Source organism: Bos taurus, chromosome 25, assembly GCF_002263795.3.
Source record: "Bos taurus isolate L1 Dominette 01449 registration number 42190680 breed Hereford chromosome 25, ARS-UCD2.0, whole genome shotgun sequence".
Classification (NCBI taxonomy): domain Eukaryota; kingdom Metazoa; phylum Chordata; class Mammalia; order Artiodactyla; family Bovidae; genus Bos; species Bos taurus.
The window spans coordinates 14,933,897-15,005,985 of record NC_037352.1 but is presented as its reverse complement, the minus strand read 5'-3'; the positions used below and the strand labels follow the sequence as shown (position 1 = coordinate 15,005,985).

The window sequence follows — 72,089 nt, the reverse complement described above, 5'->3', positions numbered from 1 at the left end:
TGGGTTTTTTTTTTTTTTTTGTCTACTTTGAGAGTCCCTTGGACTGCAAGAAGATCCAACCAGTCCATCCTAAAGGAGATCAGTCCTGAGCCTTAATTGGAAGGACTGATGTTGAAGCTGAAACTCCAATTCTTTGGCCACCTGATGCGAAGAACTGACTCACTGGAAAAGACCCTGATGCTGGGAAACCTGAAGGCGGGAGGAGAAGGGGACGACAGAGGATGAGATGGTTGGATGACATCACCAACTCAGTGGACATGAGTTTGGGTCAACTCTGGGAGTTGGTGATGGATAGGGAGGCCTGGCATGCTGCAGTCCACGGGGTCACAAAGAAATGGACACGACTGAGCGACTGAACTGAACTTTACAACAGGTAAGAATACTTTTTCAAAACAAACCAACCAATGAACACATAGATTTACTCCCAGTGACAAGAGCTAATACAAACATTGCTGTATGATAGACCTGTGAGTGTGCTCAGTCACTCATTAGTGTCCAACTCTGAGACCCCATGGGCTGTAGCCCACCAGGCTCCTCAGTCCATGGCATTTTCCAGGCAAGAATACTGGAGTGAGTTGCCATTTTCTACTCCAGGGGATTTTCCCAACCCAGGGATTGAACTCATGTCTCCTGTGTCAGCAGGTGGATTCTTTACTACTGAGCCACCTGGGAAGGGCTGCATGATAGACACTGGACCAGTAATCTGATTTAGTCCGCTCAACCACCATACAAAGCAGGTATAATTATTTCCATTTTAAAAGCAGAAAACAGAGGCAATAGCCTATTCAAAGCCACACAAGTCATAATAGTAGATCAGAGAGACTGGATCCTGAAACCAGAGTTCTACTCTGTTCTACCTTTGGTAGTAAGACACAATCAGATATGGAAACCCCTATATAATGCTATTATATATGTGAAATGTATAATGATTCAGTTGCTTTAGAAAACAGTAGCAGTTTCTTACAATGTTAAATGAAATTTACCATACTTAGAAAGGACCCAGCAATATCATTTCTAAGTGTTGACCCAAAAGAAGTGGAAACATATGCCCACAGAAAACTTTCAGATGAATGCTCACAACAGTGTTACCAAAAATAGCCAAAAATCGAAAACCACCCAAATCCCAACAACTGGAGAAGAAATAAACAAAATGAAGTATACCCAAACAATGGAATACAAATCAGAAATGAAAAGGGATGAGGCACTGAAATATGCTACAACATGGATGAACCTCAAAAATATTATGCTGAGTGAAAGATGCTAGACAATGCATATGACTACATATTGTATAATTCCATATGAAATACAGCAAAGCTCAATCCATGAGACAGAACAAAAAGTATGGTTACTTGGGGCTGGGGATAGGAATGGCAGTGACCACAAAACAGCAGAAGGGATATTTTCAGGGTGATGAAAGTATTCTAAAGTTGGGTTGTGATGATGGTTGCACAACTCTATATATTTACAACTTATAATTGTGCTATTAAAATAGGAGAATTTTATAATATGTAAATTATACCTTAAAAGCTTTTTTAAAAATGTAAAAAGCTTTAAAAAAAAAACTAAAATCTGAAAAAAAAATAGACAAAAGAAATGACCATTGATCTGGCAAATGACGACATGATAAGCACGCGTTAAGCACTGACCAAGGTGCCCTCATTTAGTCCCTGCAACAAGGCCTCCCTGCCTGCCTCAACCCTGGTTCTACAATGTCACTTCAAGCACAGGAATTCTCATGTTCCTTGCTCCCAACACAGAGGCTGACAGGCAGGAGCCTCTCAGTAAATACTTGCAGAATCATGCAATATTGCATCATAATCAAAAGATCAGGCTCTGGACAATAGGCAGAGAGTGAGTCAAAGCCTGGCATACTAGTATATGTTCTCTTGCCACTTTCTACTATCACATTACTAGGGTTGCATCAAGGTACAGGGGGATGCAGAATATTTAACTTTCCCCCACTGTTACAACAGAAGAAAGTTAAGTACTCAATTGGATCTCCTTGCATCTTGGTGCAACCCTAGTATTGAGAGAAGGGACAGGTTCTAAGAAACGTTTTTGCTTTCCTGATAAAAGCAACTATTGCAGCTGGTGCCATCTCTGTCTCCTTCTTCCTGACTTGGACACAGATCTGATGTTAGGAGCACAGCAGCTATTTTGTGGCCATGGGGGAAAAGGAATCACAAAATTCTGGCCTCTTATTATTGAACTATTGAAACAACACCAGTGGCTACACACCACTAGACTTTCTGACATGTGAAAAAAGTCTCATTTAAGTCTTGTCTGAATTTTTCTATTGCTTATACCTGAGAGCACAGATTAATTAGTATTATTCGAAGGAGAACTACAGTAGTAGTTTTTCCTTATTAGAATGCCTTAGGTTTCTCTTGCTTTCCTGCTATCTCTTCTAAACCACATCTAAGTCCTTTGTTGTCTGACTAGAGGCCTCAGAGGCACACTGAGTTGTCCCTACTTTAGCTCCAGGGTTTGTTTTTTTTTAATAATTTTATTTTTTAAATTTATTTTTGGCTGTGCTGGGTCTTCGTTGCTGTGTGAACTTTTCTTAAGTGCAGTGAACAGGGCCTACTCTCTAGTTGTGTTGCGCAGGTTTCTCTTTGCAGTGGCTTCTATTGTTGCAGGGCATGGGCTCTAGGGCATGCGGGCTTCAGTAGCTGCAGTTCCAGGGCTTTCGAGCCCAGGCTCAATAGTTGTGGTGCAAGGGCTTAGTTGCTCTGAGGCACATAGGATCTTCCCGGATCAGGGATCGAACCCATGGCTCTTGCATTGGCAGGTAGATTCTTTACCACTGAACCACCAGGGAAGCCCTAGCTCCAGTTTTAAATTTGCATTTGGAATTCCTCTTTCCTGATGCTGGATTCACTGGAAATGTCTCAAAGCAGCAGCCCCAATGTGAAAAAAATGAGTCTAATTTCAGAAAAGACAAGCCCATCTTCTCTCCTCACCAGCAGTCTCATAATACAATGATAATTACTAGTAATGATAATAGACAGTTAATATACATAATTCTCCATAATCAATGCCCCTCACTATGAGCATTCTTCATTTTTCCCATCTCTGATCTTTGTGGAAGAGGGAAATTTCATTGTAGCATCTTCCAGAAACATGCAAATGGCCCTTCAACTGGCCACCCTGATGTCAATTCCCTCACTTTTTTCAGAATAGGAGTCAGAACACTGAGCAATCACCAATGGCACCAGACTACCTTGCCCCTCTCTGCAGCGGGACTGACACTGTCCTAATCTCCAGATTTACACTGAGAGAAGGAGACTCCAGGGAGGCACCAGGGAAGATCAGGATGGAGAAGCTCCTGAAATTTGACAATAATATCCAGTGAGTGATCAGGCGCAGTGGGATCCAGGTGCAGTGGGATGTATTCTTAGAAGACAACTGGGATTAGGGGATGGGACACAGGAGAAGAGATTAGGGGACAATGGAAGAAAGCTTCAACATAATCCCCTAATGATCTCCTCCCCTTATGTGTGAGCCAAGTCGGGAGATTCTCTTCTAACAAACAGAACGTGGCAAGAGTGATGGGCTGCACCTCGGTTATTAGGTCACAAAAGACTGTGGTTCCCATCTTGTTCATATTCTCTCTGGCTCTTCTCACAAGCTTGCTCTGGTGGAGAGGGCCACACTACAGAGAAGAAAGGATGTCCTCTGCCAATAGACAGCAATGAGCTGAGACTCTGCCTGACAGCTGATGAGGAAGCAAATCCCACCAAAAAACACTGAGTGGGCTTGGGAGCAGAGTCTGCTCACTGCAGAGAGGAAAGGATGGCCTCTGCCAATAGACAGCAATGAGCTGAGACACTCTGTCTGACAGCTGATGAGGAAGAAAATCCCACCAAGAAACACTGAGTGGGCTTGGGAGCAGACTCTGCTCCAGCTGAACTCGAGATGTTGAAGTTCCAGCTGACAACTTGACTGCAGACTGTGAGAGACTCTGAAGCATGGGGTCCAGCTAAGCCATTCCTGGATTCCTCACCCACAGAAACTGCGCTGCTTATAACTGCTAGTTTGGGAGTCATTTCTTATGTGGCAATACAGGGAAAGAGTCATTATGATATATTTTTATGAATATTTATTGGAGTAGAGCTGCCTGATAATGTGGTGTTAGTCTCTGCTGTGCAGCAAAGTGAATCAACAGTATGTACATGTACATCTCCTCTTTTGGGGGTTTCCTTCCCATTTAGGTCACCACTGAGCATCGAGTAGAGTGCCCTGTGCTATGCAGTTGTTCCATAGCTATCTGTTTTATACCCTGTTGTTGTTGTTCAGTCACTCTGTCCTATCCGACTCTTTGGGATCCCATGAACTGAGGTACTCCAGGCTTCCCTGTCCTGCAAAATCTCCCGGAGTTTGGCTAAAACTCATGTCCACTGAATCAGTGATGTCATCTAACCATCTCATCCTCTGTCATCCCCTTCTCCTCCTGCCTTCAATCTTTCCCAGCATCAGGGTCTTTTCCAATGAGTCACTTCTTCACATCAGGTGGCCAGAGTGCTGGAGCTCCCATTTCAGCATCAATCTTTCCAATGAGTATTCAGGGTTGATTTCCTTTAGGATTGACTGGTTTAGGATCTTCTTGCTGTCCAAAGAACTCTCAAGAGTCTTCTCCAGCACCACAGTTCAAAAGCATCAGTTCTTCAGTGCTTAGCCTTCTTTATGGTCCAACTCTCACATCCATACATTACCACTGGAAAAACCACAGCTTTGACTAGATGGACCTTTGTCAGGAAACTAATGTCTCTGCTTTCTAATCCACTATCTAGGTTTGTCAGAGCTTTTCTTCCAAGAAGCAAGCATATTTTAATTCATGGCTGCAGTCACTGTCCACAGTGACTTTAGAGCCCAAGGAAACAGTCTGTCACTGTTTCCATTGTTTCCCCATTTATTTGCCATGAAACAATGGGACTAGATGCCATAATCTTAGTTTTATGAATGTTGAGTTTTAAGCCAGCTTCCTTATTCTCCTTTTCACCTTCATCAAGAGGCTCTTTTAGTTCCTCTTCGCTTTCTGCCATAAGGATGGTGTCATCTGCATATTGAGGTTATTGATATTTCTCCCAGCAATCTTGATTCCAGTTTGAGCTTCATCCAGCCTGGCATTTTGCATGATGTACTCTGCATATTAGTTAAATAAGCAGGGTGACAATATACATCCTTGACATACTCCTTTTCTTATTTGGAACCAGTCTGTTGTTCCATGTCTGGTTCTAACTGTTGCTTCTTGACCTGCATACAGGTTTCTCAGGAGGCAGGTAAGGTGGTATTCCCATCTCTTGAAGAATTTTCCAGTTTGTTGTGATCCACACAGTAAAAGGCTTTAGTATAGTCAATGAAGCAGACGTAGATGTTTTTCTGGAACTCCCTTGCCTTATCTATGACCTGACAGGTGTTTTATACCTAGTAGTATGTATATGTCAACCCCAATCTTCCAATTCATCCAACCCCTTCCCCCTCCCCACCTTGGTGTCCATATGTTTGTTTTCTACAACTATGTGTCTATTTCCAGTTTAAAAATAGGCTCATTTATACCATTTTTCTAGATCCCACACATATGATATTCTTAAGTGAAAATAAACACAAACTCGTTGAGTACTCAAAGTCTTTCTCGGATCCATGTTATAAGAAGTGTTTTGCAGTCATTCTGTTTGGAGTTTTTGTTTTTTTGTTTTTTCCTGTTTGTTTCTTTGCTTGTTTAATTTTGTTTTGGAGGTTTCACTATTTATTTTTGCCCAAGCAGCTGCTGATTAAATCTGGGCATTTCTTGGGTGAATCAAGGCAGTATCAACTGTTGTAATTGTTACTATTTAATCCGAGTTTGTAATATGTCAAGCACTGTGATGAACTTTATAAGTATTATCTTATTTAATCCTTATAACAACCCAGTGAAAGAGGTGCTATGATCCTTTGTCCCCTTCCCACATGTGAGGATACAGATGTTTAGAGAGTTATAGTTCTTGCCTGAGTCACTTAACTAGTTAGTTGTGGAGCCAGGAGGCACACCCAGGGATTCTGACTCTCGGCCTGTTCTAATCACTCAGCAAAACTAAAGAAGAGAAAGGAGCCAGGAAGGCTAGAATAACTTATATCAGAAACGGCACAGATCCAAAATGTGAGTCAGGGGACAAGGAGGAGAAAAGCTGAGAAAGACTAAGTTTGAAAAGAGAAAGACTGGGGACGGTTGGAAGGAATGATGAGGAATTGGGGTCACGGCTGTGCCTGCTGGTGGCGGTGGGAAACGGAGAGAGGAATTAAGGCAGGGAAAGGAAGGACAGGGAGAGGAGGGGGAAAGAAGTTGACTGATGATTTTGTTGTACAATATGTACATAACCCCTTTTTAGCATTTTCCAGAGATGCAGTAAAGATAGATTGAAACTACTTTCAATGTAAGAGATGGGTAATACACACAACCATAAAAGAGACGGGCACTGCATCTGATTACTTTGTCTCTTCTCCATTTACAATTTCTGTGACGCCTACTGTTTCTTTGACCTCTTCTTTGTCTTCTGTGGGTCTGAGCTTATTCCTATTACTGCGAAAATCTCTGTCCTCCTTTTTCACACAGCTGTTCCTGTCCCAATTCCCACCCTCACCTTCTGTCTCCTGGATGATGACAACAGCTTCCTAAAAGACCTTCCTGTCTCCAGTATTCCCCCTGCTGAGCTCTTTTCTCAATTAGTGATTAGGTGCTCGCTTCAGCAACATATACACTAAAATTGGAATCAATTAATGATTAGGCAACCTGTTCAGTTACAACCTTCACCAGGACATTGCTCTGCTCACACCCTTCACATAAAGAATTAATTCCAAGCTTCAAACTATGATACGAAAGACTACTGCCACCTCTTGTTTGGACTACAGTGATCGTTTCTAAGTAGTATGAGAAAGAAGTAAACAGTAAGTCCTCTCTCACCTCCTGATCCCCAGGATTCACATCCCAGAGACAACTGCAAACCTTATTTATACTTCCAGAGGTGTGAAACACGAATGTAAGCATTATGTATAGGAGCATCAAACTTCGCCCACTACAACTTACATGTACAAAAAAGGCAGCAAATATAGTCAATGGATCTTAGACAAAGGAGAAAAGAGAAAACAGTGGCAAAAAGACAGTTTCATCATAAATGGTCCTGGAATAACTGGGCAGGCAAAAAAATTAAAAAATATATCTAGATACAGACTTCACACTCTTCACAAAAATTAAGTTAAAATGGATCATAAATCTAAATGGAAAACACAAAACTATGAAACTCCTAGATGATATAGTAGGCAAAAATCTAGATGACCTTGGGTCTGGTGATGCCTTTTTAGATACAACACCAAAGACACAATCCATGAAAGAAATAACTGATTAGCTGGACTTTGTTCAAATTAAAAACTTCAAATCCTGTGAGAAGACAAGCTACAGACTGGGAGAAAATATTTGCAAAAGAAACATTTGATTAAAGACTATAATCCAGAGCATACAAGGAACCATTAAAACTCAGCAATAAGAAAGCAAACAACTTGATTAAAAAGTGGGTCAAAGCCTCAACAGACACCTCACCAAAGAAGATAGACAAGTAGTAAATGAGAATATAGAAAGAGGCTCCACATCATTTGTCTTCAGGGAAATGTACACTAAAGAGACAGAGATCCTGTTACATACCTATTAAAATGACCGAAACCTATAACACCGACAAGGATGTGCAGCAATAGGAATACTAATTCATTGCTGGTGGGGATGCAAAGTGGTAGAACTCCTTAGAAGACAGTTTGGCAGTTTCTTATGCAGCTAACCATACTTTCACCATGTGATCCAGAAATCGCACTTCTTGGTATTTACCCAAAGGAGTCAAAAACTTATCAGTTCAGTTCAGTCCCTCAGTCATATCCAACTCTTTGCAACCCCATGGACTGCAGGACGCCAGGCTTCCCTGTCCATCACCAACTCCCAGAGCTTGCTCAAACTCATGTCCATTGAGTCGATGATGCCATCCAACCATCTCATCCTCTGTCATCCTCTTCTCCTCCTGCCTTCAATCTTTCCCAGCATCAGGGTCTTTTCCAATGAGTCAGCTCTTCGCATCAGGTGGCCCAAGTATTGGAGTTTCAGCTTCAGCATCAGTTCTTCCAATGAATATTCAGGGTTGATATCCTTTCAGATTGACTGGTTTGATCTCCTTGAAGTCCAAGGGACTCTCAAGAGTATTCTCCAGCACCACAGTTCAAAAGCATCAATTCTTTGGTGCTCAGCTTTCTTTTTGGTCCAATTCTCACACCCATACATGACTACTGACAAAACTAGAGCTTTGACTAGACAGACTTTGTGGGTAAAGTAATGTCTCTGCTTTTTCATATGCTGTCTGGGTTGGTCATAGCTTTTCTTCCAAGGAGCAAACATCTTTTAATTTCATGGCTGCAGTCACCATCTGCAGTGATTTTGGAGCCCAAGAAAATAAAGTCTGTCACAGTTTCCATTGTTTCCCCATCTATTTCCATTAAGTGATGAGACCATATGCCATGATCTTTGTTTTTTGAATGTTGAGTTTTAAACCAGCTGTTTCACTTTCCTCTTTCACTTTCATCAAGAGGCTCTTCTCTTTCTGCCATAAGGCTGGTGTCATCTGTGTATCTGAGGTTATTGATATTTCTCCTGGCAATCTTGATTCTGGCTTGCACTTCATCAAGCCTGGGATTTCACATGATGTACTCTGCATGTAAGTTAAATAAGCAGGGTGACAATACAACCTTGATGTACTCCTTTCCCAATTTGGAACCAGTCCATTGTTCCATGTCTGGTTCTAACTGTTGCTTCTTGACCTGCATATAGATTTCTCAGGAGGCAGGTCAGGTGGTCTGTATTCCCATCTCTTGAAGAATTTTCCACAGTTTGTTGTGATCCACACAGTCAAAGGCTTTGGCATAGTCAATAAAGCAGAAGTAGGTATTTTCCTAGAACTCTCTTGCTTTTTCTATGATCCAACAGATATTGGCAATTTGATCTCTTGTTCCTCTGCCTTTTCTAAATCCAGCTTGAACATCTGGAAATTCTCAGTTCATGTACTGTTGAAGCCTTGCTTGAAGAATTTTGAGCATTACTTTGCTAGCAATTCTTTGCATTGATCACTGAGGAAGGCTTTCTTATCTCTTCTTGCTATTTTTTGGAACTCTGCATTAAGATGGGTAGATCTTTTTTGTCTCCTTTCCCTTTAGTTTCTCTTCTTTTCTCAGCTATTTGTAAGGCGTCCTCAGACAACTCTTATGCCTTTTTGCATTTCTTTTTCTTGGGGATGATCTTGATCACCGCCTCCTCTACAATGTCACTAACCTCCATCCATAGTTCTTCAGGTACTCTATCAGATCTAATCCCTTGAATCTATAGGTCACTTCCACTATATAATCATAAAGGATTTGATTTAGGTCATACCTGAATGGTCTAGTTGTTTTCCCTACTCTCCTTGGTATTTACCCAAAGGGGTCAAAAACTTTTGTTTGTACATATACTTGCATGTGGAGGTTTATGGCATCTTTATTCATAATTGTCAAAACTTAAAAGCAAACAGGATGTCCTTCAGTAGGTGAGGGCTTTTCCAGTATCCTTGCCTAGAGAATTCCATGGACAGAGGAACCTGGCAGGCTATAGCTGATGGGATTACAGAGTTGGAAATGACTGAGCAAGTAACACTTCCCTTTCACTTTCCAGCAGGTGAATGAATGCCTGTGTGCTAAGCTGTTTCACTTGTCTCTGACTCTTTGCAGCCCTAAGGACTGTAGCCTGCCTGCCAGGCTCCTCTGTCCATGGGATTCTTCAGGCAAGAATACTGGAGTGGGTTGCCATACCCTCCTCCAAGAGATCTTTCTGACCCAGGGATCAAACCAAAGTCTCTTAAGTCTCCTGCATTGGCAGGTGGGTTCTTTACCACTAGTGCCACCTGGGAAGCCCCAGGTGAATGAATAAATAACCTAAATTTCATGCAAACAACGAAATATTATTAGCATGAAAAAAAATGCACTATTAAGCCATGAAAAGACCTAGAGGAATCTTTGATGTGTATTACAAAATGGAAGAAGCCCATCTGAAAAGGCTTCATTCATACTGTGAGTTTCCAACTATATGATATTCTGGAAAAGGCAGAAATGACAAAATGATCTGTGATTGCCATGGGTACAGCTGGTGGGTGAGATGAATCAGCAGATCACAGAGGATTTTAGGGCATTGATAATACTCTGTATATTATAAAGGTAGATACATGTCATTATGAAGTGAAAAAAGTTAAAAGTGTTAACTGCTCAGTCATGTCCGACCGTTTGCAGCCCCATGGACTGTAGCTTGCCAGGCTCCTCTGTCATGGAATTCTCCAGGCAAGAATACTGGAGTGGGTTGCCATTCCTTTCTCCAGGGGATCTTCCCGACCCAAAGATTGAACCTGGGTCTCCAACATATGAGGCAGATTCTTTACCGTCTGAGCCACCAGGGATATGTCATTATACTTTTGTCAAAACCCACAGAATGTACACCACCAAGAGTGAACCCTAAGGTAAACTATGAACTTTGGATGATTTTGATGACTGTATAGGTTCAACCTTATTTTTAAAAAATGTATTACTTCGATGAGTGGTGTTGATCACGAGGGAGGCTGTGCACTGGAGCAGGAAGTGTACAGTAAATCTCTGTATCTTCCTCTCAACTTTGCCATAAACCTAAACAGCTTCAAAAATAAAATAAAATCTGTTTTAAAATTAGCAAACTTTATGTTCCCCAACTTAGTCTTGCTCAGAGCCCCATTCCACCAGTAATGTGAAAAACAGTGTATGTGCCAGGTGTTGGGGGGAGGCAGGATTGTTTGTTTTGTTTTTGAGTTTGGAGCAGAGAAGGGTTTATTGCAGGACCAAGCAAGGAGAAGGGTGGCTCAGGGTCTCAAAAACCTGAGCTCCCTGAAGGGTTTTGGAAAAGCATTTTTAAAGGCCAGGTGAGAGAGGCAGATCATAGGGTCAGATCACCTCATGCACAAATCTCTGATTGGCTGATGGTGAGGTAGCAGGGTGCTGTCACGGGGCTAACATTATCAGTCCTTAGGCTCCCTGAAGTCTGGGAGGTCTGGGGGCTACGTGCTCTTGGTCATCAAGTAGTTAACATCTTCCCTTTGGTGGGGTTTTCATATCTGTAAAACAGCTTAGAAATGTTCATCAAATGCTACTATCAAGGGACTTCAGAGAGGAGCTAAAGTGGAGGGTGTGGGGCAACATTGGTCCTGGGAAAGCCCCACTGAGTCCTGCTCAGTTACAGTTCTCCCCCTTTTCTTTGACATGCTCAATCTTGAGGAGAACAAGTTTTGAACAAGAAAAGGAACAAAGGTTCAGTAACGAGGTTTAATCTTAAATTTGACAGAGTTATCCATGACGTCCTGCTCGGTTACAACTCCAGCAGACACTGCTTTGAGGGTAGCCGGTGGTTTCTGAGTCTGACACAGACTGCTGTCACAGTTATTCCATGTTTACTTCCAAAGCATTTCTTTCCCCAACAGCCAAAGCAGATGTCACGCTAGTGATTTTAGTGCTTTTCTGGATATGAAAATATGCAAGAATTTGGACTCACAAAATCTTCTGAAAATGTCTATCTGAAGGCCTGTTCTGCCAGTCTTCCCCAGAGCACAGAGTGCCTCGTTCCTGATCGCCACCCTGAACTCCTTTCAGGGGATGTTGAAGGTCAGCAGCTGCAGTGGCTCATGATTTAATCTTACAGAGATGGAAGGCAAGTGCCAATTTTCAGTTGGCAGGGTCCCTTCAGGGTCATAGATTTGACCATGGTATGAAGGGCATTTCATGACCATTTTGCCCCATAGTGCTAGGAATTGATCATTCCCAGGACTGAAAAGATTTCACTGCCAGGCCACTCAATGTGCCATTACTGGCCTAGGCCTTATTAACATAATGTGACAGTATTTTTGTTTTGTTTTGTTTTTTATCCTCATATCAGGAAGTTTAAAACAGTTGGTTCAGACTTTTTAGGAATAGTATTCAATCAAGTCTGAGGTTCAAACTCTACAAAACTGTTGCTATCTTCCACAAGAAGTTACCCGGGGTCAGAAGAATGTGTACGCGTCCTCAGAGGAGTAGGAGACGGAGCCCTCAGGCCCACCTGACATCCTTCTGGACTTTTCTGGAACCTGCAACAGTATGGCCGGGACTGGTCTGTCTCTGGTATCTCTAGATGGGAAGGCGGATCTCTCAATGTTTGGACTGTCATCCTGGGACCCACTTGTAATTTGGGCCATTTGCCTCTTGTTGCCAAGTCTGTATCTTCTGAGCCCTCCTGGCTCTGACCCCAGATGGTCCATAAGTTCCCCCAGCATCGTCACATCCCCCTGCTGGAATTCATGGGGACCTCTGGACACAGGGCTTCAGGGAATCCATTCCCGCATACTACTCTCTGGCAAATGCCAAGGGTGTGAAAATATTTACTCTGCACTGCAGGAAATCAGGAAAGTGCCCCACCAAGCTCTGAAAGACCCCCCAGATTTATCTTCCTGATTCTAATGCTACTTCTGGTGTATCCATCAGGAAGCATGCATTTGAGACACACAGGTCTTTCTCCTTCCCATCATCTCTGTTGCTCCTTCCAGGACCACAGGGGCTTCCTATAGCACCTCCAGCAAGCAGGACACAATGACTGGCTATGAAACTCCATGCTCTCAGTTGGCCAGGCTTGCACCCTGGTGTGTAAACAGCTTTTTGGAGTTTAGAAAGGGCAAACAAAAAATATACAAAATTTCATCTCAGTGAAGTTTGGCTTCAAAGATTGTTTTCTTGCCATTCATTGGGGCAAAAAAGAAATGTCACTTTGAGACTCAAGACTGAATCTCTCTGTTCCATTCCATGTGGCTCTCTCCTCCAGGACAAAAGCCCTGTGGCTTAGCTTCATAACCCAAAGGATGCCATGAAGAAAGAAATTGGTTTCTGAAGGAATAATGAATCCCCAAGAGGTATTTCAATCTCTGTTTTATTTATTTCCTCTCGGATATTTATGATTTTCTTTCCTCTGCTGACCTTAGGTTTTGTTCGTTCTTTTTTCTAATTCTTTTAGGTGGTATGCAAGGTTGTTTATCTGAGATTTCTCTTGTTTTTGAGGAGAGTCTGTGTCCCTATGTGCTTCACTCTAAGAACTGCTTTTGCTGCGCGCTCTAGATTTTATATGGTTGTGTTTTCATTTTTCTCAAGGTGTTTCTAAATTGTAGCCTTGATTTCATCATTGACCCACTGGTTTTTAGTAGCATGATTTTTAGTCTCCAGGTAATCATGTTTTCTCCTTTCTCTTTCTGTGACTGATTTCTAGTTCCATGTCATTGTGGTCAGATGTGGTTAATTTCCCTTCTCTTAAATGTGTTGAGGTTTGCTCAAGAGGTATTTCAAACACATTACACCTATCATATTTGGCGTGTATAGGTATAAGTGTGTGTGGTGTGTGAGAGTGCATCTATACACAACTGACAACATATTCTACATCAGTTCACTTCAGTCGCTCAGTCGTGTCCGACTCTTTGCAACCCCATGAATCGCAGCACGCCAGGCCTCCCTGTCCATCACCAACTCCTGGAGTTCACTGAGACTCACGTCCATTGAGTCAGTGATGCCATCCAGCCATCTCATCCTCTGTCGTCCCCTTCTCCTCCTGCCCCCAATCCCTCCCAGCATCAGAGTCTTTTCCAATGAGTCAACTCTTCACATGAGGTGGCCAAAGTACTGGAGTTTCAGCTTTAGCATCATCCCTTCCAAAGAAATCGCAGGGCTGATCTCCTTCAGAATGGACTGGTTGGATCTCCTTGCAGTCCAAGGGACTCTCAAGAGTTCTACATCAGGGGTATGCAAAACTATGGCTCCAAGTCAAATCCAGTCTGCCTCCTGTTTCTGGTATGGCCAGCAAACTCAGAATGATTTTTATAATTTTTAATGACTAGGGAGAAAAAAGAGCAACATTTTGTGACATACGAAAAATTTTTGAAATTCAAATTCTAGTATGCATAAAGTTTTATTGAAACACATGCTTAGCCCTTTATATGCTGTCTACTGATACTTTCACATGAGGAAATCACAGATGATAACAGATCATAAAATATTATAGTTACCACCTGACCTTTCAAGAAAAACTTTGTCACTCCCTTTTCTATACTATTCAGTTCCTTTTATTTCTTCTTAAATATACCTTGGAGAACATTCCTTATAATACATTGAACCTACCTCATTCTTTTAGAAGGCTTTTTTCCCCCCAGAATTTTCCCATCACCAACACCACCCCAATGAATATTCTTGTACATCTGACTTTCTATATTTAAAACACAACGCTTCTGTCTGTATTCCTCCCCTACCATAACTATGCGCCCCATGAAGGAGGTGATCTTGCCTATTTATTGTTATGATCCCAGAGTAGAACTAAATAAAAACATGAATTGATGGATTACATCCGGTTCCAAATATAAATTAAAACAATCTTGGAATAGTTCAAAGAAACGGATTTGAACTTCGATCAATCACGTGTCCTTTCATATTGAAATCTATCTTCTGCACGACTCTTTGTAGGCATATAGATCTTCTCTGCCTGCCTTTTTCTTAGCAATTTGACTTATGTTTAGCAGCCATTCCCCAAGACAGCATATTCCTCTGTGACAAGATTTAATTAAACTTCCAGCAAAATAATTAGCAAGGCTATCTCAAAAGACTATTTTAAAATACCAGAGTGATACCAAGGAGCAAATAGAGTTAACACTGTCATGAGAGATCAAAGCCATCCAAAGACGTGACTAAAAATTTAACCTCCAGCAGCCGACTAATGAAGAAGAACACGTTGGAACTCTTGTGATAGCCTCCCTCTCGAGCCCCATCGACAAATTCATTTGACATGGAAAATTTCCCAAAGGAAGCTTAAAACTGGTAAATTTCCATTAATTACACAGCAAAGAATGTTCTCTTCATAATTTATTATCTATTAGGAAATTTTGGGGGAAGCTGTAACTACCTCTTTTTGTACAGACTCTCCTTCTTCACTGGGGGAGGATAAGGGGACTGATGAACAACCTCTTAACTGATATGAGAGATCCTCTGGTAGAACTGCCTTGACTGTGAAGGTGGTGATGGTGTCAGTTTTCACACTGGGTCCCATGGTGATGGTGACAATGGGGACGGTGATAGATTCAGGACACTTCCAACAAGTCCATCTCCCACTTCCCGCTCCCAGGATTCTTGGGAAGGACGAGGAAAGTTCAGGAGATCCAAAGTGAGAAGACTCTACTTTTCATTTTGGGCATGGGGGCTTTCACTGGGGCACGGGGGCTTTCTCCAGTTGTGGAGCACAGACTCTAGAGCACGTGGGCTCAGTAGTTGTGGCAAACAGACTTACTTATTCCGCAGCATATGGGATCTTCATTCCCCAACCAGGGATGGAATCGGTGCCCCCTGTATTGGAAGGCAGATTCTCAACCACTGCAACTCCAGTGAAGTCCCCAGTGTAGAAGACTTTAGGCTTGAGCCTCTAGCCCTTGGTCATTCTGTAATCGTAAGAAAGTCCTCTGTCCTCTTTAAATGTCATTGTTCACCTGTACAATGGGCATCGTACTCTCCTCTTTACCTATCTTGCACACTTGCGTGGATGACAGGAGATGCTGTCCACACTCAGGGTGATGGAAAGTGTAACTCTGCACAGCAACCCCATTCTTACTTGTGTTTTTCATGGCCTTCCATGAACATATCTACCCCCAGGCAGCCCCAAGAGATCTAAAAGTGGAAGAATAAAGGTCAGACTCAGTTTATTTTGCAATCAACATCAGGATACAGTGACTTTCATTCCTTTCCTGTGGACCTACAGTTGGCTATTATGTCTTAATTGTTTTTCCTGTGCTTGGAATATATTTACAAAGGTTTATTTACTCTTTGAAGATGTAGGTTAATCAACTTTCCAAATGGAAGTGAACAATTATTGTGCTTTCACATTTCTTAAGTATTAAGAATATCCCAATTATTATCCCCTATGAGCAATATTAATACCCAATACTTAAGCACTTCTGTGTCAAGCATGGCGCTAAGTACCTTTGAAGCTGGTGCAATTATCAGGCTCATTTTATGAATGAGCAAGTTAAGGTCTATGGGTATTTTTCTAGGTCTACAACTTTTTAAAATTTTCTCTGCCTTTCACACCCAATATGCCTTCCCACTCTTACTTAAGTCACTACCACCCTTCTCATTAACACCAACCTCACCACTAATCAGACATCCACAGATCTTACTCCTCTGTTCCTTGTCTTCCAAACTGCAGTGACAGACATCTGAATGAACATTTCAACAGTTAAATGTACCAGTGCATGTAATGGACCCAAAACACAGTGACTGTTAAGTGGTGGCTGGAAGAGGGTCTGGTGGTCCAATGCAGTTCAGGGTTCCAAGGTCTTGGTTCAAACTCTGGCTCCTCCGCTTGTTAAAAAGGGAGACTTAGTCAACATGCTTCATTTCTCCAAGATGCAAATTCTTGGTGGGGATAAGAACACCTCCCCTCATTGCACTGCAGTGAGGATTAAGTGAGTTGCCCACAACAACGTGCTCAGGACCCTGTCTGGCACTATCAACATTCCACATGTGCAACTCCCACTGCTATTGTTATTTCCAACAATGCAAAACTTTTACTGGGTTCTTTTTCCTAGTGCTGCGCTCTTGCCAGAAAAACCAAATTAACCTTAGGAAGTTTATTACTTTTAAATCTTGATTGCAGACATGCCCCACCCCCCAGCAAGACCCTCATCCTCTCAATTCCTCTGTTAATACTTCTGCTGATTATTTTTCTTAAAGAGGGTTAGCTTGTTTTCTCCCCAACAAGCTCAGCAGAGAAAACAGAGATGAGGGAAATCTCTGTTTCAGCCATTAGCTCTGTCTTTCATGCCACTTGTGACCTCAGCGGGGCCCTGGCCAACCCTCCTCACCTCCCATCTGCACTCAGGTTTCCTTTAACAGAAACTGTAGGAGGTCACCCTGCCATAGCTTGTGACCCCACCAGCAGAACAGGCCCCCAACACAGGGCTTGCAGTTCAGGGAGCCTTCAAGTGCAATTTAAAGTCAGTATTCACATTGGCGCTATGGTCAGCCCTCAGAATTTGTCTCCAAATGATTTCCATATTCAGAACTCTATTCTCCAATGCTTTGGCCCATTGGGGAGTGATTTGCATTCAGGGAGGGAAGGCTAATATTCCAGTCTTAGCAATTATTGAAACACATCCAGTCAGGACTCTAATAAATTATCTTAACCCAATTACTAAAAACATTGCAAAACATTACTATGCATCGAAGACTGTTCTGCCCAGGAATCTTTATTGGCAGGGTAATTAAAAACGTACTAGCTATGGCTTCTGCTCAAATATTTGGGGATGTTTTGTGCCATTTGAATTAGTTCTCTTGGACTCTGGAGAGAGCGAGATCTAAGTGAATCTCCTCCATCATTCCCCTCCCCAAACTCCTTGTTTTCAGACCTGTTTGTCACTGGGGTCTCCTTCCCTCATCAGTGCTACCCACAAGCCCCTTCCCACCCTAATCCTTCTTACAGAAAGAAATACTTAAATAGGTTCAGTCCACTCTCCTGCATCCATCTTCCTTCTCCATTCAAAGCAAAAGACTTTTGTTAACCATCATGTATTAGGTACCCACTGTGTGCCAGAAACTTCCACTTTATCAGAATAAATCCTACAGCAACATTGCAAGGAACACCACTCCCACTGCAAGAATTAGAAAATTTAAGAATTATGAAGGTTAAGTGAATTGCCAAAGTTCACATAGCTGATGAGTGATAAATGCAAGAATTAAAAAATTTAAGAATTATGAAGGTTAAGTGAATTGCCAAAGTTCACATAGCTGATGAGTGATAAAAACAGGATCAAACAGATCTGGTGGTCCTAAGGCCTTTCTTTCATTCTTCAACAAGGATTGATCAACTGCTTAGATGTGCCAGGCACTATGCTAGGTCCTGGGACTAGGACGGTGAACAAACCGGGCAGAGTCCCCTGCTTTGTGGGTCTTGCAAGCATCCATCGGGTGTGTGGGTCAGGATACATCAGTGATGCTGAATTAACAAGCAAACCCCAGATGTCAGTGGATAGTGCAAACACCACTTTCTTACCTGTCAGTGGAGGTTTACTGGGACCACAGGAAGTCTCAGGTCCATATCCAGTTTTAAAGTAAATGAGGAAATAAAGGCCTGGCCAAGGACTGAAAATGAGGAAGTTGGAAATGTCTGGTAAACAGCACTAATGGCAACCTCAGCTCCTGCCAGACAAAGGGAAGGGAGGGAGGGATATCATTTTCAGAACAGCAACGAGGAGCTCTGCAGTGAATTTACAATCAAGCTGTAACACTGGCCAAGGTACCCAACAGTCCACTCACAAGCCCGACATTTCGTCTCCAAACACCACCATCAGACCGCAGGGATCCCGCATCAAACCCTACCATAATCACAGGGGCATGCAACACTCACTCCTTCACAATTCAGCTCATCTTCACAGCCCGTGGTGTACACCAGAAAGCTGGACACAAGAGCCAAGATCTAAGGGTGTAAATGGATCCAGCCTGGAGCCATCAAATGGAGGTGGCCACGGCAGCTCTGCATGTTGACTCAACTATTGAGAATCACTAAAAAGCCCTGACCAAACGGCCACAAGGATGGGGTTCTTCCTTGAGATCATTAATGACATCATTCGGTGTTAGTTCTCCTTTGATCATGGGATAGTTCCTGGACTAAACTGCACTATCTAATTTAAACTGTACAACAATGTTGAGAAGAACACATTGGTTCCATTTTACAGATGACACAGGATCCAAAAGATTAAGTAAGCAACTCACAAAGTGGCAGAGCAAGGCTTCGAACCCAACCCTGTCCCATACCTGAGCACCCAGTAGCCTGGAGCAGCCAAAGCCTTGATCAGAAGCACTGTAGCGGAGACCTGATTCCAGGGCTTCAGAATCTAAGAGGCTGGAAGCTGTGGCTAAGACCAGAGATCAGCAAAATGGTTTGCAGTCCAAGACAGAAGTGACAATATACCAGCATTATTGTGAGAAGAGAAACCTATTTTAAGCAACTACAATGTGCCAGAACACCAGACAAGCCCAGACTGTGCATTTCCACAGCGCACGTGACCTAGGCTCAAGGCATCATCTTGTTTACTCTTCACAACACCACTGCTAGCTGGGTATTTTATGGATAATAAATCTGTGTCTAAGGCCACACAGCTTACAGGAGACAGAGTACCCCCCCCAGGAATCCTGGGGCTGTCTGACTACGTATTTTCTACTCCATCACAGTTCCTCTTGAGGGGTCACAGGGGAAGACCAAGGAGCCCCCAACACATGCACACATGGATTTTTCATTGAGGTCTAGTTGATTCACAATATTATGTAAGTTTCAGGTGTACAACACAGTGATCTTCAATTTCTTTTTGATTTACAATTTTTAAAGATTATTTTCCATTTATAGTTAATGTAACACGTTGCCTATATTCCCTGCACTGTGCAATCTATCTTTGTAACTTATTTTACACATAGTAGGTTGTACTCTTAATTCTCCACCCTATCTTGCTTCTCCCTGCTTCCCTCTCCCCACTAGTAACCACCAGTTTGTTCTCTTCATCTGTGAGTCTGTTTCTTTTTTTGTTATATTTACTAGTTTGTTTTACTTTTTAGACTCCACATATAAGTGATAATATACAGTATATGCCTTTCTCTGTCTGAATTATTTCACTAAGCATGACAGCTTTCAAGCCCAATGATGTTCTTACAAACGGAAAAAATTCATTCTTTTCTGTGACTGAGTAGTATTCCTTTGTATACAAGATGTAGTGTATATATACACACACACATTAAGATCTTTTCATGTGCCTCTTGGCAAATGTAAATTTTGATGACTATCTCAAAAAAAAAATCACAGCATCATCTGGGAATGGGTCTTGGTTCTTCTCCTAAATGGAATTGTGTCCCACTCCAAACCAAGCCCATTACCTTGCCAGGGGATAGCAACCCACCACTTCTACCAACAACAACAGTAATAATAATAGAAAGAAAGAGGAGAGGTCAATTAAGGAATTCTTAGTTAATGCTGACATGTTCTGAGTACCTTACAAGCACCACCTCACTAAATCTTCACAGAAAGCCCCAAAAGGTAACAAATACTAGTATTCCCATTTTACAGGCAAGGAGACTGAGCAGAATTGTCACGTATGTTTCCCAAGGTCAGCTGCTAGTGGGCACAAGAACCAAGACTCAAACCCACACCTGCATGCAAAGTCCATCTAGGTGTTGAGCTAGAACATCTGCCTCGGAGGAAAAGCAGAAAGGGCTTTATACAGATCAAGGCTTGGGGAGTGAGGGACATAATTTTTCCCCTTCCTGTCAGGGGTGAAAAAGGAAGCAGAGAACAGGCTTGTTTCCTTTCCAAAGGAGATTCTTTCTCAAGGGTCTGCCAGGTAGCCTTCTCTTGGTACCCCACCCAGCTTTCCTTTCTGGCGGGTGCGCCCCTCCTCCACCTGCTGTGAGTCTCCACTGACAGCAACACACAGCTGCCCACCGTCCTCTCCAGGGAACTGCATCAGCCTCTTGCACTGAGGCAGGACCAACTCTGTGCTGGATTCAAGCTCCAGAGCTCCCCAGTGTGACACTAACCTCCATCCTGCTTGGTTCCTCTGCCCCATCCTGCTTCCATCACTCCCCTTTCAGCCCTTCATCTTCCAAAAGTCACTGGCACAGGAATCCATGCCTCAGGCTCTGCATCTGGAGAACCAAATGCAAGTTACCCCATCTCTTACTCCCATCACTTGCAGTTCCTGAACATGAACTTCTGCTTCACCGCCTCAGAGGCAGGAGAAACAGGAGAAGGGAAACTGAGGGACTTGAGGACCCAGGGATGGAGGGAGGCGTGAGGCCAGGCAGCTGACAGAGGGCAGCCAGGCTGGCAGTGCCCTGCCACCCCCATGCCAGCCTGCCCTCGGCCTTGTGCACTTTGGGTAATTAAGAACAGATGGCCCATTGCCTCCGCCAAGCCCCATTAACTCCTTAATGCTGCTCTTCTGGAGGCCGGACGGTAGACTGGAAAAGCCAGCTTCAGAGGTCATCTAATTAAATGATGCCCGCACACAGGGCTGGCCAGTCTCTCTTCTCAAGCTGGCAGCTGCCCCTGTTGCTTCATCAGAGCTGCCGTTGGTGACCAGATGGGCTGGGAAGGGGGCCTGGGTGGGCTTAATTAGGGAAACGTGCTGAGCACAGAGAGCGCTGGCTTAAAAGTCAGGGGACAGGCGTTGCCCTGTGGCCTTGGACAAGTCACTTAATCTGGGTCTCAGTTTCACCACCTGCCAAATGGCAACAGTAATAATAACCATAATAACAGCTTCAGCAGTAATTTTAACATTGTTCTAATGGCAATTATTATCCCTTTAATGATCAGAATAATCAGTCTAGTGGTAATACATTCTGTGCCAAACCCTTTACATGTGATCTCTTCTTTAACTGTCATAACTTTCCTTTGAAATGGTACCTGTTATGATATCCTTTTTATAAGATGGAAAAACAGAGGCTTGGAGAATTTCAGTTAAAAAAAATATCATCAAGTTCACACACTTGGCAAGAATCAGAGGGAGGACCTGAACTTCAGTCTCACTGACTCCAGGGCCCCTGGTCTTCCCCACCAGGTGCCAGCATGCCATGCCCCCTGCCTTGCAGGATATTCAAATCTGAGGAAAAGAAGAAACCACAGAAGCATTTTGCATTCCTTGGCACACCAAAGAATCTTTGACTTCTCTCCCTCCAAAAAGATTTTAATTAAAATACCTCATTCTTCATTCAGTTCATTCTTCACCCACATTATCTTCTCAGACCTAAAAATTGAAGTCTTGTCCTAAAAATTCTAGGTTCTGTGTAGTGCTTCCAGCTACCTGAAACAAAGAAGACGTAAAATACGCATATCTACATGTTTGGGATAAAGCTGATTAAGGAGGAGGCTCTGTGAAGGGGGCTATGTCCTTGATCAATGAAAGAACCCAAGAAACTGAAAAGTTAGTGTCTCCTTTTTTTTTTTTTCAATGTATTCATTCAGTTTGACTGCATCAGGTCTTAATTGCAGCACATGGGCTCTGGAGTGCTGGGGCTCAGTAGTTGTGGCCTACAGGCTTAGTTACCCCTAGGCATATGGAATCTTAGCTCCCCAACCAGGGATTGAACCAGTGTCCCCTGCTTTGGATGATGGATTCCTAACCACTGGACCACCAAGGAAGTCCCGCTGGTATCTCATTTGAGAAAGCTGGGCAAGTCAGGTGAGCTGCAAGTGAACAGAACACAGGCAAGGGATGAGGGATTCAGACTGACCCGGAAGGCACACGGAACCGACCTTCCACGCATACCCCATTGGGGCTGACTGATTTAAGTGGGGCTGGTTGCTTGATTTGGGGCATGGACATGAGAGACCTCAAAGAAATAGTCATTCTAGTGTGCTTTGGCAAAAGCTGTTTTAATTCTTGGTCTGGGTGATCGTTATATGAGTGTATTCAGTTTTTGAAAATTCATTGAGCTGCTCACTTATGTAAATGTGCTTTTCTGAATATATATTATACTTCAATCAAGAGTCTGTTAAATAAAGGAAAATAGCCCCAGTGAAAAACAGCAAGTGCTTTGGAACGCCCAAATTGCTACCCAGGTTTACTGTTTTGATGTTCTTATTGTGTTGTAAACAACTCCCCTCCCTCATCCTGAAAGTCTGTTCTCCATCTCAAAACAAAGGGGTGCTAAGCTCACTGGATATCTGCTTACTTGAGTCTCCACATTGTGTGGGAATGGTCCCCAACTCACCTCTGGAAGGGCTCATACGCATCTTCCAGGTAGATTTTATCACTCTCTAGTCTCCAAATGCCTTAAACTGCCAGTTCTTTCCCTACCACATCCACTCCTTGGTAGAGTCCTTGACAAGCTTCAAGCAGCTCAGTAGAATCCCGCATGCTGGCAAAAGTAAGTTCAGTTCCCTAAAAATGCCAGATGCCAAGAGCATGGGTCAGCAGTGCCCTGTTGGGTGGCCACCTCCTTAGCCTCCTTCAGTCCACTTTTTTTTTTTTTAATTGAAGGATAATTGCTTTACAGTATTGTGTGGGTTTCTACCAAATATCAACATGAATCAACCATAGCTTCAACCCACTCTTCATCCTGCTCAGCTCTGCTATCTCTGCCTGGGTCTCTCTATGTACCTTGACTCCTCCATTTTGTTGTCTTTTTTTTTTTTTTTTAAGATTTCTTTGAGGTGGACCATTTTTAAAGTCTTTCTTCAATTTCTTACAATATTGCTTCTGTTTTCTTTTTTTTTTTTAATGCTTTGGTTTTTTGGCCACAAGCCATGTGGGATCTCAGCTCCCTGACCCTGTGCAGCGGAAGTCAAAGTCTTAACCACTGGACCGCCACGGAAGTTCTTCCATCTTGCCTTCTAATTCCATCTGAGGCCCCTGATTCTTCGCTTTACTGCTCCCTGCCTCCCCCAGTTTCATAGCATTTTCTCCTCTGGTCCTCTCCAATCACCATCACCATCCACCTAGTTCAAACCAAAAGCTTAGAATATCCTCTGCTTCCTTCTTCTCCCCTCTCCCCACTTCGTGATCCATCAACATCTCCCTAACCTCCCCTGAAACATCACTCCACCCCAAGCTCCCTCCAGACTACCTCACAACCGGAGCCAGCTTTTTAAAAATGTTAATTAGATTAAGGCGGAGCCCTGCCCTGAACCACCATTGATCATCTAATCCCATGGAGAACAAACTCCAAACTTATGATCAAGCTTTACAAGGCCTGTTCAGGTTGACGTCTGCTTGCTTATCGCCAGCCTCTCTCACTCAGCCCCAGACACGGGAACCAATCTCCATTCCTCAGTCACTCCGAACTCATCCCCAACACAGACCTTCCACATGCACTGTTCCCTCTAAACACTTTTTCTTTGGCTTTTCCCATAGATGCTGCCTTTTCATTCTCCAGTCTCAAGGAAAGCTCATCTCTTTGGAGAGACCCTCCCTGACCACCATCTAAATTGTCCCTGAATTATTCTCCATCACAGTACCCTGTTATCACTTAATCAGAATTTTTCCTCATCCTATACTGTTGTGTGTCTTCCATCCAAAGAGCAAGGATCATGATCACAGAGACCTTCTGTCCTGTTGCATGATGAGTCCCCAGCTCCTGGCACAGTCAGGACTCGATAAATGAATACACCTGGCACTCTCCCCAGCGTTACTCACCTGAGCTGCCCAGAGCAGAAGTGCCTGCCTCTGGCCCCTTCCCCAGCTGGCATCCCAATTCATGAAAAGATACATGGGTCACAAAACAGTGGTTCTTAATCCTTCCTGAGATGCTTCTGCTTCTATAACTTCACACCTTGCTCTCAAATTTTCAAAACCAACAGGAAAAGCAAGGTCCTTCTGTTTTTTTGGTTTTTTTTTTTTAAGATTATTACTTTTTTTTTTTTTTTGGTTGTGCTGTGTGGCATGCAGGATCCTGGTTCACTGACCAGGGATTGAATGCATGCTGCCTGAAAGCACAGATTCTTAACCACTGGACTGTCAGAGAAATCCCAGCAAGCTCCTTCTTGAATCAGGTCTGCAACACTTCTTTCTAAGTACCAGTGGTCTCTTAGGCTGACCCATGTTCCTCCTTCAACTGGGAGACAGCCAAATAAAACAATAGATACAGGAGTCTAGACTCCAGAGTACAAAGGACCCAAGCTCAAATTCTGGCTTTGTCATATTTATTAGCAATTTGCCCTAATACTAATCCTCATCAACCTTAGCTTCTCCTTCTGTAAGATAACAAAAAATCTGTCTGCCTCAAGACAATCTGAGGCATTATGGACTTATTTAAAGGGTAAACAATTTCCATGAGTGTTACAAGGTCTAGAAGGTACTTAGCGGAATAGAAGATGTGTGTGTTGCTGTGCTAAGTCACTTCAGTCATGTCCGACTCTTTGCAACCCCATGTCTGTGGGATTATCCCAGCAAGAATACTGGAGTGGGTTGCCATTTCTTCCTCCAGGTGATCTTCCCGATCCAGGGATCAAACCCCCGTCTCTCACGTCTCCTGCATTGGCAGGCGGGTTCTTTACCACTAGGGCCACCTGGGAAGCCATAAAGCACTCAATAACTGCTATCTATAATTCATACTGATTTCTCTGGGAAGCTCACAGATCTTAGTCTATATTTTCCTTCCTCTAAGTCTGACTTAGGTGCTCTACCCACATGCAGCTCTGAAGCTCAATACTCAATGGGTTCACTGGATCCCATCTCATTCTGAGTGAAAGCCAGTTCCTATACCGAGATTCTGCATAATTGAGTCCCATCATTTCTTTAACCCTTTTTGCATCACTCTCCCCATCACTCCACTCTCCTCCAGCCACACTGGACCCTGTGCTGTTCCTCAAACCTTCCAGTCACTCTCCAGACTCACCTACTATTTCCTCTTCTTATAACCTGCTTGCCCTCAGCAATCTGCTTTATTCTCACCCTCCCCTCCTTTGGGACCTTGATCAAATAGCTCCTTCATGAGGCTTTTCTTAGCCACTGTGGTTGGCTAAATAATGGTCCCCTGAAGACATCCAGGTCCTAATCCCAGGAACCTATAAACAGGTTGCACCATGTGGTAAAATGGACTTTGTATACGTGATTAAGTTAAATCTCAGCAGGAGGAGACTGTTCTAAACCATCAAGGTGGGCCCGATGTAATCACAAGGGTTCTTATAAGAGGAAGGCAAGAGGGTCAGAGTCAGAGAAAGAAAGACACTGGAAGATGCTAAGATGCTGGCTTTGAAGTGGAGGAGGGGGCCGTGAGCTAAGGAATGCAGGTGGCCTTCAGAAGCTAGAACAGGCAATAAAATGGATTCCCCCAGAGAGCTTACAGAAGGGATGCAGGCCTGCTGCATCCATTTAAACTTTTGACCTCTGGAACTGTGATACAATGCACTTATGCTATTTTAAGCTACTGGATTTATGGTAACTTACTAGAGCAACAAGAGAAAACAAATTCACCCACCAATCTAAAATTATATTCTCCACCAAATGTACACACATTAACATGTATTTGCACAAAACACACAAATGTATGCGTGCATGTAGGCAAACAAAACACACACATTCTTTACCCTCTCTTTCTTCATGGTCTTCACAACACTCACCATTTGACAATCAAAATAAATGAGAAAACGATGGCACTTATCTCCCACGAGACACATATACACCCAGAAATAAACACTTCTATGAAGACAGTGATTTTTGTCTATTTTGGTGACTGCTAGAAACAAGCTGGCATTATTGAGTAGACAGACATTCAATTTGTTGACTGCCTGCTTTCTTCATCTTAGCACTTATATATATTCTATTTCTTATGATTTATATAAAATCTATGTCATCCCTCAACTTTCAGCCCTTGAAGATAGTGACCTGTCTCTCTCAGTCACTACTATATCATTCCATCACTAATACAGCACCTTGTCCCCCATAAGATCCCCACAAGCACATCAGGAACAATTGTGTCAACATTGTCATATTCTTCCTATACATCTGAGCCCCAGCGTTGTCAGAATTCCAACCCGTCAAGAGCCCTCACATTTTATTTGATTTCAAATATGTTTAATTCCTGGTTCACTGAAGCAGCAAGAAGAAAAAAAAGCCACTTGAGTTTGTAATTTACAAAGCAAATCTGCCCAGCAGAAATATTCATCTTCAGAAGACAGTGGGATCCAATCATTTTTTAAAAGAGAAGGCAACCCACCCCGTTCTTCATACTTTCTAGTTGTATTGTTTGCAAACCTTCTGCAAGGACTTTGAGGCCAAGGCTAATCATTTTCCTTCAAGGGGCTCATTTCCTGGAGCTGGTGGTAATTTTGTGTCTGAGGAAGGAACACAGCAGGCAGGAAAACTGAGACTGTGTGACCGAAATCCTTCTTGGGGAAAGGATGTGTGAAAATCCAGCCCATTCCCCTTGACTTGCTAATTAGAATTCCAGGAGGACAGGGAGGTGCAGCCATTGAAATCCTTGGAATAATCAGATGAACAAGGATATGCCCAAGAAGGAGTGGACAAGGACATATTTGAATTATATTATATTCACTTTAAATAACCACAAAGAAATAATTTAGGTGAGTTAGGGACAATCGTATGTATTAGTTGCCTTTGCTTTTTTATTCCCTCTGTCAAAGATCTATCTCATCCTGCCACATTGGAAAAGATGCTTGCTTTTTTATTTCCAGACCCATATGTGGGCCCCTAAGGAGCAGGGGCTTCCCTAATAGCTCAGTTAATAAAGAATCTGCTTGCAATGCAGGAGACCCTGGTTCAGTTCCTGGGTCAGCAAGATTCCCTGGAGAAAGGATAGGCTACCCACTCCCGTATTCTTGGACTTCCCTTATGGCTCACCTGGTAAAGAATCCGCCCACAATGTGGGAGACCTGGGTTCAGTCCCTGGGTTGGGAACATCCCCTGGAAAAGGGAAAGGCTACCCACTCCAGGATTCTGTCCTGGAGAATTCCATTGACTGTATAGTCCATGGGGAGGCAGAGTTGGACACAACTGAGTGACTTTTACTTCACTTCAAAGAGAAGGGACCACGTATCATTTTTCTTTGCATTCCTGGAGCCACTATAGTGCCTTACACCTTCTAGTCATTGTATTAAACATTTTATAGGTGAGCCTATTAAACCAGGAATAAGTACTCCTGTATCAAATGCCTGTGTCTCCACTGGACTGGTACTCATCCAGGGCACTGGTTCAAACTACAGCGTCTCAGGCCCCTTCCCTAGAGAATCAAATTCTGTCTATCTCATAGCTCTGATCATCAGGCAAGCTTAAGAAACACATTTACATCCAACTGTTTATCACATCTTTATCTGAAGTGTCCATGTGTTATATTTCCCATCACAGGGCAATCTTCAGCAGGTGAAGTTTCTCACATTCTAAAATAGGAAGCAGGGCCTTTCCATTTCCAGCCATGTATTCCCTCCCTGTTGATATTCAACCCTCTAAATGAAGCCTTATATAGTTGGCCCTGAGTATCTGTAGGTTCCACATCTGAGGATTCAATCAACCACGGATCAAAAAAAATTTTTTTAATTCTAGAAAGTACAAAAAAGCACAACTTGAATTTGCCACATGACAGTAACTATTCATATAGCATTGACATTGTATTAAGTATTATAAGTGAGTAATCCAGAGATGATTTAAGTAATCTAGAGGTGACTTAAAGGATACACGAAGATGTGCATAGGTTATATGCAAACTCTATATGAGGGACTTGAGTGTCCTGGAACTGATCCCTATCCCACCCCTTACCCCACCCCCAGCAGACCCCAAGGGATGACTGTTCTCACTCTCATTACCAGAGCCTTCAAAGGTTCCTACCATAAGACAAGACTGTAGAGCCCACAGGTCTGTATTCTGTCTGACGGTGCCAGACTTGACTGCCTGGAAGTCTTCGCATCTGAAAGCCGGCCCTCCTGGCTCTCGGACTCCCTGACACAATATCCTTCCTGCCTGCTCAGCAGCTGTGCTGGCTTGTGCTTATTGTATCTCACTATCTGTGTCTCTCTCGAGGAACACGGCCTAGGCAGCAGCTTTAGACCTCTCCTCAGGAGCACTTTGGGCTTCCCAGGTAACGCTAGTGATAAAGAACCTGCCTGCCAATGCAGGAGACGTAAGAGATGCAGGTTCGATCCCCGGGTCGGGAAGATCCCCTGGAGGAGGGCATGGCAACTCATTCCAGTATGCGTGCCTAGAGAACCCTATGGACAGAGAATCCTGGTAGGTTACTGATCATAGGGTCGAAAAGAGTCAGCCACGACTGCAGTGACTTAGCATGTGTGCACACTGGGAGCCTTTAGACACCAAGTAGGCCCCAGACTCCATCTTCCTCCCACCAGGACAGCATCTTATTTTCCTGGTTTCCATGGTGGACCTTCTCCTGCAAAATTTGATTCAAACGAAGAGTTCCATGGATCAAAAAGGTTTAAAAGCTACCAGTGTAAAGCACCATTTTTGAGCTGTACCATAATATCATTATTTTGACCTTCATCTCTAGAGGTCCCATTAGAACAAAAAGGAACTGCCCTTTAGGACGTTGAGAAGCCAGACCCAAGGACTATAGCTTTCATTTGTACTCCGCTGACTGACCAAACTGACTGACCCCTACGCCTGGACATCAACTTTTATCAATTCTTGGAAGTAGAAGAAACCTCAGAACAAATTAATACCTTCTGTATTAGTCAGTGATCTACTGCTGCATAAGAAATTACCCCAACACTTAGTGCTTCGAATGACAACATTTATCAACTCACAGTTCCTGTGGGCAAGGAATCCAGGCATCACTTAGCTGAGCTGTTTAATTCAGGCTCTGACAAGACTGCTGTCAAGATATCAGCCAGGACTGCAGTCATCTCAGGCCTGATTAGAGAAGGCTCCACTCCCTAGACCACCCACGTGGTTGTTGGCAGGATTCAGTTTCTCGGGGGTAAGGGCCTCAGCTTCCTCTCTAGCTGTGGGCAGAAACTGGTGCCAGGGGGCTTCTCCATCCCCCAACTGACAGTTCACAACATAGCAACGGGCTTCCATCAGAGTCAGCGAGTGAGGAAGAGAGTGCAGGCTGGATAGCAGCAACCTAACCTTTTAGTTACCTAATCTTGGAAGTGCCATCCCATCCCTTCCACTGTGTTCTGTTCATCAGAAGCCAGGCCCTAGGACCAGCCCACACTCAAGGGGAGAGGATCATATAAGAACACGAATACCAGGAGATGGGGACCTCTGGGAGCCATTGTAGAAGCTGCCCACCATTCCTTCTAGAGGATGTGTGTGTGCATGCTAAGTCACTTCAGTCGTGTCTGACTCTGCAACCTTATGGACTGTAGCTCACCAGGCTCCTCTGGAGTGGGTTGTCATGCCCTCCTACAGGGGATCTTCCCCATCCAGGGATCAAACCCATGTCTCTCAGGTCTCCTGCATTGGCAGAAGGGTTCTTTACCACTAGTGCCACCTGGGAAGCCCTTCTAAAGGATACCTATCAGGTAATCTAGTCAGAACCAATGGGATAAGATATGGTCAGACAGACCTAGGTTCAAATCTTGAGTCTGCCTCTTACTATTTTAATTGAACTTTTTATTTTGTATTGGAGTATAGCCAATTAACAATGTTATGATAGTTTCAGGTGAACAGCAAAGGGACTCAGCCATACATATACATGCAACCATTTTCCCCTAAACTCCCCTCCCATCCAGGCTGCCACATAACATCAAGCAGAGTTCTATGTGCTATACAGTAGGTCCTTGTTGGTTATCCATTTAAAATATAGCAATGTGTACAAACTCCCTCACTATCCCTTCCCCCTATCCTTCCCTCCACCTTCCCCCCCTTCCCCACGACCGTAAGTTCTTTCTCTAAGTCTGTGAGTCTATTTCTGTTTCTATTTTGTAAGTTCATTTGTATCATTTCTTTTGAGATTCCACACATAAGGGATGCCATACGATATTTCTCCTCTGTCTGACTTACATCACTCAGTATTCTCTAGGTCTACCCATGTTGCTGCAAACTGTATTATTTCATTCTTTTTCATCTGTTTCTTACTATTACATCTACTCCTGATAATAACGACAATGATTGCTCTTGCTACTAATTATTAGGCACTTTGAAGATCTTCACAAGCATTAATCTTTTCTGATGGTCACAACAGCCTTTTGAGAAAGTCCTTTTACTGCACCCATTGCACAGATGAGGAAACTGAGGCTTAGAAGAGTTCAGCCACTTGTCCAAGATCTCACAGCTAGTAAGCAGAAGCCAGATTCAACCATAGTGCTTCCTGTGCTGAGACCCCAAATTTATGCTCTGATTGCTAACTTATCTCCTGTGACCTCTCTCAGAAAAAAGTGATACTAACACTCACCTTCAAGGGCTAGTTGAGAGGATTAAAGAAGTTAATGAAATAAAAGCACACAGAGATCAATACAGGTAGGTATTTTGTTTAACAAACACTTGCAGAGCACTTTATCTCTGCCAGCGCTGTGCTGGTTCAGGCTTTACTTACCCAGTCTCACTCCAGCCCAGGAGGTAGGGGTAGTAAGTGCTTACACTGGCTTATCATAGCTGGGCTCGCTGAGCCTGTTAAACGACTCGAGGAAGTAGGTGCTTGGAGCACTGCGGGGCATGTGAGCCTAACCCCCAGCCTCCGGCCCCTGGATTTTTTGCCAGGGTTCTTGGGCTGCTGAGGTTGGCTTCATCCCTCCGTGTTCCATGCACAGCTCCCCTGCCCTGGGAACATCCTTCAACAGCTAATACCCCAGCTCACTCCTCCTACCAGAAGGATAACTCTGAGCTGCATATCACACAGTGTCCATCAGCACCTCCCGGAGTGACTTCACTGCTGTCTCACTGGCAGTAGGCAGAATGATACCACCTTTAGGACTGCCTTCCCTTCCCTGTCTCACTTCTCCACTCACCTACCCATGTTTTCTGAATCTTCCAGGTAAATTAGGCCTTCCCTGGTGGCTCAGATGGTAAAGAATCTGCCGGCAGTGCAGGAGACCCCGGTTCAATCTGAGTCAGGAAGATCCTTTGGAGAAGGGAACAGCTACCCACTCCAGTATTCTTGCCTGGAGAATTCCATAGGCAGAGGAGCCTGGTTGAACCTTCCAGATAAATTACTTTCACCCAAATCTTTGTCTCAGTGTCTGCTTCCAAGGAAGCTAAAACTGAGACAATACTATTATTACTGTTATCCCATGTTCCCATGAGAACGCTGAAGCACAGAGAGGTGACGTTAACTTGACTAAGGTCAAACAGCTAGGAAGCAGTAGAGTCAGAATTCAAACCCAGGCAGTCTGGCTCTTAACATGATGCATGATCATGTTTTTCTTTCTGACTAAGCTGGGTAAATAGAGTAAGATCCATTGCCTTATGGTGCTGAGCAAGGTGTCTTTCCACACCAAAGCAGTGTCACCAGTGGCTAGGTGTGCAAAGAGTTTCATGAACTACTACAAAGACCAACTCATTCTCTAATGAAAATGTCAGCTCCCCCGACACAGCTAGCTGTGATCCCCTGAAAGGCATGATTATGGAATCCATGCTAATGGTATTATCATGCAGCAAGGATTTCTGGTGTGCTTGTAAACCTAAAGCTGTAATTGCCAAAAAGAACTCGTCGCCCACAAATCAAGCCCCTCTGTATTGACAATTACATCCAGTGTTGCATGGAATTTAATGCCTAAATAATGAAGTCAAAGAACAATGCTGGAGACGGAGCATTTGAATATACTTGATTGATTCGTTTCTTGCTCCCATTTAATAACCCACTTAGTTGGTGACGGTTAAGTGCAGCAGACTTAGAAAGAACATAACACACAAGAGAGAAAACATTTCACAGATTAATAACTGGATGTGGGTACAAGCTGGCGCTCCCCTAATAGCAGCACAAAAATAGGTTATCGTCAAAAATCTGAATTTAATGTTCCAAAGTGAGGATCCGTGCTTTTCTTTTCCACGGTTCCATACTTATCACCACAGGCTAATGAAACATAAATCAGAAATCAGGAGCTAATAAATGCAATTCTGGGGGAGTATTTCTTTTATCTAATACCTTCCAAGATCGTGATCTTTGTTCAAGATCTTTAATGCTCAGATTACAATGTCTGAATAGTAAGCATATTCGATTATGATTGGACTCTCCAAAAGGCTAATTTATGAGCCCTGCAGCCTAACACGTGTGCATCATTTAAAGGAGGATTTACTCACAGTTCGTTTATACCAATTTCTCCAGTATAGAGATAAACGCTCTTCCGTTGCCTGTATGAATACAGTCATTCACATATGTATCTGGCTGGTTTGTTTGATTTGTACACAAGGATGTACAATTAAATGATACTGACTCGGTGTATAAAGCAATTTGGGCAGGAATTTTGCTTTGGGGAACATTCTTTACTGTTCTGATGAAAGAAGGAGGTGGTTAGTCCACAGCGGTCACTCTCTCAGGTGGGACAGTGACAGAATGGGCTTCCTCTCCTGCCATCGTTCTTTCTGAAACAACTTCATGGTGTCTGTGGGAAAATATTTTCCCCCAACAAACTCAGTCTTAATGTGAGTTTATCAACATCCTCATCCCGATAATCTGCTGTGAGATTTACACTCTACGCCCTGTTTATCATAGAATGGCCACACCCTGGAGCAAAGTGAGAACTGCTTTGTGACTTTGCTGTAGGGAGCTAGCAGAAGAAGGGTGAAGGCATTTCCTATGTGCTTCAACCGTCCTGTGCTGAAAAGAACCTGGTCCATTCATTCTGCAGGCTGCTGACTTTTGCCACAGCATCAGTTATTTTTTTCTTTAATTATTGCCAAAGAGTATACAGGATACCAATTCAGTAAAACTGAATGGCACGATTAGCACTCAGATGTTAGGACAAACCTGGGGAAAATATCACGCAAGGACTTACATTTCAACTCTGCATATTTATACAAACTGATTCTGAGACCCCTGGCAATCAAGACATCGGGGGAACCTCATCCCTTATTTGGCTCCATAGGGAGAACAGACATTTTCCTGGGCGAGCACCACCACTAACCTGTAAAGTGCGCCTCGGAGAGCTAGTAACATCCCCCCAACACCCTCTCCTCCACACACATCCCTTCCATGGACAGGCTCCTCTTGTTGAGTACAGAATGTCTACATGCAATTTGAAAATAAAATAAGTGCCCCCTGGGTGGGAACAGGCAAGCTTACTGAGCCTTAATGCAAGGAAGAAGACATCTCTTCCTCCAGGAAGTCAAAGAAAACAGCACAGCAAGCAGATGCTGGCTTGATTTCAGCTTCCACGTACTCCTTTGGCAGGACTGTACACAAGGACCTGGATTTAATTCTAAAACTTTTTCATGCAGGGCTTCAGACAGGACCACAGGAGGTAGGATGGGCAAAACTCTCAACAATGGGAATACTATTGGGTTCCCCGAAGCAAGGGTCAGCCTCTGGTGAAAATCAACATGTGTCTAAGGGGAATTCAAAGGAAAACAATTCTACAGGAGCCGAGATAAAGTAGTCCTACTTCTCTCAACAAGCTCAGGATATACCTTTGGAGAGAATAGAGAAATTGGTAAACCATTCAGCTAAGTAATGGTGCCATTAATAAGAGCAATGCCCAACCCAGAAGCAGACCTGCCAGGACCTGTAAGGGTCATCCGCCCTGCGGCAGGAATGGCAGAATAGAGGCAAGGCTGAGATACTGGTACAATTTCTACCTTCTGTCTTTTATTTCAACAAATAAGCCCCCTCTTTCCTTCTTTAAAGTCCTTCTCTTGAAGAGCTTGATTTAATGAGCCATTCAAGTGGACTGGCAAGCATAGAAACAGGCTATAAATTGGGAAAACAGCCCAGAAATCATTTGGTTCCACAGAGTAAAGGATAACTATGGGTGGTGGGAGCTTAAAGAGGAATGCCAGTGTTGAGTCTCTTTGACACTGGAAAAGAAGGAGAAGGGAATGAGGTTTGGAATGAAGCTCTGGGATTTGCTACTTGAAGCAATCCTCTGTAATCCTCTAATATTGAAAAGCCAACCAAAAACACCAAGTTAGAATATCAGGCTATTGTATTTTCCATAAGCATGGTGCCACTCAGTGGGAGAGCGCTATATGCCTATAAATAGTCCTCAAAAGAGACCCTCCCACTGGAAAAGCCGCACCCCAATCGTGAGGGGAGGAGCCTCTTATAGATATAATCGGTACTGGCCAACCAGGGAGCACTATGCAAATTATGAGTCTTCTGATTGAACAGAGCCCGGGACGATGCCAACCTATGCCTATGCAATAGGGTTTAACCCTTCTGTTCTTGTTTTCACTGTCAGTCCGGAATCAAGATTAGCTTCACTCTCAGACTCTTAACTCATTAAGCAGGCAGAAAAGGTTTGTGGGCTCCTGATGCTTGAGCTACAGAAAGCTAGCTAGTACAATGGAAGACCAGGGGGATATTCCTCCCCCTGTTCCAAGAGTTTTCTTCATGACCTGTTGTACTATGATCAACATCTGGAATGAACAACTAATAACTGCAAAAAGCCTTGAGGGGCTTCACCTATTTACATATAAATAGTTCTGACCAGAGTTGGCCACCAGCAACGGTTAATTTAATTTACTATCCCTTGGCAAAAGAATAGTCATTGGTTTTCGAGCACTTTTAACCTTGGTAGACCCTTGGGAAATAAAAATTAGATTGAGAGAAAATTACCAGTGGTGGAGAACAGTATAAAAGTGACAGTAACATATATAAACCTCCGGCTGGAGTGGAATAAAGTGGCATATTATTGTTTGCTGGCTCCCAAAGTTCAATATTTCTTCTGTGATTTACACTTCGCCACTGTCTCACCCCCCGGAGTATTTCTGGCCACTCGGGGCAGTCTCTCCCAAGATACACATCCTTGTTACTGTCAGAAAAGGACCAGATTACCTGGCTAAACAGGGAGAGATATTTAGACAAAGAGCCATGAGAAAACGGAACTCAACAAATAAGAGTTTAAAGAGACGCCTGGAATGACGCAGGGGAGTGTCTGGGTGGTCGAGGCTGTCCTTCTGCGTTCTCTTAGAATTCTACAGAAATGCTCAGCTCTGACCCCAGGTTCTGGCTAATGCTACCTCTTTCAGCCTCACTGCTCACCATGGATGTTGCCATTCCATGAAACTTCCTGTGTTCACACACACACACACGCTATTCCACAATGGTGTCTCTTCCCTGAACATTTACTCACATGATATCCTCTGCCTGGACCACCTTTCATCCCCTTCCCTGTTTTGCCTGTCTAGCTCCTAACTGCCCTTCAAAGCAGCCCAGGTTATCACCTCTTCTAGGAAGCATTCCCGGATCATCTCTAGGCCAGGTGAGCACCTGCTTTGTCTCAGCCCCGGGAACTTGCCTCTTATACTGTTCATATCCATCTGTCCATGTGTTTTCATCATCCCCACTCCAGAACACACAATGAGTCTGTTGTGATCGCCTAAAGAACTGAAAATTTAAGTCCAGAGAGAAAGGTCAGGGTTCAAAACAAGCAATGGAGGTATGGAGCTCAGGAAACTTCTAACGGACATCTCCAGCTGGACAGGTTTCCTCACATAGGCTTTTTCCTTCCTGCATATACCACAATTGTGTCCTGATTGTGTAATTATTTGATTAATGCACACACACACATACATACACAAAATTATAAAGACCGATATTTTTAGTATTTAGTACAGTGCCTAGCACATATATACCCTATGAACATGCAGTAGTTAATTAATGGCTTAATTAATTAATCAGCATGAACAGATAAGAGAGATAGAGGCAGAAATAAGGTCATAGATGGGGCTAAATTCCAAAGTTCATTTGTATGTCTGCTGCTGCTAAGTCACTTCAGTCGTGTCCGACTCTGTGCGACCCCATACACTGCAGCCCACCAGGCTTTCCAGTCCCTGGGATTCTCCAGGCAAGAACACTGGAGTGGGTTGCCATTTCCTTCTCCAATGTAGGAAAGTAAAAATTGAAAGTGAAGTTGCTCAGTGGTATCTGACTCTAGCGACCCCATGGACTGCAGCCCACCAGACTCCTTGGGATTTTCCAGGCAAGAGTACTGGAGTGGGGTGCCATTGCCTTCTCCTTTGTATGTCTACCTGGAACAAAATAGACATGGACACTGTATGAAAATAATGGATACTGAACTCTAATTCTAATGAAATTATAACCAGGCCTGGGAGGGTGTGCATCTGAGACTTATGTTTAAACAAATATTGAAACCACCATGGTATTTCTCTTCCCCAGTTATCCCCAAACCTACAATTTATGGAGTATAAGCATATTTAAACAATGAAGCTGTCTACATCCGACCAAAACCCTCATTTTACATGTAAGGAGGTGAAGCAAGATTTTATTCACTTATCCACTGGCATGATAACATCTCTTGAAGAAAACACTATATTTATTTAGGAGACAATTTAATTAACAGTTTGAAATAGTGAATGAGGCCAAAAAGTTATGCGCAAGTCACAGGAGAAGAACACCAAAGTGGCTTGGATAAAAGGTGACCACAGTTAATCATTGATTCTCTTATTTTATCAAGTTCAGTTATGAGTGGAATTTGCAAGTTTGGGGCAGAGAAGAATTGCTCTGATAACAGGAGGGGATCCAGAGCACTAAACTGGGTGTCAAAGAAGGAAAACACAGACATAATATAATAGTAATACACTTGGGAAGCTTTCAATTTGCTTGTGATGTGGTAACTTATTGTGATAGCTCATTGCTATGTCTCCCCAACAACCTCTTTAGTAAATGTGCTTGAGTCTTGTGTGAGTGGATTTTACCTGAGGGCGTGGGGCTCAAAGAATATGATCAGTGAATAGCAGACATCTGGATGTTAAAGGAATAGGGAAAATGATTCTTAGCCAAGCTAAACAACTTGCCAAAGGACCCTCTGCTAGCCACAGATTGAACCATTTCAGATCTATCAGCTTTATCTCTCCCTTTCTTATATATTAAGGATTTCAACCAGCCATTTAGTGCACGATTCTGAAAGGAAAAAAAGAAGGAAGGGTGAGTTCATTTTGATGAGTTAACGTCAACACTTATTGACATCTAATACATGTCAAACAATTTACATGGATGCATTTAAACTTCATAACTATGAAGCAGTTGGCATTATTTCTCTTTTATAGATGAAGAATAAAGGAATTCAGGACCATGGAAGTAAATTATTCCAAGTCAGGCAGCCAGTGGTGTTAGAACCTGGACTTGAATTCTCATCTATCTTTCCACCATATATTACAGTATCATGTATGGGTGTGAGAGTTGTACCACAAAGAAGGCTGAGCACTGAAGAACTGATGCTTTCAAACTGTGGTGCTGGAGAAGACTCTTGAGAGTTCCTTGGACTACAAGGAGATCAAACCAGTCAATCCTAAAGGAAATCAACCCTGAATATTTACTGGAAAGACATGCTGAAACTGAAGCTCCAGTACTTTGGCCACCTGATGCGAAGGACTGATTCATTGAAAAAGTCCCTGATGCTGAGAAAGATTGAAGGTAAAAGGAGAAGGGGGCAGCAGAGGATGAGATGGTTGGATAGCATCACTGACTGAAACGACATGGATCTGTGCAAACTCCAGGAGATAGTGAAGGACAGGGGAGCTTGGCATGCTGCAGTCCATGGGGTTGCAAAGAGTTGGATGCAACTTAGCAACTGAACACCACCACTACCACTAACCCTCAAAAGGGCTGGATGATGGCTAAAGAAGGAAAAGGGAGTTTGGGAAATGATGCCATCCATTCAGGTATGGTTTCCAGGGAGAACTGTTGCCATGGAGTATTTTAATACTCTAGGGTGTCAAACAAGGTGTACAGGTAAGATACATAACCATGAACTGGGAACCATGGGACTTATGTTTGGTTTAATCAGCAAGGAAGTCACATAGCATGGTGTTTTGGAGTCAGGCAAATCCTGGCTTGAATCATGGCTCTGATTTATTATCTGAAACAGTTCAACTCTAAACATCCATTTAGAAATAATAATCATAAACATAAATTTAACAGTTAATCAAAAGAAGAACAGCCCTTCTGAATCAGGGAACAACTGTTACCAGAGAATATGAACTCTAAATCTCCTTCATGGGATTCATAGCAGCCTCAGTTAACAAAGAGTAAGAGCTCAGCCTTGTAATTTCCTTAAGTCCTAAGAATAAACTGGAACATCTGGTGTCTATAGAATAGTCTTCATCTTTATAGAAGAAACAAGGTTGACAGTGTGACCTTGGGAAAATTACTTCACCTTTTTGAGACTCAGGGTTGTCATCTGTAAAATGGGGGTAGTCAAGCACAAAAGTCACTTTTGTGAATGATCTGAGATACTGCGTACAAAGAGCTGAGCACAGTGTCTGGCACATTAAAGGGAGTGATGATGGTGGCAATGATGATGATGATTACAAACAGGACAATGACGAAAACAATGATGTAAAGACAAGACCATGATGAGAGAATGATGTGTTAAGGATGATGTGGTAGAAGTATCGCTCCTGGGGGCTGATGCTGATGATGTTAATGATGCTAATGAAGACTGACATGGTAGAAGACGATAATGATGATGATTACAATGACACCAAAGACACCTGATTCAGTGGTAAGACCATGATGAACAGTGTTTGTGACGCTGCTGTATTTGTGTGTGTTGATGACACTGGTACAGGTGAAGGAGATGAAGAAAGAAGAAACAGTAGAAAGAGGAAAGAAAACAGAAAAAGGAAGAAGGAATTAAAAGAAGAAAGAGGGGAATTTCCCTAAAGCAGCCACTATAACTCAGAGATGACCAGGTCTCACAAACCCAAATCTAAGGTACTTTGCTTCTCCAACTAGAACAGATACCCCCTTCCTGACTGGAGCAACATCAGGTACAACAGTGGAGATGGGATCTCCCTTCCACCTCATTTTCCAGCATTTTCCTCACCCAAGAATGAGAAAAGAACCTTATTCTTCCAATCCTGTGTGTAGACATGTGCTCACCATAACCATTATAGCCAGATACTTTCTGTGCACTGGAACCCACACCATGAAGACTAATGAAATATAGGGTCAATCCTCAAGAGCTGAGTGTCCAAGAGACTGAGACCTCACCTGGGAGTACCTGGCCAAATCACCTCCTCGATGTCATCATTCACGAAATGGAAACTACACCTTTTCAAGAGTTCTAAGACTATCAAGTGGATGAATAAGATCACACAAGTAAATATACTCTGAGTTCTCTCAAGTAGCTACTATGAATATCTCAATTTTAGATAATTAAGAAGTGCTGAATTATTCTAATGGGTAGAAGCATTTAACAAGTTAATTAATCTCTCTGAATCTCTTTTTGATGAAATAATAATCTTATACAGCAGTACCTATCTTATAGTAACAAGCTTTGTTGTTGTTGTTGAGTTGCTAAGTTGTGTCCAACTCTTTGCAACCCCATGGACTGCAGCACACCAGGCTTCCTGTCCTTCACTATCTCTAGGAGTTTGCTTAAACTCATGTCCACTGAGTTGGTGATGCCCTCCAACCATCTCATCCTCTGCCACCCTCTTCTCCTTTTGCCTTCAATCTTTCCCAGCATCACGGTCTTTTCCAACGAGTCACTTCTTCACATCAGGTAGCCAAAGTGCTGGAGCTTTGGCTTCAGCATCAGTCCTTCCAATGAATATTCATGGTTGATTTCCTTTAAGATTGACTGGTTTGATTTCCTTGCAGTCCAAGGGACTCTCGAGTCTTCTCAAGTACCACAATTTGAAGGCATCAATTCTTGGCACTCAGCCTTCTTTATGGTCCAACTCTTACACCCATACATGACTACTGGAAAAACCATAGCTTTGCCTATACTGACCTTTGTCAGCAAAGTGATGTCTTCACTTTTTAATACGCTGTCTAGGTTTCTTATACCTTTCCTTTCCAGGAGCAAGCATCTTTTAATTCAAGGCTATAGTCACTGTTTGCAGTGATTTTTGGAGAAATCTGCAGTGATTCTGGACAAGCCTTAACTGAGATAATCTGTATGAAGAGTTCAACATAATATCTTTCTTATGGCCTCCTCCAGTAACATTAGCTGAGATTATTATTAGTGTAGGAGACAACAAGAAAATAAAACAAATATAGCCAAAGTACATTATTATTGTGTGAATCTTCTGCTTGAAATTTTCAGTGGTTTTCTTGCAGTTCTAAGGATAGAATCCAGATATTTAATACAGCTGGCAAAGCCCTTTATGACCTGGCTCCTGCCTAACTCTCGCCACAGACTAAATCTTCCTAAACTGCTTTCACACCTTCCAGGTTTCAAGGCCTTTCTCTCTTCACACTCTTTCATCATGCTGCTCACCCTCCTAGAGCACTCAGCCCCAGGCTTGGAGGAGCCGCCTTCCTCCAGGAGCCTAACACCCTTGAATATCCCATATCACAGTGTGGCTGGGTAACTTCCTGGTGACTTATCTGTTTCCACAACTACTTGGGATTGAGATGGTATATGCTCAGTCACTCAGTTGTATCCAACTCCTTGCGACTCTGACTCCATGGATTATAGCCCGCCAGGCTCCTCTGTCCATGGGATTTCCCAGGCAAGAATACTGGAGTGGGTTGCCATTTCCTCCTCCTGAGATACTGACTGTTAATATTCACCATCTAACACAGCACCTGGCACAGAGTAGAGCTTGCTAAATGAAGGAAAGAGTGCTATGACTGACGTGAGCCTGGGGCACAGCAAAGGAGCATGGAGGGGGGTCAGAGGGAGCCAAATGGAGAATCTATCCAGACAGATAAAAAGAGTAAGAGCATTCCAGAAAGAGAGAACAGCATGCATAAACAGAAGTATGACAGCATGGTACATTGGGGAAACTTCATATACATGGGTAGCACTGAAATAGAGGATTCCAGAATAGGGTGGTACAAGATGATTTTCATTGTGTGTGCTGGCAAGCAACCTGGGCTTTATCCTGTAGACACTGCACAACCACTGAAGAACTGAAAGCAGAGGACTCATCCGACCAGACTGAGATTAGTGACTGGGACTTAGGATGTCTCTTTCATTATTTCTCATCCTTTCTTCTCACCCATCCCATCCTTTTTCTCTCCTTTATTCTACCTTCTCAAATATATTCTTTCCTTTCCTATAGTTTCCCTTTACATGGATTTTGTTGACCCTGGATGTTAGAGAACCATGAATTTCAGGAGGTAGTCCTACCAGCTTCAATTGAGATTCAGGTAAATAACCTTCCAATCCAACATGACCCAAAACACAAATAGACACTTCTCCCCAACATGAGGACTCTACACATGGTCTGAAAGTGAGGCAGAAGTGGTATCTTCATCTTGATATAAAGGGAACATGCTTGTTGCTTGCTTAAAATAATTATTTACCTGAGAGTGTCTGTGGAAATACTAAGCTTTTCCAGCAACCAATGCACTTCCTTTATAATTGTAAATATGACTCTTCTCATCCCTCCTTTTTTATGTAACTTCTGACTAACCTCTTTCAGTGCAAAATTACCAGGAAATTCCACTGAATAACATGGCTAATGAAATTATTCTAAGATGATCGCTATCAAACTCAAAGTCCTAGACTTAAATTTGAGAATGAAGGTTAGGGTTAAGATTTAAGAGCTAACACCTATCCTGCTCAAACTCTTCCAGAAAATTGCAGAGGAAAGTAAACTTCCAAACTCATTCTATGAGGCCATCACCCTAATACCAAAACCTGACAAAGATGCCGCAAAAAAAGAAAACTACAGGCCAATATCACTGATGAACATAGATGCAAAAATCCTTAACAAAATTCTAGCAATCAGGATCCAACAACACATTAAAAAGATCATACACCATGACCAAGTGGGCTTTATCCCAGGGATGCAAGGATTCTTCAATATCCGCAAATCAATCAATGTAATACACCACATTAACAAATTGAAAAATAAAAACCATACGATTATCTCAATAGATGCAGAGAAAGCCTTTGACAAAATTCAACATCCATTTATGATAAGAACTCTCCAGAAAGCAGGAATAGAAGGAACATACCTCAACATAATAAAAGCTATATATGACAAACCCACAGAAAACATTGTCCTCAATGGTGAAAAATTGAAAGCATTTCCTCTAAAGTCAGGAACAAGACAAGGGTGCCCACTTTCACCATTACTATTCAACATAGTTTTGGAAGTTTTGGCCACAGCAATCAGAGCAGAAAAATAAATAAAAGGAATCCAAATTGGAAAAGAAGAAGTAAAACTCTCACTATTTGCAGATGACATGATCCTCTACATAGAAAACCCTAGAGACTCCACCAGAAAATTACTAGAACTAATCAATGATTATAGTAAAGTTGCAGGATATAAAATCAACACACAGAAATCCCTTGCATTCCTATACACTAATAATGAGAAAACTGAAAGAGAAATTAAGGAAACAATTCCATTCACCATAGCAATGGAAAGAATAAAATACTTAGGAATATATCTACCTAAAGAAACTAAAGACCTATATATAGAAAACTATAAAACACTGGTGAAAGAAATCAAAGAGGACACTAACAGATGGAGAAATATACCATGTTCATGGATTGGAAGAATCAATATAGTGAAAATGAGTATAATACCCAAAGCAATTTATAGATTCAATGCAATCCCTATCAAGCTACCAACAGTATTCTTCACAGAGCTAGAACAAATAATTTCACAATTTGTATGGAAATACAAAAAACCTCGAATATCCAAAGCTATCTTGAGAAAGAAGAATGGAACTGGAAGAATCAACCTACCTGACTTCAGGCTCTATTACAAAGCCACAGTTATCAAGACAGTATGGTACTGGCACAAAGACAGAAATATTGATCAATGGAACAAAACGGAAAGCCCAGAGATAAATCCATGGACATATGGACACCTTATCTTTGACAAAGGAGGCAAGAATATACAATGGATTAAAGACAATCTCTTTAATAAGTGATGCTGGGAAAACTGGTCAACCACTTGTAAAAGAATGAAACTAGAGCACTTTCTAACACCATACACAAAAATAAACTCAAAATGGATTAAAGATCTAAACGTAAGACCAGAAACTATAAAACTCCTAGAGGAGAACATAGGCAAAACACTCTCTGACATACATCACAGTAGGATCCTCTATGACCCACCTCCCAGAATATTGGAAATACAAGCAAAAATAAACAAATGGGACCTAATTAAACTTAAAAGCTTCTGCACAACAAAGGAAACTATTAGCAAGGTGAAAAGATAGCCTTCAGAATGGGAGAAAATAATAGCAAATGAAGCAACTGACAAACAACTAATCTCAAAAATATACAAGCAACTCCTACAGCTCAACTCCAGAAAAATAAATGACCCAATCAAAAAATGGGCCAAAGAACTAAATAGACATTTCTCCAAAGAAGACATACAGATGGCTAACAAACACATGAAAAGATGCTCAACATCACTCATTATCAGAGAAATGCAAATCAAAACCACTATGAGGTACCATTTCACGCCAGTCAGAATGGCTGCGATCCAAAAGTCTACAAGCAATAAATGCTGGAGAGGGTGTGGAGAAAAGGGAACTCTCTTACACTGTTGGTGGGAATGCAAACTAGTACAGCCACTATGGAGAACAGTGTGGAGATTCCTTAAAAAACTGGAAATAGAACTGCCTTATGATCCAGCAATCCCACTGCTGGGCATACACACTGAGGAAACCAGAAGGGAAAGAGACACGTGTACCCCAATGTTCATCGCAGCACTGTTTATAACAGCCAGGACATGGAAGCAACCCATCAGCAGATGAATGGATAAGAAAGCTGTGGTACATATACACAATGGAGTATTACTCAGCCATTAAAAAGAATACATTTGAATCAGTTCTAATGAGATGGATGAAACTGGAACCTATTATACAGAGTGAAGTAAGCCAGAAAGAAAAACACCAATACAGTATACTAATGCATATATATGGAATTTAGAAAGATGGTAACAAAACCCTGTGTACGAGACAGCAAAAGAGACACTGATATATAGATCAGTCTTATGGACTCTGTGGGAGAGGGAGAGGGTGGGGAGATTTTGGAGAATGGCATTGAAACATGTATAATATCATGTATGAAACGAGTTGCCAGTCCAGGTTCAATGCACGATACTGGATGCTTGGGGCTGGTGCACTGGGACGACCCAGGGAGGGTATGGAGAGGGAGGAGGGAGGAGGGTTCAGGATGAGGAACACAGGTATACCTGTGGCGGATTCATTTCGATATTTGGCAAAACTAATACAATATTGTAAAGTTCAAAAATAAAATAAAATAAATAAAACTGAAAAAAAAAAGATTTAGGTTTAGTTCTGTAAAGCAATTAGCCATCAATTAAAAATAAATAACTTTTTAAAAAAGATTTAGGTTTAGGGTTAAGGTTTTGAGCTTGGATCAAGGTTAATGTTATGGGTAGGTTAGATTTGGGTAATGTTTGAGTAGATAAGAATAGGTAACGTTAAAGTAGGTAAGAGTAGGGTTAGATTAGGGTTAAGGATGGTGTCAGGTTTAACACTGGAGTTATAGTTAAGGGACTTCTGGGGAAAGGGAAATGAGATTGAAGGGCAGTTAAGATTCTAATGACTTTAACACACACACATCAAACACTTATATTACCTTTTTTTTTTTTTCTGTTGAACTTCACTCAAAATAGTAATAATAAAAAAGGAATCTACTTTTGTCTGATTCATGAATGGGGTTTGAAAAATCACTGATCTAAGCAACCTCCATAGCCATGTATTAGATTCAAAGACAGACACCATGAGCCATTTTTCAGGAACTCAACATGCTCACGAGTAAGAAGCATTTAGACTCCTGCAGGCATGGTATCTTCATAGCTGAAGCTGCCCCATAACAGGAGAGGACAACTGGGATCCCTGGGGGTGAGAGAACAGTCTAGGTGCCCTTTCCTCCTGACTGGCAGGAGCTGGGAAGTATGATCAGGAGTAGGAACAAGACCACACATGTCCTCTCTGTGGTAGGTGGAACTAAGGGAAATAGTATAGAATGATTATTGCCTGAGCCAGTTAGAAGTTCCAAGAACAGGCCTCTGGATTCAAGAGGTTAGGAAAAAACTATGGTATGAAACCAAGGATTGCTGGGGAGCTAATAATTGATCAAGTGTGGAGAAATTTTTGGGACTGAGGATTAGTATACTTTTTATTACAGTAGGTATCAGCAAAACTTTTCTGTAAAGGGCCAGATAGTAAATATTTTAGGCTCTGGAGCCAAAAATAGTCTCTGTCATAGTTACTGAACTCTCTGCTGCTCTAGAACAGAAGTAGCCATAAACCATATATATACAAATAAGCATGCTTTGTCCCAGTATTTAGTTTAAAAAATTAGGCAGCAGACTGTATTTGACCCTGGGTCATGATTTGTTGACTCTTGTACTAGGGTATTTGAGAACAACTTTTGTGATCCTCTATAAGAAGGGTGTTCTGAGAACTGAACCAATATAGAGATATACAGAATGAAGATATTGGAGAACAAATCAAGGCTGTAGCATTAGTAGAAACCCTGGATCCAGCCATACCTGAAACTAACATCCCTGGTACCTTCATTTACATGACACAGTGAATTATTCTTTGTAAGTAGTATGAGTGAAGTCTCTGTCCACTGAAACCAGAAAATCTCCAGTTGGTAGCCACAGCACACAAGATGTCACCAAAAAATGTCCGGTCTCATCCCAAATCTTCTGACTCCCATTCCAGCTCTCATCCATTTCAACCAGCATCAGGCAGAATGAATGCACTAGTTGAGATATCTTTTGTCCTAGCCAAAGACCCATGTCACCAACGTGGGTTGGATTCTGCTCCAAGAAACCCCCACTTTTTGAAATATCATTAAAGGAAAGTATGTGCTTAAGAAATACTACCCATGGATGTGGAAAGTTGACAGAACAGCCCTGGAGGGCCAGATGGATTCCAAACAGCTGTGACTTGATGGAGGCGCTCCATTTGGCAGGACCAGGAAGAGCTCAGCAGGAACAGCATCAATTAGCAACCTCTTCTTAAAGAGGATGATTGCAGCACATCACTGCAGTCAAGCTTCATGCAGCCACTACAAATGATAGTTATAAAGCCTCTGTAGCAACATGTAGACATGGTTGATACGATTTTAAAAGAGAACCTCAGAATACACTGTAATTCTCTTTCATTGATGAAGGGATGATTAATTGATACAAACTCTCTAGAAAGCAATTTTGCAATATGGTTTGAAAACCCTTACAATCAAAACCCTCATAACTTTCAATTCAGCAATCCTCCTCTCCTATAAGAAACTATCCTAAGCAAATAATCAGAAATGTAAACACAGATTTATGCCCAAGAATGTTCATCACAGCATTATTTATAATAGCAATAAAAGAAAATAGTGCCCAAATGCTGAAGGTAAGAAGTTGATGAAATATATTATGGTATATAGCCAGAGGATGGAAAGTTCTGATAGCCAGCAAAAAATACAATTAGGAAGAATTTTTAATAACATGAGAATATATTCACACTATGGTAGGTTAAAAAATAGCACACAAATTGCATATATCCTGTGATAACCTCTAAATAATATATGGTGAAGTCTTTTTACTTACCTAAATATGGTGATGAAATATTTGTGTTGGCGGGCTCAGGGCTCCTCTTATGGGTTTATTTGCATAGGAATGTTTTTCCAGGGGCAAACGAGCTAACAAGGAGGTGATAGGAGTTGTCCTAGAAAGAGAAGAAAGCAAGGACAATTAAAGGCATGTACAACGAAGTAGCATCTGACCCCTCATGCTAATATATTGGAAGGGCCCCATTGAGTTGAAGTTGAGGAGATTCTCAAGATCTCAAACACCTCTTCTCCAGGGAAGCCTTCCTCTTCCCCTATATGAGGTCTGGTGCCTCTGATATAAGCTCTCAAAGCACTTTTTTCATTTCTATTTCAAAGCACATAATAAATGTTGTCATCGTATATTTAGATGACATGCCATTCTCATGCACCAGTCCTGTCTTGTTGAATATAGTAGTCACTTTTTAAAAATTGTTTATTAGCATACAGTTGATTTACAATGTTGTGTTTGTTTCAGATGTACAGTAAGTGAATCAGTTATACATATATCCACTCTTTTTTAGATTTTTTTCCCCATATAGGTCATTACAGAGTATTGAATCAGATCAGATCAGATCAGTCGCTCAGTCACGTCCGACTCTTTGCGACCCCATGAATCGCAGCACGCCAGGCCTCCCTGTCCATCACCAACTCCCGGAGTTCACTCAGACTCACGTCCATCGAGTCAGTGATGCCATCCAGCCATCTCATCCTCTGTCGTCCCCTTCTCCTCCTGCCCCCAATCCCTCCCAGCATCAGAGTCTTTTCTAATGAGTCTTTTCACATCAGGTAGCCAAAGTACTGGAGTTTCAGCTTTAGCATCATTCCTTCCAAAGAAATCCCAGGGCTGATCTCCTTCAGAATGGACTGGTTGGATCTCCTTGCAGTCCAAGGGATTCTCAAGAGTCTTCTCCAACACCACAGTTCAAAAGCATCAGTTCTTTGGCGCTCAGCCTTCTTCACAGTCCAACTCTCACATCCAGAGTTCTCTAAACTATACAGTAAGTCCTTATAGTTTTCAGTCATTTTAAATAGCAAATTCCATGGACAAAGGAACCTGGCAGGCCGCAGTCCATGGTTTGCAAAGAGTTGGACACAACTGAGCAACTGAGCATACACACATACCTTGAAATTTAAGTATAAATTAATTCAGAAATTTTCTGGTGGTCGAATGATTAGGACTTCACCTCCAGTGCAGGGGGTACAGGTTTAACCCCTGGAAATAGGACCCCACCTGCCTCAGGGCCAAAAAAACAGAATACAAATAACAGAAACAATATTGCAAGAAATTCAATATAGATTTTTAAAATGGTCCACATCTGCAGAAATCAACACAATATTGTAAAGTGATTGTCTTCCAATTAAGAATAAATTTTTTAAAAAAATCAACAAGGATCTACTATATAGCACAGAGAACTCTACTCAGTACTCTGTAATAACTTATATAGGAAAAGAATCTGATAAAGAATGGATATATGTGTATGCATAACTGAACCATTTTGCTGTATACCTGAAACTACCACAGCATTATAAATCAACTATATCCTAATATAAAATAAAAATCAAATAAATTTTAAATGATCTGAGAAGAATAAATAATAAAAATGGTTCACATCAAAAAAAAAAAACCTTTTCAAATAATTAATTCAGATAAGATACTGGAGTGGATAGCCATTTCCTTCTCTGCAGGATCTTCCCAATCCAAGGATCAAGCCCTTGTCTCCAGCTTTCTAGGAAGATTCCTTACCACTTGAGCCATCAGGGAAGCCAGATAAGACCAAACTAAAGTCTATTTCTTGGACAAACAAGCCACATTTCAAGTGCCCAAGAGCTGAATGTGACTAGTGGCCATCACCAGGGACAGTGGACAGTGTAGATATAAAACACATCCATCATCACAATCTTCCAGAACATGCTGTCTTGCTTACGCTCCCTGCTTCCTAACATCTGGCCCATTACAAACACTCAATAATATTCGCTGAATGAATATACAGCAAGGAAACATTCTCATTAAAAAAGAGGGTCCCAGTATAGCACCTCCTTCTTAGATTTGTCCCTTTTCCTAACAATCCAGCACCATCAAGATCTAGTTATGAATACATGAGGTAAGGAATAAACAGAATAAATGATGATAAAAGAGCTCTGAGCTCTAACTAGGAATCCAAATGTGCAGCATCAGCCCTGACAGCAAGGGTGTCATGATGACATGTGTCTTATCCATCTTCTCAGGAGGAATTCTGAACTGGAAGTAGCTTATCCCTGTCACTGGGACCAGGGTGCTTGGGATGACGCAGCTGAGTGGCTGATGGTGGCCAGCCCATTCTCTCTTCTCTTCATCACTGTTTTTTTTTTTTTTTCTTCCCTGATAGCTAAAGGATTAAGCTTAAAATTTGGGTCTTGGTCATGAACATTCTGAACTCTGGAGCTTTAGAAGACCCAGGCTATTCAACCTTTGTATGCCCTTCACAAAAGATGCCAGCAAGTCACGAACCTCAGTATGGAGCACGAAACACTTCCTTACCTACAGGAGGTACTCAGATCAATGTTGAATTAACAGGTAACTCTTAGTCTTGGAGAGAAGGTATCTGGTGAGTAACATCATTCATTCGGCAAACGTTTATTGGGCATCTACTGGGAGACAGGCAATGCTTAGGCACTTGGAGACATACCAGTGAACAAAAGAGAAATAGAAACATACACCTTCATGAAGCTTACGTGCCAGGCTTTTCAGCCCTGGCCGAATATTAGAATCAGCCGGGGATTTTTGAAACTCCCCATTACTTGGGGCACACACACACATATGCACACAGATTCTTATTAAAACAGTCCATAAGGACTAGAAAAAGGATTTTTCTTAAACTTCACAGCTGGCTTCAATGAACAGTCACCTGGAGAAACGTCAGAACCAGTGGTTCTAAAAGTGGTGATCCCCAGACCAGCAGCACCTGGGAATGTGTTAGAAATGCAAATTTGGGACTTCCCTGGTGGTCCAGTGGTTAAGAATCCACCCTGCAGTGCAGGGGAGGTGGGTTTGATCCCTGGTCAGAGAACTAAGATTCCCACATGCTACAGAGCGACTAAGCCTGCACGCTGCAACACTGAGCCCGCACGCCACAACTAGACAGTCTGTGCGCCACAAGGAAAGATCCCACATGACGATGAAGATCCTGCATCCTGCAGGTAAGACCCAACATAGCCAAATAAATAAATGTGTACGTGTGCTCAGCTGCTCAGTCATGTCTGACTCTCTGCAGCCCTGTGGACTGTAGCCTGCTAGGCTCCTCTGTCCATTGAATTTTCCAGGCAAGAATACTGGAGTGAGGTTGTCATTCCCTACTCCAGAGGATCTTTTCAACCCATGGATCGAATGTGTGTCTCCCGCTTGGCAGGCAGATTCTTTACCACTAGCACCACTGGGAAGCCCCAAATAAATATTTTCAAAAAGATAAAAGAAATGCAAGCTCTCAGACCTCTCCCTAGATGTACAGAAACAGAAACTCTGGGATGGGGACCCAGGAAGCTGTGTTTTAACATGCTTTTCAGCCAACTCTGATGCATTCAAAAGTTTGAGAACCACTAGTCGAAAAAAAATTACCTGGAGAAATGAGTTTTTAAAGAAAGAAGAATCCTGCTGTCCGTCTTTTCCCAAAGCCTTCCTGCCAAGTCATTAAACCTGGATAGGAATCGTAAGAACAGCTTCCCCACGTGGGTACCTGAATGCCACACTGCTGGGTTTCAGAGGCTCTCACCAGCTGCTCAAGGCACTGCCTCGCTAGCTGGGACTCCCGCCCCCACCCAGTTCCCCAATTAGCAAGGCCTCCCCACTGCCAATGAGCCTGGCACAGACACCCTCTGCTGACTTCCCCATAATCACCTGCAGGTGTAATGGGCCCCCACAGTCATATGATGTTCCAGGCTCCCAGAGAGCTGCACAGACAGGGCACAGGCCCATACAGAGACGCACGGCCCACCGTGGCACACACACATACAGCTTCATGTTACATGATACACAGAAGCACTTTCCTACTCTGTCACATACGATGTCACAAACACATGCATAGCACTCATTGTCAAGCACACATTCACATCCTCTTACTCTGTTCTAGACACACACACACACACACACACACACACCACACTCTACCAGAAACTCTCAAATTTGTCTGCATATTGGCCTCACCTGTGAAAGTGTGAAAGTGTTAGTCACTCAGTTGTGTTCAACTCTTTGTGACTCCATGGACCAGGGATCGAACCTAAGTCTCCTGCCTTGCAAGCAGATTCTTTACCATCTGATCTACCAGGAAAGCCCACCTAGGATTTTAAATTCTGATGCCCAGGCCACACCCTGCATAAATTAAACAAGGATCTCTGGAGTTGGGATGCGGGTATCTATGTTTTCAAAAGCTACCCAAGTGGTTCCAAAGTGTAACCAAGGTTGAGAATACTGCTCTCCACCCTGGTCCTTGACTAACAGGAAGAAGAAGAAGTAGAGGGTCTCAGCTTCTTTCAGAAAGGAAGAGACAAGATCAACGGGGGAAACTGGAATTCAAAGATTTCCCAAAGTCTTCTGTAGCATCATTTGATTCACAAGTATCTGGATCACTAATTTGGTGTTTCTTGAGCATGTCCTGCTAAGTCGTATTCCATCTGCTGATGCCCATGCATCGAGGACCATCAGGAACACACTTTCATCAGACAAAACTGTGTTTATTGACCCACTGCACTGAGGCAGGGCAGGGTGGGGGGGTGGCGGTGGTACACCAAGGAGAACATGGGGCATCTCAGCAAGAGACTAATAGCAAGAACTCACTTTTGAATTGGGGCTGGTGGTGTGGGATTTGTGGGAGGTTTCAAGGGAGCAGGGCTTTGCTCTGGGTTGGATGTGTTGGGAACTTAGCATGAGATAATTCCATGACTGGGTGTCTTAATGAATCTTATCTAGAAATTTAGAGGAACAAAGTAAGACTAAAGCTATAATTTTGGAGTAGAGAATGAAGGTTAATAGAGTTCTGCCAAGAGAACGTAATGGTCATAGCAAGCACTCTCTTCCAACAACACAAGAGAAGACTCTACACATGGACATCATCAGATGGTTGACACCAAAATCAGATTGATCACGTTCTTTGCAGCCAAAGATGGAGAAGCTCTATACAGTCAGCAAAAACAAGACTGGGAGCTGACTGTGGCTCAGATCATGAACTCCTTATTGCCAAATTCAGACTGAAATTGAAGAAAGTGGAGAAAACCACTAGACCATTCAGGTATGACCTAAATCAAATCCCTTATGACTATACAGTGGAAGTGAGAAATAGATTTAAGGGACTAGATCAGACAGACAGGGTGCCTGATGAACTATGGACAGAGTATAGGAGACAGGAATCAAGATGATCCCCAAGAAAAAGAAATGCAAAAAAGCAAAATGGCTATCTGAGGATGCCTTACAAATAGCTGTGAAAAGAAGGGAAGCGAAAAGCAAAGGAGAAAAGGAAAGGTATACCCATTTGAATGCAGAGTTCCAAAGAATAGCAAGGAGAGATAAGAAAGCCTTCCTCAGTGATCAATGCAAAGAAATAGAGCTTGAATGCAAAATAGGAATGGGAAAGACTAGAGATCTCTTCAAGAAAATTAGAGCTACCAAGGGAACATTTCATGCAAAGATGGGAACAATAAAGGACAGAAATGGTAGGGACCTAACAGAAGCAGAAGATATTAAGAAGAGGTGGCAAGAATACACAGAAGAACTGTACAAAAAAGATCTTCATGACCCAGATAATCATGATGGCATGATCACTCACCTAGAGCCAGACATCCTGGAATGTGAAGTCAAATGGACCTTAGAAACCATCACTATGAACAAAGTTAGTGGAGGTGATGGAATTCCAGTTGAGCCATTTCAAATCCTGAAAGATGACTCTGTGAAAGTGCTGCACTCAATATGCCAGCAAATTTGGAAAACTCAGCAGTGGCCACAGGACTGGAAAAGGTCAGTTTTCATTCCAATCCCAAAGAAAGGCAATGCCAAAGAATGCTCAAACTACCGCACAATTGCACTCATCTCACAAACTAGTAAAGTAATGCTCAAAATTCTCCAACCCAGGCTTCAGCAATACGTGAACCATGAACTTCCAGATGTTCAAGCCGGTTTTAGAAAAGGCAGAGGAACCAGAGATCAAATTGCCAATATCCTCTGGGTCATCAAAAAAGCAAGAGTTCCAGAAAAACATCTATTTCTGCTTTATTGACTATGCCAAAGCCTTTGAGTATGTGGATCACAATAAACTGTGGAAAATTCTTCAAGAGATGGGAATACCAGACCACCTGACCTGCCTCTTGAGAAACCTGTATGCAGGTCAGGAAGCAACAGTTAGAACTGGACATGGAACAACAGACTAGTTCCAAATAGGAAAAGGAGTACATCACCCTGCTTATTTATTTATTATATTGTCACCCTGCTTATTTAACTTCTATGCAGAGTACATCATGAGAAACGCTGGGCTGGAAGAAGCACAAGCTGGAATCAAGATTGCCGGGAGAAATATCAATAACCTCAGATATGCAGATGACACCACCCTTATGGCAGAAAGTGAAGAACTAAAGAGCCTCTTGATGAAAATGAAAGAAGCAAGTGAAAAAGTTGGCTTAAAGCTCAAAATTCAGAAAACTAAGATCATGGCATCTGGTCCCATCACTTCATGGCAAATAGATGGGGAAACAGTGGAAACAGTGGCTGACTTTATTTTTCTGGGGTCCAAAATCACTGCAGATGGTGACTGCAGCCATGAAATTAAAAGATGCATACTCCTTGGAAGGAAAGTTATGACCAACCTAGATAGCATATTAAAAAGCAGAGACATTACTTTGCCAACAAAGGTCTGTCTAGTCAAGGCTATGGTTTTTCCAAAGGTCATGTATGGATGTGAGAGTTGGACTGTGAAGAAAGCTGAGTGCCAAAGAATTGATGCTTTTGAACTGTGGTGTTGGAGAAGACTCTTGAGAGTCCCTTGGACTTCAAGGAGATCCAACCAGTCCATCCTAAAGGAGATCAATCCTGGGTGTTCATTGGAAGGACTGACGTTGAAGCTGAAACTCCAATACTTTGGCCACCTGATGAGAAGAGCTGACTCATTGGAAAAGACCCTGATGCTGGGAAAGATTGAAGGCAGGAAGAGAAGGAGATGACAGAGGATGAGATTGGTTGGATGGCATCATCAACTCGATGGACATGGGTTTGGGTGGACTCCGGGAGTTGGTGACAGACAGGGAGGCCTGGCATGCTGAGGTTCATGGGGTGGAAAAGAGTCGGACACGACTGAGTGACTGAACTGAACTGAACTGAACTGAAAGCTATAACTGATAAAGAAACAGAAGTCATGCCCATAAGGCAGGAAATAAAGATGCTTAGCCATTTGTTGGCCTTGACAGGGGTCTTGCTTTGTGCTCAGACACAATTATGGAATAGCCTCATGTTTATCTTTCTCCATTTCCGCCAAAGAGTGGCCTTGTCCAATGTCATTCTTTTGTGAAATTGTTCAAAAGGAGAGCACCAAGGACTAGCTCTGGCTGCCAGGCCAGCCCCTGACCATCACGGGCTATGCTTCTTCCTCTTCTGTTTCCTCTATTCTCCAAGTTGACTCTATATTGTCTCTTTGCATTTTTACAAATGTGCCCATTTGTTCCTCTAGGAAATGAACTTCATCTCCTTAATCTCCTCCATAACACATAGCAAAGCACTGGGCACAAAGACAAGGGAGCCCCCACATTCTGAAAAGTATGTTAGGTTTAGATTTGGAATCAGAAAACCCAACTCTGAGTTCCTACTTTCCACTTGCTAAATAGATAACTTGGGCAAACGACTCAATCTCTCTGAGCTCAGATAGGGATGACAGGCCTTGTCTACACCACTGAGATTCTGGTCCGAATAAAAGGAGACAACTCTCCAGCCACAAGTGTTGCAGGAAGGGGGACCCCTTCCAGGGCCCAAAACTGGGCTCTTGTCTAAAACTTAGAAATGAATTGTCCGAGGAGACACATGTGCTGACAAAGCAAGAGATTTTATTGGGAAAGGGCACCCGGGTGGAGAACAGCAGGGTAAGGGAACCCAGGAGAACTGCTCTGCCACGTGGCTCACAGTCTCGGATTTTATGGTGATGTGATTAATTACCAGGTGGTCTTTGGCCAATCATCCTAATTCAGAGTCTTTCCTGGTGGCGTACGCTTCACTCACCCAAGATGGATGCTAGTGAGAGGGATTCTGGGAAGTGGACGGACACGCGGTGTCTCTTTAGACCTTTCCCGAACTCTTCCAGTTGGTGGTGGCTTATTAGTTCCGTATTCCTTACCAGGATCTCCTGTCATAAAACAACTCATGCAAATAGTTACTATGGTGCCTGGCCAGCGTGGGCAGTTTCAATTAGTGTGCTTCCCCTAACACAAGGAGTGGGCAAAGCAGCAGATTCTCAAGGAATGCACATTGGGGAAGGCAACTGGAGTGGAGAGTGGCTGATATGACCAACACCTTGGTTGGGGGTGGGGTTGTTGTTGTTGTTTGTTGTTTAGTCACTGAGTAGTGTTCAACTCTTTTGCAAACCCATGGACTGTAGCCCCCCAGGCTCCTCTGTCCATGGGATTTCCCAGGCAAGCATAGTGGAGTCAGTTGTCCTTTCCTCTTCCAGGGGATCTTCCTGAGCCAGGGATCAAATCCACATCTCCTGCACTGGCAGGTGGATTCTTTACCACTGAGCCACCAGGGAAGCTCCTTGCTTGGAGTAGCAAAGGACAAATGGCTTAGGGGACCTCTGAAAACTCAGTGTGGGTATGAGAAGTGGAATCAACAGGTGGAATTCCAGTCTCCCAGGGTTTAGAATGCCACTGCACATTTTCTGAGTGCTTACTATGTGATACAGAAATGGAAAAAACATAGTTTCTTCCCAAAGATGCTCTTAGTCTAGTGGAAGAAAGAGAGACACATATAAAATCATTGCAATTCAGCATGGAAAACGGAGCACTTAAGAGGTACAGCATAGCATAGAGCAGGGAGGGGTTAATTCTCTATCAGGGCCTGGGGAAGAGTGGTGAGGAGATGTTAGGGGAAACTGCACCAAAATGAGCAGTGCTTCAACAAGGTTTTCTAAGAATGAGTAGGAGTCTGCCAGGCAGATGGAGGAGGAAGTATCAGATCAGAAATCCATTCATAACTAAATCATTTCAAGGGGGTTCAAGACAGCTGTGTCAACGATTTGAAACCCATTCATAACTAAGTCATTGCAAGGGGGTACAAGACTGCTATGTCAACTATTTTATCCCCAGGTTATAACAAGTTGTCCAGGACATAGTGCTTACTTAAAAGGAGAGGGAGCAATTAATGAACACAATAGCTATTGTTCTCAGAGGTTTTAGCCCTCTGGTAGAATTCCAACCATTATAAAATTATGCATCTATCTAGTGTAGCTTTCTTTACAGACATAGTTACATTATACTTAAGTCTCCTGGCCCCATATTTACAACTCTTTGAAATTTCCTACATGGTTGACTGATTTCAATATCCAAAACCAGATTTTTTTAAACAAAGGTTATACAAATATTGAGTGGTTTTTTTTTTTTAATTCAATTTTTAGTTAGTGCTGTCTGTCTTGAAATAACTAATTCAGAAAGGGTATGACCCCAAAGCACAAGACTCCATCTACAGCCTCTTCTGAGTATTCTGACTTCCAGAAAATCAAGTTTAGTTAGTTAGCTGTAAGTTAACAGGCCACAAGGGAGCCCTGGGCTCTTCCCATGGCCCTGGCTTTTTTAGAGACTCAGAAACTAATTCTAGAAGTAGCTGCCAAGAGAGCTTCAGGCTTCACAGGCCATGTGTACAAACTTCCCCTGGGTGGCCAAAACTGAAAGTGATCTATCTGGCTGATTTTCTTGAGTTAGAATTAACATACCACATTATATTAGTTTCAGATACACAACATAGCAATTCACTATTTCTATACATTATGAAATGACTGCCACAATAAATCCAGTTGCCACCTGTCACCATACCAAGTTGTCACAACATTATTGACTATACCCCTTATGTGTATATTATACCCCCATGACTGACTTGGTTTATAGCTGGATGTTTCTACCTCCAAATTCCCTTGGCCTGTTTTATCCATCCTCCCACCTTCCTCCTATCTGGCGACCACCAGTTTGGCCACGTTTACTGGCCAGAGAGGCCCTTCTTGCAGGATGCTTTAAGGATATGTTACATACAGTTGAGGGGAGCAGGTACCCTTCTACGAGGGTGGCTAGACACTCCAGCCCTGCTGTGCTCAATCTGCCACCAGCCAATGGCGAACTAGCCCCTCCCACCACCCCCACCTGTCAGCCACGTCCAGGGCCAGCCAGTGTTGAGACAAATTGGTCCCCACTAGGGTGAGCATAAGGTGGTGCTCACTAACAGAATAACTGATCTGGGCAACTGAGGAAAAGATGGATGGAGACATAGACGCCACACACAGACACAAGGTCCAAATGAAACTGTTTCATGAAATGCACATGTGAGAAAAAAGCCACATTCTAAAATAACATATTCTTTTACATACACATTGAAATTGCCATCCAAACTAAATGAACTAAATGTAAATAGCCATTTGACTTTCTATCTGTACTTCTAGTTTGTATTTTTAAGTTGACCAAAACAAAAGCATGGTCAACTCAGGGATATAGACTAATTAAACACCGAGTGTTGTGAGAGAGGACCCTTGGGGAGACCTGGCTAGGATTAGGAAGCAGAACTAGGGAGGCCAGGTCTATAAGTCACTGTCCCGGACACCACCTGCAACGGGGCCTTAGCACGCTTGGAGGGATTCACATTCCTGGTCTGAACTTCTCCCGGTAACCACTCCTTACCTCTTTTCATCTTGCCTTTGACCTTCCCAGGTACTGACCTCCACTCCTGTTGTCATCCCCTCTCCTCTCTCTAGAACTTGGGTTCAAAATTACTTTCCTGACTCTATCCTTATTTACTTTCTTCTTACATCAGCATCGTGAAGGTATAATTTAGGTACAATAAATTGTATCCATGCTGAGCATTGACAAACGTATAGACCCATATAACCACCATCCCATCAAATATAACATCCTAAAGAGTGTTCTCATGCCCTTTGTGGCCAGCCCCGTCACTATTGACTAGTCTTCCTGCTCTGGGGTTTACCATGAATGGAATCACACAGTATGTGTCCCACTGTGCCTGGCTTCCCTCATTCAGACTGAGCTGGGAGTCACCATGTTGCATTTCTGTGGCTGAGGAGTATCCCGTTGGGCGAACTCACCACTATTCATGTATCCATTCACTTGAGGAAGGACACTGAGTTTTCCCAGTTTTTGAGTATTACACAAAAAGTGTCTGAACATTCAGGGTCCAAAGTCAGAACATGATTACTTCGCGTATCTTGTCCTGTTGTCTAACTGCTTCCAGTGCTCTGTGAAGGCCAGGAGTGGAATGGGATCCTCTTAGTTCTCATCAGATTTGCCTTCTTGCCCAAGATCTGATGTCCTTCTCCTTTTTGAGAATGTGCTGTTTGACTCAACTCTCAGACAGTATCCCCACCCACCATATCCCTGACCTGAAAAATGGAAAGCAGATACTTAAAAATCCAACTCTGGTACCAGGTTAATTTCACCAGTGACAAGTCACATTGATGGCATGACCCCCCAACATGACAGAATGAGAAGGACATTCCAGTCTGCCGTGTCCTTCTCCAAACCCTCCACATCAGTCTAACTCAGAGAAGCCCTAATCAAGGACAGACCAGTACTCTTCAAAATTCTCAAGGTCATGATACTCTGACTACCTGACGCAAAGAGCCGACTCACTGGAAAAGAGCCTGATGCTGGGCAAGATTGAAGGCAGGAGGAGAAGGGGAGTCTGTGGTTTTGGCTAATAGTAATGACTCATTGGAAAAGACTCTGATGCTGGGAGGGATTGGGGGCAGGAGGAGAAGGGGACGACAGAGGATGAGATGGCTGGATGGCATCACTGACTCGATGGACATGAGTCTGAGTGAACTCCAGGAGTTGGTGATGGACAGGGAGGCCTGGCATGCTGCAATTCATGGGGTCACAAAGAGTTGGACATGTCTGAGCAACTGAACTGAACTGAATGCACTCATATTGGTTTCTTAGTTTTGACAAAGGTACCAGATGATGTCAGCTATCAACAACAGAAGGGCCTGGGGAGGGGTATCTAGGAATGATCTGTGCCATCTTTGTGAATATCCAGAAAATATAAAATATTTCCAAAAGTTGAAAAAACAGACTTTTAAAATGTCAGGCTTTAACATTCTGAGCACACGGGCCAATAAAGCAATGAATCTGAGCTGCAGCCACCCCCCTAACCTGCCCTGCCACCCTCACCACCCTGCATCCCCCAGGAAAGGCCAGATCACTGCTTGTCTACCTGTACTCTTTACTTTCCCTTTGGGTAGACCTGCCTGGGATTTCTGATGATCAAATTGCTGTCCCGTTGCTATAGCCACAAATCCTTGTCGAGGTTTTCCTGCACAGACTGACCAATGTGTGTTGGGGGGTGTGTGTTTGGTCGTGTCTAGACAGTGACCCCATGGACCATAGCCCACCAGGGTCCTCTGACCATGGGATTTTCCAGGCAAGAATACTGGAGCAGGTTGCCATTTCCTTCTCTAGGGGAGCTTCCTGACTCAAGGATCGGACCCTCATCTCCTGCATTAGCAGGCAGTTTCTTTACCAGTTGAGCCCATAAACCATCCCAAACAAAGGAAAGAGCAGCACATCTGAGCACAGACGGGATGTGTTCTAATGCACGGCAAACCCCAACCAGCTCCACCAAGAGGCAGGTGATGCTGGAGGGGGACACATACCACCCAGAGGGCAGCAAGACACTGTCGGATGTCCTGCCTTTTCCACCACCTTCCCTTTTCCGCTGGGAAGCAAATCATCCCTGAGTGGATGAGGCAGCCTTTTACAAACCTGCATTCGCTCTAGTTCTATTTCCCAAGGTTAACGATCTAAATAAATTGCCCAGCCTTCCCCTTCTAAGCTGCTTGAGAAATGATGCTTTCTGGTCAACACGTATCAGATTGGTACTTTCTCCCTTTGAAACTTACCATCGGCACAAGTTCTCATTCTGCCTAATGAACCAATATTAGTTTAACTACATGTTGTTAATTAAAAGCAAGGTCTAATGCAAGCTTTCTTTTTCCTACAAGAAAAAAAGAAAAGGAATATTTTACCTGAAAAGTTCCCAAAACAGAATAATAGTCCTAGAATTTATAGGCCTCCCTTAATGGATATGTTGAAATATCTTTTAAGGGTGCCCTACCCTTAGGGATCTCATTCGCCTTCCAAGTGAGATCTGACCACAGATAACTCTCTATAACCCAGGCCATTCAGCTTTCATGCATGGGAAGAAACATTTCCTCCTGGGTTCTCAATCTTTTTTTCATTCCAAACCATTTAGTTGGTGGGTCAACATGAATTGTGTGCCCAAGAAAACAAAAGCCACATCTCCTGGTGGATCGAGCCAAAGATTTAGGGAAGCGTCTTCACTTGGGTTCCTCTGGAAGGAAGGATTCGAGTGAAAATGATTTACTAGGAGGTGATCCAAGGACACATGAGTTGGGGGAAGGAGAAGTGAGACAGAGAAGGGAAGGAAACCAATACAAAGGATGTTAGGAGATGAGTTACCACCATGGGCACCTGGGGCTTAGCCCCCCTGGCCTGCCTGGGACCAGGGCAGAAGATGCACTTCAGAGTCACCCCACGGAGACACCAAGAGGTGTGTATTGCTCCCCAACTTTCGGCCATCATTGGTTGGTGCTTCCCTGAGGTATTAATCTCCCAGTCCTTCCAGCCTCCCAGTAGCAGAGGCAAAGTGGGATCTGGTGACCACAGAGAGCCTTCAGGCAGACACAGGCGCCAGTAGTTCAAAGTTCAGCCAATTTCCACGAAAGTGGTGAGAGCCAGAGGGATGTGGGCAGAGGACCAGCAGCTCCTGCGGATACATTGGATCAGAGCAGAGGCAGGGATGGAGCCGTGCCCTCCAGTCCTCTAGTCGCACTGGGTAAGTACTGTTTCTGCCTTTGGCAGCCAGAGAAGAAAGATAGGGGGCAGGTAGGAGGGAGGCACAGAAGGAGGGGATACATATATAGTTGTTATGACTGATTTGCATTGTTGTACAGCAGAGACCAACACAACATTGCTTATCCTCCAATTAAAAAATAAAAAACAAACAAAAAAATCTAAACAAAATAGATGTTTTGCTTAGAAACAAAACAATAAAATAATCATTTTATTATTACAAAATATACTATTATTTTATACTGAAATAATAAACACTACAAACAGAGAGAGAGGAGAAAGCCTGCCGCACTTACAAATGCACGGTGGTAGTGGGGTTCCCAGAGCCTGCCGAGTGGAACTCGGTGTGGGTGTCACGGCTTCCTGTTCTCCTCGTGTGTGGTCCTTGACACAGTAGGAAGATGACTGAACCAGTAGGTCTGGTTCTGCCACTAATGGTGACCTTGGGAAAGTCACCACCTTTCTAAAATTTAATTCCCTCCATTTGTATATAGGGGCTAATAAGAAGCAGCTCATGAATTACTTATTTTGATTGAAAGCTCATATAATCTCAAGTGAGACCTGAGAAAACAGGGGCATTCAGTGTTGCCCACAGAATCAAATGAGATAATAAACACATCGGGTAAGAAGCACCCTACAAAGATAAGGTAGTGCTAATAAGACTGTCTTATGGAGTACCACTGCCAAAAAATATAGCCATCCCAAGGCAGTCCTTGGGTCATTAGGGATATTGTAATCAATGTATGAACATGGATGCTAGCTCTTAAAGGGTTGTAAGAAACATAGGAACCATGTGTAATCCATTATTCCTATTTAGATCCCGAGTCTCCCACATTGCAGGTGGATTCTTTACCAGCTGAGCCACAAGGGAAGCCCAAGAATACTGGAGTGGGTAGCCTATCCCTTCTCCAGCAGATTTTCCCGACCCAGGAATCGAACCGGGGTCTCCTGCATTGCAGGCGGATTCTTTACCAACTGAGCTATGAGGAAAGCCCTTTAATTAATGATAACTATAAAATACAATTTGAGAAAATTAGAGCAGTTTGAATATGGGCCAATATTATATTAATATGATTATTAAAGAATTAATTTTGTTAGGTGTGACAATGGTATCGTAGTTACCACAAGAAAATGATCTTATATTTTAAAGATCCAGATTTGCATATTAGAGGTGAAGCATTTATGTTTTTGTATTTACTTTAAAATGATCTAGAATAATATGACAAAATGCTGACAAATGCTAGGTGATAACTAAATGGGTGTTCATTTTACTGTCTTTTCTACTTTTCTATGTGTTTGAAAAGTTTCATAACAAAAACATCACAGTGTCTTTAAAGAATTTTTAAATAAATATTTCAAACATGAAAAACATAACATCGCTGGGACTTACCAATGCTGAGTGAAATTTAGTTCATTTACCTTTTAATTGAAATTTTTACTGAGATAATTGTAGCTGTGCAGTTGTAAGTAGTAATATGGTGTGTGCACTTTGCATACAAAACTACAGTGTAATATCATAACCAGGATATTGACAGTAATAAAATCTACTGGTCTTATTCAGATTTCCACTTTGTTATCTACATCCATTTGTCTGTGGGAGAATGTGGACATGTGTGTTTAGTCGTATAAATTTTATCACATATGTAGGTACATGTAGCCACCATCGAATATTTTCATCACCTCAAGTATCCTTCAGATTGACCTTTTAAAATTACATCCACTTCACTCCCTACCCACACCCTTCCTCATCTCTAAACCTTGTCTCCCTTCCCAAAATTATACCATTTCAAAAATGTTATATAAATGGAATTATATGGGATGTAACCTAAAAAGTCTGCGTGCAATGAGAGTTAAGACTGGATAGGAACCAGAAGAACTGGGTTTGAGCCCAAGTTCTACCACGAGAGCCGTCTGTTTCTTCAGTAATCACCAATTTATCTTGGCCTTTGTTTCTTCATCTGTAAAACCAAGTGGCCACTTGCTTTCTAGGGAACAAGGCTTTTCCAGGAGATAAAAGCATGCCCTTGGCAAGAGTCCCAGTATGAACGGTACCCTCTAGAGTTATGCAGGGCACATTCTGTGCAATTCAATGCAGAGACCCTGCCTCCAGGCTGGCATATTTCTTCCTTTCAAATGAATATGTTGGCAAGTGGGTGTTTTCTCCATGTCTGCAAGCTTGATTGAATCAATCTCCCCCAGAGAGAATATTCTGCTCCCTTGTGCTGATAGAGAATGTTTCCGAGCCTAGGAGGTCCTGGATTGTGATAAATTTCTCCCCCAAATAAAGGCCACCTTGTGAAATCCCTTATCAGACAGTTAAAACTCTCCTAGTGACGTCTCCTGACTTTGCTGCCAACTCCTTTAACATCTCAGCAAATGATCTGACCATTTTGGGGTCTGCATTTCATCTATAAAAAGAGGATGTGCAACAATGAGGACCACCCCGCGTCCCCGGCCATGCCACCGGAAGAGGGCAGCCGGCTGCCGGTAGAGGATGCTTTGCGCTCAAGACTTTAAATATGTGACACGTGCACCTCTCTTCAGCCCAAGTGCGACTCCAACGCTGTTTAATTTATGTTCAATTATTTATTCTGCTGTAATGCCTTCTCCAATTACTAATAGATAATTGCATAAGAGGAAATGAAACCCAACATGCCAGACTAATGTGAGATCGTTTTATGAGCAAATTTCTGGCTGGGAAACACTGGCTGAAATGGGGCACAGGTGATTAAGTACAATGAAAGCAGGGAGACAGGGCCCCCCTTTAATTAGCTCCTTAACTTACTTAATGATGCATTGTGGGTCCTGAAAGATGTTATTGTTTGAGTTTAATGTGCCATACCATACAGGAAAAGGAGCCTGTGAAGGAAAAAGCCAAAATGCTGACTGGCGAACATGTCCTTGACGTGTTCTGCTCAACACCACCAGCAAGCCTGGAGATGGTTATTCTGTTTTCTTTCTCTCTTCTCTGAACATCAGGTACCCGTGGGAAGACCCTTGTAGTAACTTCATGCAGCCCTCAGACTCAAAAATTTACTTGGCAGCCTGGCAACTGTGTATATTTCTATTTCCTGCCTCAGCATATTCGCAATCAATGACAAGAAACTAAAATTTCCCTCTAAGTTATTCTTCATTTTGGGTGAAAATCAGAGTCCAAAAGAGAGGAGCAAGAAATGCCATATGTTTTTTTAAACTGAACTGTAATTTTAGAGCCCATTTCGCAGGGAAGGTAGAAACTTTCTCAGTAACTTTGGGCTCTCCTCCTTCTGCAGTCACCTGGGTATCTTCAAGCATGTCTGACCTCACCTATCCGTGCATGCCCACCTGTTTCTAGTCCCTGCTTCCTGGACGAGAGCACTGGGATAAACGCAGCCCTTTCACCAGAACAAGCATATATTCTAGGTGAGCAGCGCCTAGATTCAATCACCCTTTTTTTGCTCTTCTCTCTGAGGCCATGTCCACTCCTGTTCAATATATTCTCCTAAGTTCAGCTTCTTCTTGTTCCATTGATGTCCCTTTTGTGGCCTTTTCCACATGAACAAAACATCAGGGCTCATAGACCACAGAGTCTGAAATGTGAGCGAGACTCAGAAATAACTTAATCCAACCCCCTCCCTCTTACACTGAGGTGACTCAGGAGTCGGGGGAGAGTGTGATTGTACAAGGAATTTTCTGGGATGGAAATTGCTCTGTATCCTGATTGTGGTGGTGTTTGGATGAATACACACACTTGTGTTAACAGTTCATACAACGAAATACCAAAAAATTACTTTTCCTGTATGATAACTTAAAAAATACAGACCTAGCAAGCTTGAAAGTTGGGCTCAATATCTTGGTCTCCTGAACCTTGTAAAAGTACTCCCTAAAACAAAAAACTGCTTCCTTAAGACAACGACAATTTAGTTGACGAAGGAGGTCAAAATGGCTTGTGTGCATGCGTGCTAAGTTGCTTCAGTCATGTCTGACTCTTTCTGACTCTTTGTGACCCCATGGACTGTAGCCCGCCAGGCTCCGCTGTCCACGGAAGTCTCCAGGCAAGAATACTGGACTGGGTTGCCATGCCCTCCTCCAGGGGATCTTCCCCACCCAGGGATCGAACCCGAGTCTCCTGCATTATTCGTTTACCGCTCACACAAGATGGCACGAACACATATATAAATACGTGGGTCATCTTGACATGCTTTATGTGTGTGTTGTATATTATATACTATATCATATATTTATTGTTATATCATATATTATTATATATTCTCATATTGATGTATTAGTTATATTAGTACACATATATATTCTTATTTATATTCCTTTCTTAAGAGCTAAGCACAGTGTCTGGTCAAGAAACACTTAGTGAATGACAAAGTTAGCAGTTTGCATAAAGCAAGCACCATGAAAGAATACAAGTGAGATCCTAGATGCACAAGTGGGGGTTGCTTGAATTTTAGGCTTTCAACAATCTGTTTTCTCACTTGCTCAATATCCCTGCCAGCTGTGGGCTCAGCTAATCACCTGTAATAATAAAGCCGGTGCTAACGGAAGCTGTCAGTTTCCTGTCGCTTAGCTGCGAGCCTTTCAAATCACCCATAATGGCTTTCACTCTGTCCCTTTACTTGTCCCTTGGGCTCCAGGCTCATTTATGACCTGCAGCCTCAGCAGTCCGATTTCCGTGTCTTCTAGTCACCTCAAATTTAACAAGGCCAGAACTGAACTGCTGAGTTCCTGTCCCCTAGATAAAACCCCAAGCAAAAACAAATTGTTTCTTGCCCACTTCAGTAAAAGGCAGCCGGCTACACCAGCCAAAAACTAAAATGGCACTCTTGATGCCTTCCGTTTCCTCAAATCCATCGTCCTCTCTATCCTCACTCCATCTGTCTCATCCTGGTTGTCATCTCTCACCTGAGAAACTGCTAGAATCTTCTCATTGACCTCCCAGCTTCGACGGTTTCCCTGCTACAGGTCATTCTCTGCACAATGAACTGGACTTAAAAATTAAAATTACATCATGTCGTTAAAACCTACAGGGCTCCCTTCCATGCTCAGGATACAGCCCATTGCCAACCCTCTAGGATTTGACCCCTGGCCTTCCCCTCAATCTCCTCTCTTTGCACTGTCCCTCCTATTGATACTTTAGCCATTTTTGCCTTTTTCACTGTGTAGCAAATATGCCAAGTTCATTCTTTAGGGCCCCTTGGTTTAACCTGGCCTGTACATCTCTTCCCTTGGATTGTGTCTGGCTGCTTCTTTTCCTGCAGGTCTCAGATGTGAACTATTCAGATAAGACTTCTTTAACTACCCAACCCAAAAGAGCCTAATATTTTTATTCATAAAAATAAGTTGTCTGAAGATTTCCCTGGCGGTCCAGTGGTTAAGGGAGAAGGCAATGGCAACCCACTTTCACTTTTCATTTTCATGCATTGGAGAAGGAAATGGCAACCCACTCCAGTGTTCTTGTTTGGAGAATCCCAGGGACAGAGGAGCCTAGTGGGCTGCCGTCTATGGGGGTCGCACAGAGCCGGACACAACTGAAGTGACTTGGCAGCAGCAGCAGCCAGTGGCTAAGAACCTGCCTGCCAATTCAGGGGACAACAGGTTCGATCCCTGTCCGGGAAGATCCCAAGTGCCATGGAGCAACTAAGCTCGTGGTGGTGGTGGTGGTGGTGGTGGTTGTTTAGCTGCTAAATCGTCTCCGACTCTTGCGACTGCATGGACTGTAGCCTGCCAGGCTCCTCTATCCATGGGATTCTCCAGGCAAGAATACTGGAATGGCTTGCCATTTCCTTCTCCAGGGGATTTTCCCAACCCAGGAATTGAACCCGGGTCTCCTGCACTTCAGGCAGATTCTTTACTGACTGAGCTATGAGGGAAGCCCTAACTAAGCTCGTAGGCCACAACTACTGAAGCCCACACGCTCTAGAAAACGCAACAAGGGGAGCTACCATAATGAGAAGCCCTCACACCACAACAAAGAGTAGCCCCGGCTCACCACTAGAGAAAGCCCACATGCAGCAAAGAACACCCAGGGCAGCCAAAAATAAATAAAAAGTTTAAAAAAATAGGTTGTCTGTTGTCCTCCTCTGGAATATAAAGCCCCCTAAGTGTAGGGTTCTTTTCTATCTTACTCTCTGCTGTAGCTGCACGCCAGGAACAGCATGTACAATAGGACGCAGCAAATGTTTGATGGATAAATTAACTGGAAAGAAAATGCACACAAAGAAAAAAGTAATTGGGATTTCCTTGTAGAAACCCTCAAAGACTGCATAAGCTGGGTAACACATTCCAGTTCAGTACAGTTCAGTCACTTAGTCGTGTCCGACTCTTTGTGACCCCATGAACCACAGCACGCCAGGCCTCCCTGTCCATCACCAACTCCCAGAGTTTACCCAAACTCATGTCCATCAAGTCAGTGATGCCATCCAACCATCTCATCCTCTGTCATCCCCTTTTCCTCCTGCCTTCAATCTTTCCCAGCATCAGGGTCTTTTCAAATGAGTCAGTTCTTTGCATCAGGTGGCCAAAGTATTGGAGTTTCAGCTTCAGCATCAGTCCTTCCAATGAATATTCAGGACTGATTTCCTTTAGAATGGACTGGTTGGATCTCCTTGCTATTGGATCTCCTTGCTGACATATTCCAGAGGACACTTTTAAAGGAACAATCCCTAAGGTACAGAAGATTTCTGTGAAATACTACAGCCCAGAGGCAGGAATGCCCTTCTCTCTGTGTGTTGAAACTTCAACACTCAACACTTCTTCCCTCAGCCAGGGGTACTTTATCAGAGGGTAAAGAGCATGGCAGGAAGGTAGGTATTTAGGGAGTGAATTAGTATGTTTATTGGGCCACATCCTCAGAGGCAGGCCACTTGTCTCATCAAAGTTACAGCTGTCTCCTAAGCATTTTCCTCTCCAACCAGCAATTTGCATGGGCACACTTAACATATTGTACGATGTTGATTTATGGTGACAATTAAGAACGTATTACCAAAGTCTATTTCACCATTAACATCCCTGGGGACAGGATAAGTTTTAAATCTTCTGGCTGCTTCCTCCCTAAAGGCTTGGATCTTGGCTAAGGATTTAAAGATTATAAATTTAACAAAGATGAAAACTGCAAGAGGAGAGTCTTGAACAGCAAATAATGAGTTTAACCAGCATTTCAAGTTCTCAGCAAGATTTATAATGCCCCCCTGCCTAAGGCCAAGAAATCTTTTATTTTGAAGTTTATAGCCTCTGTGGTTGACTGTTTTAGCTCCAGATGTGAGAGTCTGGTCCTTGAATGGATTCTTTATGGAAGCCAGTGGTCATTGCTTCAGCGAAATTTTCCTTCTGTGGACCTTTTTGGAGAAGAGTATAATGACCAGGAGACATTAACTATGATTTCCAAAGACAAAAAGAGGCACTCTGCTATACCCTGAACAAGTTGCCTGATGGACAGACCATTGACTGCATGCTTACCTGACCATCTAGTCTAATGGCTAGACTTCCAACACTCCGACTCGAAAGAACCTTGGGGCTAATTAGTTCTATAAATACAGACATCTGGTTCTCTGGTGGGGCTACATTACCTCTGGGATCACCAATCACAGGAATGAAACACTAGCAAAACCAATCACTGTCTACTGTGAGTTCAGACTCACAGAGTTTGAAAGTCAATTACGCCTAGGTTAAACTTTCTCAAAGAACAGTCCATAGATGACTTCCATTGGCTTCTTTCCTCTAAATGTCTCCAAGGGCCTCATGGAGAGAAAAGGAGGTGAGATTCCAACTCTTCTGAGACATTTACCCTTCACTGGACCACCCTCTAGCATGACGATAGTCTTATACCTTCGTGTTCGGTTTCACGCATCTACAATATCCTTGGCACTCTACTAGGTACCAGAATACTTCTAGTCTAAAATGAGCAGTTAAAATTCAATAGGAGAATTTCAGGTACCAGAAAGGCTAGTAGAAAATATTTTAACTCTGACTATTCATAGGTAATACTACCTTAACCTCTTTTTGACTCCCTCCCAGGAAAAAGTCATATAAATGTTGGCTCCCAGGACAAATATATTATAGATTAGAACCTGGCCCCATATCTGGGTCCAAATTCCCCATGTTGTCTGGTCATGAGGCTTTCAAAGCAGGGCATTTTACCAAAAGGATTCCATCCTCAAATGCAATGTGTATTACACACACACACACACACACACACACATGCAAATAATCTGGGGAAAGGTATTGTTCTATTTGGCAGGGACTGGCAGTGGATGGTGGCTCAGTGGGCATAAAGTGAACCCATCCTGGCCACCAGAATCTGTTTGGTTAATATTTATTAATTTGGCTGCATCAGGTCTTGGTTGCGGAACACAGGATCTTTACTGTGGCACGTAGACTCAGTAGTTGCGGTGTGCAGGCTTAAGATATAAGATCCCAAGCATGTGAGATATTAGTTCCCTGACCAGGGATTGAACCCACATCCCCTGCATTGTAAGGCAGATTCTTAACCACTAGACCTGCAGCGAAGATGTCCTTGGTCACTAGAAGCTTAACCATGATAATCAAAAAGGACATAGAAACACCATCCATCCATCTAAAATAAAATGAATATTTCTCCTACAGGATAAAATTTCATAACGAACTGGATATCCTATGGCCTAGTGGAATGATGATTATGATAACTAACATTGACTGGAAGCTTCCTTTGTGCTTAAGAATTGTACATGCATTGTGAGTGATTCTCAACACTGTGTTAAGAGTTGGGTAATCATTTATTTCGAGAATCCAAAAAAATTTAACTGATTGGAAAAGACCCTGATGCTGGGAAAGATTGATGGCAGGAGGAGGAGGGGATAACAGAAGATGAGATAGTTGGATGGCATCACCAACTCAATGGACATAAGTTTGAGCAAGCTCCAGGAGATGGTGAAGGACAGGGAAGCCTGGCATCCTGCAGTCCATGGGGTCACAAAGAGTCAGACAAGACTTAGTGACTGAACAACAAGAAGATTATACAGCACACAAATGAGCTGGGGTTGGAATCCAAACAGCCTGACTCCAGAGGCAACTTCTGCAAAGTTCTGAAGAGCAAACATTGTAAGCTTTCCAGACCATATGGTTTTTGTTATAACCACTCAGCCACCACTGTGGTATTAAAGCAGCCATTAGACAACAAGTAAAGAAATTGGCAGGGCCGTGTGCCAATAAAACTTTACTACTGGAACTGAAATTTGAACTTCCTATAATTTTCACACGTTGTAAAATATTGCTTTTTGGTTTTCCCAACCATTTAAAAATGTAGAAACTTTTGTGTCACCCATGGTTGATACAAAAATGGGTGACAGATTGGATGTGGCCAGTGGGCTGAATTGATAAGAGGAGAGACAAGGACTTCAGGCAAAGCTTTACTGGGAGCAAAAGCAAGTAACCGGTTGCCTTGCTTGCTCTCCAAGGGGAGTGAGTTGGTTCCTTAAATGGGGTGAGGGGGTGGGGGCAAATCAGTGGGTGGGGCCGACTTATGCGGTCTGCTCGCCCCCCTGGTAGCGCTGTGGGCAGGGATCATGCTCAGCACCCAGCTTTTGCTCTTGGCCCCTCAGAAGCGGCAGGTAGGCTCTACTTTTCTGCATCTTGCTGTCCATAATAACCTGCGGGTGTGCAGTTATCTCCAGTCCCTTATATTAATAGTTTCTTTGTATTCTGTTACTTAAGGAGGAAATGTTTGTTCAGGTGCAGGCACTGCAGTGAAGAATCCCAGGTCCCAGGTACCAACTTGTCTCCAAGTTATCTTAGGCATGTTGCTTAATGTTTCAGCTTTCTTACCTTTAATCACTAGACCTTCACTGACCGTGTCCATTAGTATTTTCTCATCCACAGGTTCGTACTTTCATTTAACAAGTATTTAGTGACCCATGCTCCGAGCTAAATGCTGAAGATGCCGGCTTCAGTTCCTGCCCTTACTGAACTTATGTTTCAATGAGAGTAACAAACAGTCACGTGTTCTACTATGTTCAAGAGTATGACAGCAAAGTACTGAGAGTGATGGGCCACTGACTGACTAAGAGAAAGAGCTCAGTATGTCTCAGAGGCATCACGGGAAAAGTAGAGAAACTTTACAGACTAAGGTAGTTCCATAAAACAAAGGGGCCTCGACTCATTTTTATTTGTCCTATTCTGCTTTGGCTGTCTTGAGAGACTGAGGGATTATCTGAATCATAGAAGTTTGTCAACTGCTCTAATTTCTTACAAAAGATATACTGTTTTTTTTATTATTATTATTACTGTGTAACAAATCACCATACACTTAGCACCCTAAAACAGCATACATTCATTATCTCACAGTATCCAGGGGTCAGGATCCTGGACATGGCTTAGCTGGCCCCTTAGCTCAGGGTCCACCTGGCTACTGTCTCATCTAGAGGTTTGACTGGAGAAGCATCAGCTTCCAAGGGCATTCATATTGTTGGTAGAATTCATTTTCTTATAACCATAGAACTCTTGGTGGCTCCTTTGAAGCTAACAGCAAAGTGAGAATGACTTCTCAGAGTCACTAAAGAATAAATGTAACTCTCTACCCATCAATATCTATATAGATAGATACAGATACATAAAATAATATAATGAAGGGAGTAGCATGCCATCACCCTCACCACATGACATAGCTTAAACAAGGAAGTGATACCCCACCCACGACCTTTGCCATATTTTATCTGCTAGAAGAAAGTTATAGGTCCTTCTACACCAAAGAGGAAAGGACTGACCAGGACATTTTAACTGGGGGCAAAGATCATGGGAGTCATCTCAGGATTCAGCTGCCACAGTAGATTTCATCTGAAAGACCCAGGACTGA

General features: G+C 42.9%; 1 long non-coding RNA gene across 2 annotated transcripts; it reads right to left on the bottom strand.

Moving 5' to 3' along the window:
- Positions 1–20,409: 20,409 nt before the first annotated feature.
- Positions 20,410–51,270, bottom strand: LOC132343847 (uncharacterized). 2 transcript variants are annotated; one of them, XR_009492846.1, is made up of 4 exons: positions 51,060–51,270; positions 47,187–47,304; positions 21,557–21,953; positions 20,410–20,796 (listed from the first exon to the last, which is right to left on the bottom strand). It is a non-coding gene; the product is annotated as an uncharacterized lncRNA (long non-coding RNA). The 2 variants fall into 2 exon arrangements; XR_009492847.1 differs by lacking the exon at positions 51,060–51,270 and adding an exon at positions 49,707–49,861.
- Between the last annotated feature and the right edge of the window lie 20,819 nt (positions 51,271–72,089).